The 60948-nt window shown below is 44.5% G+C and overlaps 1 protein-coding gene across 1 annotated transcript; it reads right to left on the bottom strand.

Annotated features, from left to right (window-relative positions):
• Positions 1-2598: 2598 nt before the first annotated feature.
• tgfbr1b (transforming growth factor, beta receptor 1 b) lies at positions 2599-46264 on the bottom strand. Its single transcript, XM_080865425.1, has 10 exons — positions 46138-46264; positions 25932-26177; positions 24453-24716; positions 16897-17127; positions 14754-14921; positions 13501-13657; positions 13049-13173; positions 12831-12961; positions 11016-11167; positions 2599-10675 (listed from the first exon to the last, which is right to left on the bottom strand). Exons 1-9 carry the CDS (start codon positions 46199-46201, stop codon positions 11042-11044), a joined length of 1512 nt encoding a protein of 503 aa, XP_080721551.1. The 5' UTR covers positions 46202-46264; the 3' UTR covers positions 2599-10675; positions 11016-11041.
• Between the last annotated feature and the right edge of the window lie 14684 nt (positions 46265-60948).

Genomic DNA, 60948 nt, shown 5'->3' with positions numbered 1-60948 from the left:
CGTTTCAGGCATAATAACGTTAATTTACAAATCGACACGGGATTTTAATGAATCAATATCACTTTATTCAATTTAGCATGGATTGTAATCAGAAAAGCATAGTCAAAACCCACCCCTAATCAAGAACTTGCAAAGTAAAAACATGCTCTATGTCAGGTAGCCCTTTTGTTATTTACATTTAAAAAGAGGATTAGTGTTACTGTGCGCTGGCTGAGTCTGTTTCTTTTCTTAGAAATAGTTTCTCCTGCCCTAGAGAAAATCCTCTCGCATGGAACAGAAGAGGCTGTGGAGTGCAGGAACTGCACTGCAAGTTGGTAGATATGCAGGTCTTCCTGGGTCCTGCAGACTATCACCTGAAAACAATAAACAAAATGATTTTTCTAAAATGTGTAGCAATGTAATTTACGTATAGTGTCAAATACATTTTTTTTTTTTTTTAGTCTTTATCAGCTTTAATTCACATGGAAGTGTTCCTAAAGTCATATGCTGTAATGATATTTACATTATGAAAACATGATTTTGGACATTTCAAGTTTTTCACTTCAGCAGATAAAATAAATTGACCAAAATCAACTCAAAATCCCGCGAATGATTCACTTTCCTATAAACCACTGAATTACTTGTGTTCTAAATGAAGCTTCGGACGTCACTGATGACGTGACTCTGGCCAAACGACACAGTGCTTCTGCAGTGTGTTGTTTTTTTGGGTACGCACTGGAGCGCTAGCTTCAAGCGGGCCATCATTAGTCTCATGGATAGATTTAATCAATAAACCGTTCTTATGTAAACATGCACCATGGTGTGGTATTTCTTTGCCTGTCACTTCTTGATGTTGGTAAATAAAATAAATGCAAAATACATATAATAACATACAACACATTATGGCGCATGCCTCTGCTGTGAGGTCCTGCCTCCAGGTACTTGCAATTAACCACTGGACACCTGGACAGGTCTGTTTATAGATCATATTATATTTGCTAAATCGCTGATATATTTTGAAACTGGGGAAAGAACTGATTGTGCTCATTATAGTGCTAACTATAATGAGCATTCCCATGATTACTTCCTTTAGCATAGGATGAACTCGGACCATCAAAAGCATTCATGAAAATAATCAGTAAAACTGAAGTGGTGCACAAACAGATGTTCTGTATAATTCCATTTGGATTGATGTCAGTAGGTCTCTTACAGCCTTAAGACTCCCATACATCCGCTGGGATAAATGACAGATGGTCACTGGAGTCATCAGCGTTTAAAATGATGTAACAGCCGATTCATCTTTTCACTGTTTAGGATAAACAACGGATAACTACAGCTCAGAATAACGAGAGACTGTAACAATAGCTACACGTACACGCATGATTTTTATCTAAAGACTGATTATGACTCTCAAACTGAGAGCCGGTGCTCATAAAATGTTGCCACGTTTCGCCTTTAGGAGACTTGTTTTGATTTGGCGCTATATAAATAATATTGAATTGATTAGTGAATTGAATATTTTCCACTGTTACAGTTTTTATATCCAAGCATTCGTGACCCATGATACTGAAATAGTGCTCTTTTGACTAGATGGTTCGTAGCTTCCAGGTGTTTCGATGTCAAAGCCACAGTGTTTGATAGTGTGGGGGAATTACCAGTTAGTCCGCTCAAAGACAAATCCATACATTTCAGTCTCTTACAGCTTCAAATTTCCATGACACTGTTTTCATTATGGAGTTTTAGGGGCTCAGCCTTCCTGTGTTGTTCAGTTTCATCCATTGTGTCTACTAACAGCTCTTTGAGAATCACCTAAAGATGACTTAAAGAGTTAGGTGCTCGAATTAGCAATGGGTCTGATTTCTCTGAAAATGATTACACTAAAAACACAAAGAAGAAAAACTTTAAAAGGTCTAAAAAAACTACTGACTGAGATTACTAATTGTAAAAAGTGTAAGTATGTCTGGCTTTGTGGCTCTGGCTCAATACTGTATTACACTAACAGTATGTGAAAAACTGTGGGGGGAGCAGTCATTATGTACTGCAAAGGTTGATTGTGTTCATCTGGACGCAGCGTGACTTCTTCAGGCTCAGCTGACTGCAAACTGACCTCCCAGCCCATTGTTTATCAGTGCTGCTGGTTGCAGTCATTGTGCAGAGGTGCTGTTTATATGGTTGGGGAAACCTGCAGTCAGCTGAGACTGAAGAAGTCACGCTATGTCCACATGAACAGGATCAACCTTTGGGGATGTCCTCGCCTGGATGGTCGAGCATGCATTTAGACATAATCATGATCGCGCTCTTTAAACGATGTGTTCCACGTGCTGTTAGAGCGCCGAGTGTGCAGCATTCAAATAAAGCTGACAAACACAAACGTGAGAGTGAAACAGGGTTCCTTTATTCACACCACTTTCTACTCCAGCTACGTTAGAAGTTAACATGTGTCTATCCTCTAGCTCTATGCTGACCTCTCATTCATCTCTCCACACTATATAAACATTTCAAGATTATAACATACGTCTAGAAATCCAGAGAGTTTTGAGGTGACCTCCACAGTTCAGGGGTTTCTGCTCAACAGTCTCACCCCACTCTTCCAGCGTCCCACTTCCACTTTTTTTCCCCTCCTTTGTTCAACAAAAAAACAAAACCATACTGAACAAGGCATTTGTAACCAGAGAAGAGGGCGTGGACATTTGTAAAGCGCATCGACTATACAGTTCACGCAGAACACAAGCGACAGGTCACACACAGAGCACGGTAACAGAGGAAGGAGAGTATACTGCTCGCTCACAACACTAACACATTACAGCGCCATGTGACAGAAAAGTACCATGAAAAAGAAGAAACCAATCTTTAAGCATTTCATAGAAACAAAAACAGATCAATTGCAAAGTCGGAGTAAACAAATCAGGAATATATACAGTGAGGTAAAAATACATTGGTCTTTCAAAGAGGTATTTTCTTTTTGATTAAGTGTCCTTTTTAACACTTTAATTACTGGATGCTTTTTACAGATCACGTTCAGCTTTTGGATGACATCTATGAAGCGGGTTATGCAGACACATGCAGTCTCGTCGTTGCAGGTCAAAAGCAAAAGTCAAACTTAGGCACCAAATAAAACATGTTAAAGCTTTCTACTACCTTTGCTGCCAAAGAGGCCACGCTGCAGTATTAAACCAGGTTGGAAAAGGTTTGTTCCAAGCAGAGGCAGAGCCCTTTAGTGACCCACACCGCCTTCCTCTGGTCTGTGAGATGATGGAGGGCACTCAGGAGAGGAGCACGTCACCCTAATGCGGTCACAGTGTATAGATGCTGCTAGCATAGGTAGGTCTCTGAACATGTGTGATCCAACGGGACTCTGTGGGCAGACGCCACCGAGCCCGGCTTTGCATATTGAGAGAAGGAGACGGGCGATATCTGCACGATTGCAGACACAAGTTTGGGCTGAGATATGCAGGTTGTGCTCGGGTTGGGATGTTGACTCTGAGATGACTGATACATTCGCAGCTGTAGCTGTCAGTGCATGGTTTGAAGCTGCTGGCATAGTTCACGACACCTCCCTGTTGTGGCCATCCATCAATCCGCACAAAGCAGGAAAACAGGCCTGACGTGTACACGAAGTAAAACGTGGAAAGGCTGCATATTCTACGGTGCTGCTTTAATGGGTCTGAGTCACCAAACAGCTGAGCCATGCTGCTACTGACCGGTGGAGTGAGGTTTGAGATTGCATGGCTATACGTCACAGCGCACCTCTCCCCATTTAACTGAGAGCTACAAAGAGAGAAAGCAGAACGCGAGTCTCCAAAATGAGGTACAGGTTTTCTTGCTAACAGTTTGAAACATGGTTGATGATCCAAATAACTAAACAAACACTTCTTACTTAAAAGTATGAAGGAAACAACACAGTCTCATAGCAATGTGAGTTTTAGTTTTGTCCTTTCGTATCGGCTCGTGTTAAAGTCAAGTGCCCGTTTAGACAAAGAACTACAAAGTCTGAAGGCTGGAGGTGTGGTGGCCCGGACTTTAACACTGGGCATCCAACATCGATTCAGACTTTTTATTCCGGTTATTTTGGGGCTTTTTAACTAAACATATACTTTTGGTTGGATTTAGCCAGATTGCAGGGCAGCAGTGTAAGATGGGACATGGTCCACGGTCACCTCCTCCAGCTCTTTGGTTAGTTTTAGGCAACAAACAGTTCAATAATGTTGATGAAAGACCATGGACTGGGTTAGAACAGACACTTCTGCAAAGTTAATCACACTTTACAAAGCTCCATATTTAGCTAGGCTGCAATGGTGATGAGGACCAAAGCAGCGATGACCCATTTTGCTGTCAGACTGTGTTAAAGGGAAAGGACTTGTTTACTCCCATTGCTTTCCAGAAAACATCACCGTGATGAAGGCCACGGTCCAAAAAGCATCGATCACGTAACACAGCTGTAGTGCTGATGGAGCTTTGACCGACAGTACGCCATCTTTTCACGGTCAGCCAACCACAAGGACGCTTTGATGATTCGGGTATGGGGACGAATCATAGGTGTCAAACTCTGGCCCGCGGGCCAAATTTGGCCCGCAGCCTAATTACATTTGGCCCGCGAAGCCATACCAAATTACTATTACAGCTGGCCTACTGGTATTATACAGCTAATATATATATTGTTTAGTATTAAGCTTTGCTTGTTCCATATTCAGTTTTTCAGCAAAACTTGTTTGAGTCTATAAGAAGAGATTCATTCTTATATCTGAGAATCTGAAGATTTTTTTTTTTTTTTCAATAAATGTTAGCCCGCGACTTTGTTCCAGTTTTGAATTTTGGCCCACTGTGTATTTGAGTTTGACACCCCTGCTCTACATGGTTGCACAACTGTAAGAACAATGACCGACCAAGAGCGCCTTCAATTTCAGAATGGTCACGGAGGTTTCATAAGTAATATGGTCACCTAAAATCAACTGGGAGATCTCCTGAATTTTGTGACTGGTGTTAGGGAACAAAAAAGCCCTTTTTAGTCTCCAGAAGGAGCTGCTTATGTCTAAGAACCCTCAGACGCTAGCACCGAGGACAAAATGAATTGTATTAAACTCTCTTGGTGCAGAATTGTGTTCGTCATTAAGCAAGCCTCTGCAAACTAAATGGGTTCTGCACACCATTCAAAGTGTTCCTATAAGGAGAATACTGAAGAGCATTTGACTGTACCTGTGGTTGTTTCCAAATTCTACTGTTTTAAACTCATTCTTCTTCAAGCAAGCACGTACAAAACTAAAAACGAATGAAGTTTACATCCTTTCTCCGGCTTCTTCCCACTGTCCAGTGTCATGTATTTAATGGGTTCATTGGTGAATCTAAATTGCCCACAGGTGTGTTAGCTATCTCTCCCTGTGACCTGCACCTCGACTCTCGCCCTATGGTAGCTGGGATACGTTCCAGCACCCCTGCAACCCTGCTAAGGTTAGTAAAAGGGAACAGATGGATGAATGAAAAGAAATTACAAATATTTAAAAATCCAAGTTTCATGACCAAACACCAGGACAGCTTATGGGCCTAGTGTGATCATCACAGCAGTAAGATGATCCTCCAGGTCAAGCCTAGAAATGTTATAAGGAGAAACCCAACAGCTTCCCAAAAGGTAGCCACTGGACATCAGAGTTAAACCATGCATTAAAATGTCCACCGTGAAAATCAAATATACTTGTACATTAAGAAAAGTTGTGTATTTGAAATGAAGTGTCTGATGGAACGTGTCTGGTCCAATCAACACAATCTGATAAACATGCCCACTTTAGTATTGATGAAAGAATTTAGTGCCTAGATTTTCACCTTCACTGAGATCATCTTCTGCACTGCCTTAAGAGACCAGAGGAGGCACTGTCATCAAGTGCGAGCTCTTTTCCCCAATCACTGCGTCAAGCCGAATGCTTTATTTGACTCCTACTCCAGCCTTAACGTGTTAGTTCACAAAGAAATAAACTGAAAAACAAGCAGGGGTGAGTGTGAGTTGCTCTACTCGGTACAGAGCTGTTAAGCCACTGAAACCGCTGCAGTGAAGCGTGGCCGTTGTAGCTGTTGGATCAGTTCGAGAACGTGGAACAAGAAAAGCCAAGACAGACTCAACAGACCGAAGTGGTTCTGTTCAAGAGAGAAAAATGCTGGGTAAACATCTTTATACACTTATGTTGGGATTGGAAAAGAGAAGGTACAAGGCTGCTGGTGACTTTAAGACAAAATGAAGATTGACCTATTAAAGGCATATAAGGAGAGCTGTTCACTGAGCTTTTGTTGTGGATGGCACACATTCCACGTGCTCCCAGTCCAACCTAAAGGCCCACCTGTGCAGAGCTTAAAGGGATGTAATCTCTTTCCCAGACCTCTACCAGCAAACCTCCAACCTACACCGTGGAGCGTAAACAGCTTGGACACGTGACGCCCTAACCTCCTCGACAAGCCTGCTAGTTCAACAACTTTTGCAGACATGCAACATTTAACCAGCCTGTCACCTCGTTTTGTTTTCCTCCAGCAGATAGTTAGAGGCTATGGCAGGGGCCAATCTTTCTTTTGTCTTATGTTTCTATGATGACAGAGGCAGAACTGTAAAAAGCCAGCAGCAGGTTGTGAGAATGTTGTGTAGCCTTCAGAAGCTGGTGAAATGATATTTAGCTTCAGCCAACTGGAGCTTTTTGTCTTGATTTTACCTGAAAATGTTGTGTACACTGAGGATTTCAGAGCCAACTGAAAGGTCCCATAATGACGGCTTTTCAGTGATGCAGTTTTTACGCTTTGACAACAAAGAACAAGTCCCAACCTCAGCTGCCCCTTCCTTAAAATAATAAACGGACCTCCGTGTTAACCGATCAGCACAGAGAAGCAGAGGACTCGCTCGGAGCGAGTTTGCGTTAGAGCAACATAGCACACAATGATTCAGGCAACAGATGGATATTCACATCCAACGGCAGCTCTCGCCTCGACCTGGAAAGCGAGCTGGCCAATTAAGCAGCAGCACAACGAAACATTATAAATGGATAAAAGGAGAAGAAACCACGAAGACAGACTGATTCGCTGACAGCCGACTTACAGATAAACACCACAGCAGTACAGAAGTGCACTTATTGCTGAACAACAAACAGACTCTGTGGTGTCTTTGTGCAAATCACGGTGTGGCAGACGTCCCAGTCAAAGTACCCAGTTCTGGACCTGTGTGTTTGATGTCATGGCAATTTGGCAACAGGACAAACACACCTGGAACGTCAGGTGCGATATATACATCTATATATCCTTTACATAGAATAATGACACTTACTCCATCAAAGCATTCATTATATATGTGTATAATAGATTTATCGATTTTTAAAAAACGACACAGAATGAAGAGCATATCCTGACTCTTACGTGTTGGTCCCTTAAGGCTTGCTAAGCTGAAATGACAAAATTGTCGGTTTGATTTTGATCATCTCATGTTTTTGTAAATGTACATTCTAGTAGAAAAGACAAAAAAGAAAATCATAATAATAATATGCAACCTGAAAAACCTATGGCTTAGTAAATATGCATTTGCTATATTTAAATGAATGCACCTCACTGCTTTTTTGTTAAATATCCTACAGAGAAAGAATGTTCATCGTTTGATTCATGCTGTCGTCGTCAACACAGAAACAGAACATCGGAGAGTCCGAGTTTACACTTAGAGAGCGACATCGTTAATGCTTACGAGTCTTTATGGTTCTTTTCGAGAGAGCTCTGTCTGCAAACAGTCTACGGTGCTGGAGCTCCAGAGGATGAGCTGTATGAGAAGTTCTCGTTGAGGTGGCGAGGTGTTCCAGGGGAGGTCTGATGGTATGGCACCAGTGTGTCGGTTGGGCCGTGGGCGCAGCGGCGTCCGGTGTGCGTCTCCTCTTCCTATCCTCACTGTATCGCGGGTATGCATAGGATGAGCTTGCTGCTCAGTGGGGTCTCTGCCAAGCCTCCTCTGACGCACACCACACAAAGCTGCATCCGCAAAAACCCACGACAGCCAACACAGGACACGGTGGCTTTGAAGCACGGCACTTTCCAGTAACGACTGGCTTGGAAGGCATGGTGGCAGCTGTTGGTTGTTGTTCTTGCCGTTTGTGGTTTAGCAGAGCACAGTATAGAAAATAGACACATTTATCTACTGTATATTGCATATGTTGCAGCATGTTTGCCAGAAATGAATGACTTCGCCACGTCCGCTTTGCTTTTTGAAAACCACACTGAATGAGCGGAGCAGCTCGAACAGCAGAAAGTATAAAGGTGATGCATAAATCAGAGAGCGGGTCGACGAGCCGGTTCAGTCCCCAGAGCTACTGTAACACAAGAGGAGCGAGGAAAACGGGAATGCTCACGGCAGACGCTGGTCCTGCTTCTGGTGGCAGCACCCACTCAGCTCCACAGAGCTGCCCACAGCAGCCATGCGTCATTACAGCTGCCGTGTTGTTCAGAAAGCCACAGCTTGTCTTTGAACTGTACTCAGGGCACTCGCTGCGAAAATACTCACATTATTCATAGTAACAAAGATACTCCTGTTATTGAAGTAAACATTACAGTTGTGCACATGCTTTGTGCAGTTCTCTGCTGACAAATATCCACATCGTTCTGATATTTTACATTAATTAAAATGTGAATTGTGACATCCTGCTAATAGCAGTAAAGTATTCCCTGGTGGAGCCTTGTTCTGTGGTTCTCACTTGTTTTTCATTGGAACTTTTTAAATGAGAGCCAGCAGTCTGACCTGCTGAGCAACATGGCGGCTGGATATGACGCATGGCGCCAGCTCCAATGCAGCGTCTACATAGAGAAATCTGTACAAGCTACAAATGAGAGTGTTCCTATCAATGCTGTCCTCACTGTGATCCCAAACCTGCTGCAAACCAAACGCACGTGGCCCGTGTTCAAAGGTACATTCAAATATACATTCAAAATGTACAGTGCTGTGCAAAAGTCTCCACTACACTGTTTAGGTTTGACTTTTAAAGTGTAGCAGCTCTCTGAAGGTCAATGTGGGCTTTTCTATCCACTGTGACCATTTTCAAAGGAATCTGTTTGTTTGTTTGTTTGTTTGTTTGTTTGTTGGGCCACTAAACACCGACGTGAATCCTTCATGCATTAAAACCTAACTCAAAGGATGAACCGGCGCTGTCTCTGTGCACAACAGGCACCTTAACAACGATCCTTTAAACTAAGGTTACGTCATTTCTTTAGGCACTTGGTTTTTATAAAACACTCTGGTGTGTTCAATAGAGTCTAGGAACAAATTCAAAGAGGCATGAAAGTGTATTTCTGCACTATGAAGGTGATTAGTGTGTGGTGTCCTTAACAATGTGAGGAAATCAGGACAAAGCACACACTGGCAGGGTTACAATCTACAGCAGACGATAATTATTGGAGCAAAGACCTGACGAGATCCTTCTGGCTCTCCCGCTGCTACATCTATGGTTGGCCAGTGGTCAGAAATGGTGTCAGTGGATGGGCGGAGTCAAAGAGCCATTCTTACATAAACCGAGAGACAAAGCTGAGGGATGCCAAACTACACAAGGAGGGAGCTGAAGAATCAGCAGCAGCAGGTCTGATGAAAACGTGAAGGTTTTGGTTCAAAATGTCATCGCTGTGTAGGGAAAGAGCACAACACTGACCATCCATCTGTTTGGGCCTCAGCCACAGCTGTTAGTCTTCATTCTGATTGGCCAAATATCAACCTCCTGCCTTTAAGCCTATTAGAATTAGAACGTCAGTGTCTGCACACGTTTCTCATGTTCTAAGGGAAACAGAGAGGAATGGGCTTGGCTCAAAACTTTTGCACAGCACTGTAGGCTGGGTGTGTGAGCGAACATGTTAACAGAACAAGCTGTTCCACAGAAAAGTCTTATTTTTAAATGGATTCTTGAACTGAAGCGTCAGAGCACAATGTTGATGTACAGATGTGGGGCTGTGACTCAGAGGCGTCCGGGTCACTTCCAGCTGTCGCTCTGGTTTCACAGACCCTGACCAGCTCGGGACTGTGTGTGTCTGTTTGTGGAGGAGATGCGCGATGGAGGCACGGATACACTTCATACGATGAAAGAAAAAAGGAACAATGAGTGAAGGCTTCTTCCTTCCAGCCATCCTTCATCTGATCCATCCAATCAGCCGTTCATGTGTGTGTGTGTTAGCCCACACACACATTCTCAGTTTAAGTCCTGATTAGTCAGTCCATGAATGAAATGAGGTGACAGAGGAAACGTATCACTTCCCTTCAGAACAAACAGGAGGGGCAATCAGTGAATCATAAAGATAATAATGCTATGGATGAAAGTCCTAGTGTGTGTGTGTGTGTGTGTGTGTGGGCGTGCGTGTGTGTGTGTGCGCGTGCGTGCGTGCGTGCGTGCGTGCGTGCGCGTGTGTGTGTGTGTGTGTGCGTGTGTGTGGGCGTGTGTGTGTGCGCGCGCGTGTGTGGGCGTGTGTGTGTGTGCGCGCGCGTGTGTGGGCGTGTGTGTGTGTGCGCGTGCGTGTGTGTGTGTGTGTGTGTGCGCGTGCGTGTGTGGGCGTGTGTGTGGGCGTGTGTGTGGGCGTGTGTGTGGGCGTGTGTGTGTGTGTGGGCGTGGGTGTGTGTGTGGGCGTGGGTGTGTGTGTGGGCGTGCGCGTGTGCGTGTGTGTGTGTGCGCGTGCGTGTGTGCGCGTGTGTGTGTGTGTGTGGGCGTGTGTGTGTGTGCGCGTGTGTGGGCGTGTGTGTGGGCGTGTGTGTGGGCGTGTGTGTGTGTGCGCGTGTGTGGGCGTGTGTGTGGGCGTGTGTGTGGGCGTGCGTGTGTGTGGGCGTGGGTGTGTGCGTGCGTGTGTGGGCGTGTGTGTGGGCGTGCGTGTGTGTGTGGGCGTGGGTGTGCGCGTGTGTGTGCGTGTGCGTGTGTGTGCGTGCGTGCGTGTGTGTGTGTGTGTGTGTGTGTGCGTGTGTGTGTGCGTGTGTGTGGGCGTGTGTGTGGGCGTGTGTGTGGGCGTGTGTGTGGGCGTGTGTGTGTGGGCGTGTGTGTGTGGGCGTGTGTGCGTGTGTGTGTGTGGGCGTGTGTGGGCGTGGTAGTTGTTTCTACATCTTGATCCCCTCCTGTTGGCTGAGCTGAGACAGCGTTTTCTTGATTCGCAGAGCAGTGAGTCGTGCAGCTCCGTTGGCGTACCAGCACTCCCTCATGATCTTTGCCATCACCCGTAAGGCCTGCAGGAGGAAGAGCACACAATCAGCCTCATCAACTCAACGCACACATAAGTGTGCAGTCTGCATACTTGCTGCAGGGCGCCATGTTCAAACCAATGATGCTTTTTGTTCTTCTATAGAGGTTGCACTTCACTGTCACCTTCATGTCCCAAAGGTATTCGTTCAAATCCGGCCTCCAAACACATGGAGCTGGCGGGGTTAGGTTACCCCAGCTTCCCTCTGGGATTAATAAAGTTCCCCTGACTCTGACACTGGTCGCCCACAGGTGTGAATGTAAGTGTGAATAGCTGTGTCAGTGTTAGCCATGGCGACGTGTCGTACACAGCTGAAACTACTCTTCGTTTGCTCAACGCTACAGCTTTCTATGGCTGTCTGAGCCAGTCTCGCTCTGAAATGTCTTTTTCTTCCCTCAGTAAATCAGAAACTTCCCAGCAGACTCTTCTAATCTGTACGGCTTACCTTTGCATGTACTCTGCTGGAAACACCACCTGATATGTTCACCTCGACACACACAGTCCCTCACCCATCCCACTCATCGGATTCAGCTGTTCCCAAGCTCAGGTACAGGAGAACAGAGCTGATATACAGATCAGTCCAGAACAATAAGAAGGAGAAAACATGGCAGAGCTCTAAGGTCAAAAGCACTGACGACCAAAAAGAACACAAAAGCCTGCGTGAAGGTTGTCAGTCATCCAGCTCGTCGTAGTCGAGCTCGGAAAGAAAAGCATCTGGACTTGTTTCCTCGAAGACGTTTCATCCGAGAAGCTTCTTCAGTTCTAAGAGGAACTGGTTTAAAAGACGAGTGAAAGAAGCACTGTGAGCGACCATCTTTGAACAGAGGCGGGGCTTACCACACCAACTGTCTGCCATCTATAATCCAGTTTTGAGATCCTTAACACCCACTCACATCCTGGGCCATCTGACCTCAGGAAATCACATGATAGGGTGGGGCCAGGTCTCACGGCTGATTGTGACCCACACCTGTTTTCACACCTTGTCTCATGTGATTAGGTAGAGGATCAATAGGGGGCCCACGGACCTCTTGGGGGGACACTCCCACAGGGCTTAAATCTGGGAACTGAAGAAGCTTAAAGAAGTCCAGACGAGCTCCTTAGACAACACCAAGGCTGGTCTCACGTTTGCCAAAAACAACCGGATGATCCCTCAGTATTTGGGAACATATTCTACCAAGATCTGAGAGGAAGTTGAACTCGTTGGAAGCTTTGCACACTATTACATGTTCAAAATAACAGCATTTCATAAAAAGATCATCATAGCAACCGTCAAACATGTGATGGTCAAGGCAGAGTCAATGATTCACAGCCTGGTTTCTGCACCTGACAGAGCCGTGAACCTTCTGTTGCAGGGCCAGGTAGCATAGCTTTGTTCTCTTATCAGTTCAAAACTGCTCTCACGTTACTTTAATTATCTTTGTGTAGCGTTGAAATATTAAACATGTCTCTTTGACAAACAAGCGAAACACAAGAACACTTTTTGACAGTACTGTAGTTGCATGAAGGTACTCTTGGTAACGTCATCGTCGTACTGGATGATGACAACATTCGCATCTATGTGGATGGTAACACTGGATGAACTGGGCCCACTGGTCTTGGTGTGGATAAGTGAGTGGGTGATAACTACCAGTGAGTGAGACTCGTCCTACCTCACAGCTCTGCCAGCGGTTGGGGATGTTGGGCCGAAGCTTCTGCTCACAAACCACCCTTCTCATCTCCTCCACTGATGGATCTGACTGGACCAGGTCGTAGTAGGGCAGCTGGTAGTCCTCGTGAATGCCTGACAGAAAAACAGCTTGTAAATACTGCAAAAACTAGCTCTAGTCGGTTCATTGCTGCCACCTAATGAACTTTATTTGACCCTCACCTCCCATGGAGCAGCGACTGGCAATCTCCCAGAAGACGAGGCCCATGGCGTAGATGTCAGCTCGTTTGAAAGACTCAAAATGCTTCATGTTTATGGAGTCGTCCAGAACCTCTGGAGCCATATACCTGAGGACGGATACGACGGGCTGGTGAGCAACGCTTGGTCCAAAAACACAACCAAATACAGTCCCCACTGAGACTGTGCACTGTTACCCACAGTGACTACCCACAGTGTTTACCCACAGTGCTTTGAGTGGCCACAAGATGGCAGTAATGTACTAGAATGACACAAACAGCAGCTTCATGACACCAGTGCTGGAGATCAAGAAGAGATACTGGTTTTATAAAAACACACACGAATAGAAAAACTGAAAGGACTACCACTACTTTGCAACCATCATCTTCTTGCGTTACTAACGTTTTACAGGTGTAGAGTGAAAGGTCAAAGGTTACCTTTTGGTCCCGACTCTGTGGTTCGGAGCGATGTCGATGGTGTCGGTGGCGGAGTCGTGCCGCACAGCCAGACCCAGGTCAGCGATGCAGCATGTCCCGTTTTTCTTCACCAGGATGTTCTTGGACTTCAGGTCTCTGTGGGCAATAGCTGGCTTCCCTGCACACCCAGAGCTACAATCAGCACACGCCCACAGCTAACCAAGACATACACCCACGCTTACATGAACTTACAATAAATACTCATTCCATCGTTTCCTCCCTAACTTGATAATATTTTAGTGCATGTATTATATTTTGTGAAGCACATGTAACGCAGCTTCTGACAAATGTGAGTACTGGGCCTTTTATGAATATGCTATGAAGTGCTTTCAGTTCAAACCTATTGTTCTGCTGCAGCCAATCACATTTCAGCTTGTCCTCCTCATGTGACTGGTATCAAACGTGGGCTATAATTAAAATCCCTTTAGGCTCCTTACTCAGAGGCCTGCCCACAGTGGGCATCACTGCATATCCGATGCAGAATGCCGTCCTCTCAGTATCGCCCTGTTCCATAATTACAAAAACACAAACAACACTGAGATATGTTTAGTTACCCGGCCTGGGACCTGTAAGGACAGAGCTGCCCCCACTGTGCTCTGCAGAACTGTCTTGATATACTTCAGGGGACATGAGAGGAACAGAAACTTCCAATAGGACAGTGACCCAGTTTTCATTACACACAGCAGTGTACTACAGCAGCGAGCTGCGTCACATACACGTCTGTCGGGACAGTATTGGACAACAAAGGGACAGTGGCGCGGCTGCCCCTCTGTTGGTCTTCCTTGGTCTCTTGTGTTCTGGGGGCCTCTGGATGTCTGGAGTCTTGATCTCCTCCATACCTGCTTCATGCCCTGGAGGACGGGGCTGTGCCTTTAGACAATAATTCTGATGCAAAAGAGCCAAACGGGACAGGCAAAGGACAACAAAGGGTGATTTCTGACCAATAAGCACTGGCTTTGTGTGCGACGGCTCAGACTGATGTCTATACTCCAGCATGCCTGCCTCTATCTGACAGACTCCATGTTTCCTCAGGCTGATTTAAACATGCCTCAGTCGCCTCATGTGAGCTACTGAACGAGGTTTTTGTCACGCCTCCTCTGAGCATGTCTCCAGGCTGCTGAGCAGCACAGCTGGCACACTCGCTCGTTTGTGTTTACTATTCAAACATTTAGACGCCGGTTCACCTTGGATACATACAGGCGTGAGGTTCTCACCTTGCGTGCCAACGATCTCCATGTGAAGGTGGGCGAGGCCGCTGGCTGTTGACAGAGACAGTTTGATCATGCCCTCCACTGTGACCGTGTAGCGGTTCAGGTAGTCGAACAGCGATCCGTGCTCATGGTAGTCCGACACCAGCCACAGCTGAGTCCACGTTCCATTATCTACACGCCGGGCACAGAAACATGGATCGTTATCACACTCCTCTCAGTACTGACACAGTGGCTGAAGTTTCAGCCAGCAGCTGATTGAAGTGTGTGATACGCACCACACCCTAACCTTTGTGTCTCCGACTCAGGGATGAGGTGCAGGGTGGAAAGAAAATGATTCAAATCTGGGTTTACATCCATCAGACCTTCAGCTTTCTACATGCCAACATCTGCGTTCACTCTCAAGTTAGAGCTCACTGTAGAGTGGGCAGCTGTGGGCTGCACCGGCTGATGAGTGATAACGCTGGGGATCAGCATTGCTGACAACTAAAGACCAGTGCTACCTTTCCCCACTGATGGGGAACCAGTGTTACCATTATTATGAAATTCATAATCAATATTAAAGGTTCTTGCACACCAGTGAAAGCTGCCCGTCTGCATTCACTGGAATGAACGTGTGCAGAGAACGTTACACTAACTTCATCAAACCTGAAGACGTGCTCGTTAACGTCCTTAACTTCCACGACAGAGACGTGCAGGCACGTAGCAAGTTACTGAAACTGTGGGTCTGAGGGACAAATGAATAAACAATGAAAACAACGATGATAAAGGAAAGAAATCAACAGCAAGAAGATTCTAATTCAGCTGAATTATTTCAATTACAGTGTAAAATTAATTCACCAAGAAAAAGAACATCAGTGATTATTAACGTCTGGCTCAGCGTGTCCTTCCTGTAACCGCTCACCCCAGATGGCCCCGCCCCTCCCTGAGCCTGGAGGTTTCTTCCTGTTAAAGGCGAGTTTTTCCTCCCCACTGTCACCAAAGTGCTGCTCATAGCTGTGCTGTTTTCTTTGTATAGTTGTCGGGTCTTTACCTTACAATATAAAGACGTGACCAATTCAAACTAGCCTGACATTTAAGCTACGTTCACTCTGCAGGTCTTAATGCTCAAATGCGATTTTTTTGTCTGCTTGTTCACACTACAAATAAAATGTGACAGCAAACGCCAGACCAACAGTATGTTTGACTGATGGCCTTAATGTAAAGACTTCGGACTTTACGTTTCCCAATTTTGCTTATGGCCTAATAATGATCCTTATTGCTGTTTCAGAGGAGCGCTGCTTCAAAGCATAGCTGCAGATTTGTTCATAATGTCTTCCCAACAGTTTCACTGACATCTACACCGGATGTCCAGGAAGCGTTCACCATGTCTTCTCCGGCGCTGATAATTGGCGTCCGTCTTGTGTCAGTGACGTAAAAGACGGATTTAATGCGACATCATCAAACAGCAGTCGCTTTCTGAAACATCGGATATGTATCGGATTCAGGACCACATACGACAGTGACCCAGGTCAGATTTGTGCCGTTCACACTGTCATAGCATGATGGGATATGGGTCGCACAGGGTCAAAACAGTCGGATTGGATGTGCTTTCGCCTGCAGTGTGAACGTAGCCTTAAACTCTGTTATTGCACTGCCTGCCCGCTCAGCAGGGTGACGACCATAAGCCTTCCACAGCTGAGGGGTAACGGGTGCACTTCCTGACAAATGCCTCTTGCTCTGATATTCAATAATAATAACAATGTAGACTTTATTAGACTTGTAGGAAATGAATCTTCTGCATTTAAGCCACTCAGGGAGGCAGTGGGCAGCCACCAATCCAGCACCCGGGAGCAGCGTGCAGGCACGGTGCCTTGCTCAGGGGCACCAAAAGTACAAACACCAATTTTGGACCTGATTGTACTGTATATGCATACCACCTGCTTAAGGGATCACTTTGGTGTGTTTGATGTGGGATTTTATACACTTTCTAATATGTTTGTCTGGCTGTTACCTGGGCCAGGTCGAGCTGCTTAACTAAAGGTAAATGGACACATGAATGAATACATTTATGTGTGTGACAGACAGTGTGGTAAACTCTGCGTCCTCCTGACTGTGAACTATGACCCCGTGCTGTGTACCATTCACTCGCTGCCTGCTGGTTTCTCACCTTTGTTGTCAGCAGCAATGAAGCCCAGGATATTCTCATGTCTCAGCATCACAGTCTGGTAGATCTCAGCCTCACGGAACCAGGAGCGCTCCTCTCGGGAAGAGAAAATCTTGACAGCCACCTCCTCGCCGCGCCATTTGCCGCGCCACACCTCACCAAAACGCCCCTTCCCAATGCTTTCCTGGAGGATGATAGTTCTGGCAATTGTTCTTTGGACCAGCAGTGGGAGACCTGAAAGGAAGTGGACGGATATATGAGTGATGGTCCTGCCACGCACATCCAGAACTGAAGTCTGCGTCCCCATCTGGACATCCACCTCATGACTGTTGTCAGTAATCAGTGTTAGCATAGAGTTTGATCTGGTCAAATCCAGGTGACTTGATTAGGTGATTATGTTTTTGCTTTGCCCCTGATGACTCATAAACTTAAGAGCCTTAAATGAAGAGAGACTTCCTGATCCACAAATCCTCCTGCCGTGCTGGGACCACACCCACCTCAACACCCCTGAGAACTTTAACGTTCCACTTGTTTTTCCTTTAATTTAACTTTATTCATTCATTTATCGTGGCTCAAGAGTTGGGAGTTTGTCTTGTAATTGGAAGGTTGCCGGTTCGAGCCCCAGCTCCGACAGTCTCGGTCGTTGTGTCCTTGGGCAAGACACTTCACCTACTGCCTACTGGTGGTGGTCAGAGGGCCCGGTGGCGCCAGTGTCCGGCAGCCTCGCCTCTGTCAGCTGTGGCTACAATGTAGCTTCATCACCAGTGTGTGAATGTGTGGATGACTGCATGTGTAAGGCACTTTGGGGTCCTTAGGGACGAGTGAAGCGCTATACAAATACAGGCCATTTACCATTTATCGACTTGACTTCCAGCGCTGTCGGCTGCCCTTATAATAATACATTATATACACACACACACTTCATTGTGTCGTATATGAATAAATAAAAACAACTGAAACAGGATTTTTGATCCTTCCTCAGCCGCTTTTATAATAATAATAATAATAATAATAATAATAAATTTTATTTATGAGCGCCTTTCAAGTCACCCAAGGACACTTTACAATAGGATAAAACACTTAGTAAAACAATGGCAGAATAAGAACAATAAAATAAAAGCACAAGATAAAATGAACAAACAGTGGATTCACAGTGAATATGCAGATTGAACAGATGAGTTTTGAGTTGGGATTTAAACTGGGGGAGAGAACCAATATTTCTTATTTCACAGACTTTCTCAAAACCATCAACTAAACAAACAGCCTGCTGTAGTTGATGGTTTCATCTGAATCAGCCGTCTAACTCCTGTGAATCACAACAGATGGAGGGTCCAGTGCACCCCGTCTGGGACCTACCCTGGACCCAGGCTCCACGGCAAGTCTTTACCCGTGCAAACCGATGTTGGACCACAGAGGTGCTCATAGGGGCACATGGCACCAGGACGCACTAGGTCACAGGTCAATAACAGATTTAGAAATTGTGTCATCAGATCTGTGGTTGGACACGTGTACCCAAACGTGCAGCGGGAGAGCCAACATCTCAGTCCATGATATCTTTATCTGCTTTAATCGCATTCTGAGGGAGGCTGAGGACGTTGAGTGGACCATGCTCCTCACCTCTGAGGCTGCTGCAAGGAGTTGCAGCTGCAACAAGGTGCAAGGTGAAGGGAGCCGTCTTACTGGGCTTGGTTAGCCTGTTGGGCCAGCCTTGGAGTGGTTTAGGTGGTATTCTGCACACACCATTTACAGTGGTGGTGGGATGCTGCTGACCTTAACACAATGAAAGAAACACTGAGGATCTGCCTTCTGTAATGGAAGCAGAGGCTGGGGAGCAGGGGAAGAGTTGGCAGGGCCCCTGGGGTGGATGAGATTGGCCCTGGAGGTTAGGGATGTCCTGGCTGACACAGCTCTGCAATGCTGCGTGGCGATCTGGAGCAGAGCCCCCCAGGATGGGTTTGTGATCGCAGTCCTCAGTAGGGATGGGTATTGATAAGATTTTAACGATTCCGATTCCATTTTCGATTCTTTATCGATTCTCTTATCGATTCTTTTTTTTTAAAAAGGAGAACACTAAAGTTGATTAGCTTAGAACTGTGTTTTATATCTTCTCTTTGAACAAGATAGAAATTTAGGAGTAACATGGCCTTACAAACCCAACAGTGAGATCTTAAGAGATCCACAGCCTACGGCTCTTCAATGGGGTGTCACAGGGCCCCCAGGAAAAAAACTGTAAATGTAAAATAATAAAATAAATATTCTTCTGTAGCAATAACAAAGTTTAACATAAATTATTCTGTAACAATTACACAAGAATATCCAGAAATGTCCCTGCCTACAATTAAACACATTCACTTACCAAAGTGAAATCGGGGCATCTGCTGTGGCAAATGGGTGCAAGCCTTTGACCACAAACTGAGTCACTGCTCGGTGACATTCGTCTATCCTGGCCTGAAAGGAGATGCTACCGGTAGACTGCAGCGACAACTGCCAGCATCTGAGCCAGCCAGACTCTGTCTCTCTCATCATGGTTATCTAAATGCAACGCACAGTAATAGCAGGTTTTGTAATAAGGTAAATCGCGCTAACATAATATGCAATGCTAATTGATTAGTTACCTGCAGTATTAACGGGAGAGGACGTGGAAACGCTACCGCTGCTGCTGGGTTGAGCTTTGCTAGTCCGGAGCGGATCAAAAACACGACATTCGTTGAAAGCAATCGCGTGTTTTTTGAGCAAATGCTTTTGCATGTTCGTAGTGTTTCCTCCCTTTGATGAAATCTCTACTTTGCAAGTATTGCACGTTGCCCTGTTGTCATCCTTTCTCATAAGTTGTAACCAAACTTTTGAGCGTTTGTGCCGCTCAGGCGCCGTGTTTCCTACTGGGTAAAAGACGCTACTCAACGTGATGACGTCATTCGGGGCGACTGGAATCGATAAGGGAATCGTTTTTAAAAGTGGCAAACGATTCCAAGGAATTGAAACAGTGGGAACCGGTTCTCAACAAGAACCGGTTTTCGATACCCATCCCTAGTCCTCAGCCTGCCTGGGAAAGTCTGTGGCACTCGAGGGTTCTAGGGTTCTGTTGGTAGAACACTGGACCAGCTCGTCATCCTCTCAGTGACATCAGAGGGTGAGTTTGCCGACCAGTCTGTGGGTGTTTTGTGGATGGATGGGTGGGATGTACTAGCTGTGCATGCTCTCTGATCACAGACAGGAAGCAGTGAAGAAGAGGTATGCACAAACAGTCCTGTGACAGAATGCTGCTCTAATCCAACTGTATGGACTTTTAATGGCAGCAGAGTTAAAGACTGAAAGTCATCAAACTACGATCCAAGAACAACTCTAAAAGTGTGAAAATCGTCTCACTGCTTTGGGAAACTGCTCACGAGACACAGGAAAAAAGTGCAGACTCACACAGAACATGCTCGGCAGCATGTTGGAGGTGCCGTCATCACTCATGGCTACCATGCAGGACAGCGTTGAACACACATTTTATAGGACGGGATCAGTGCATACAAAAACGTATCCAGTCGACCAGATCTCGTATCATTTAAAGCTGTTTTCTTCCTGTTTGAAACAGCGCGATGGCGCCGTGGTCACGGCCGTCACCTAACAGCTGTCTGGAGCCAGTCTGTGGGCGTGCACACCCACTGTGACACACTGCCTACCTGTAAGTCATCATTCTGGCCCTACGACAGCTGGACGAAGCGGGATTCATGCGTGCGTTTGCACGGGAATTTAGTTTTGGTGATTCCACCTATTACACCTTTATTGTGTGCATGAATGCAAAGCCTGTCAGGAATGATGCAGCGTGTGGATGTGTTGAAGCCAGAACAGGAACTTTCCCAGGGGACACATAAGGAACTGGGACTGCTGTGAAGGTTCCAGCATCGAGCTCCAGTCTGATAGTTTGAGGTTATGAATAAATAAGGAACATTTGAAACATTTTAGGACTAATCAACATTTCCCAAAGCAGTTGTGAACGAAGTGTGATGTTTTTCACCTCCTGATGCACAATGAAATAATTACAGTCACCTTTTGCATTCACTTCAAATGTCTGACATGCTTCCCTTTCCTGCAGCTGATCCGAGCATGCACGCACTTCCAACCTCCAACTCTTTCACTGCACCACGTGCAAAGACGAGTAACCGGGTCGTGCTGCACACATCACCAGCACCCTGACCGTGGTAAAAGCTTTAAAGGAAAGAAACCATGTCCACTTTGGCCCGACGGCCCTCATTTACTAACATCACTTCTTTCCTGTGCAAAAAACAAACACTTGCTGTCAGATTTATGAAACATGCTCATCAACCTATTTTGGTCAAAAACTGTGCATATGTTAGCAAGTAGAGCAGGGCGATATGGCCAAAAATATTTATCACGATATATATTTGAAAATTTGCAATAACGATATAACTGACGATATAATTGATGCGAGACAAAATACAACTCCACAACATTACTAGCGCAAAAAGACAACCTTCCATTTATTTTCACTTAAACAAGAAGCTGGTTTTTATGTACATTAAAGCTTTATAAAAATGTAACAGTGCAAATGCAAATTCCTTGCTGAAAGTTTAACCAAAAGGCATTTCCAGTAGAAATGGGCTGACATATCCTGAGCATAACCATGTATAATATCCACTGAAGTTAAAAAGAGGTGCTTTGCAACATTAAACTGCAGTGTGCAGTACGTATTTTTCGGACCATAAGGTGCACGGGATTATAAGGCACATTAAGCGAAACAAAGCAGTCAGATAAATCAAACTTTATTAAACTCATTCTTCTTGCTTCCTCCACTTCTGTACCATTGATTCATTAATGTTGAATTCTCTGGCAGCTGCTCTATTCCCATGTTGTTGCAGTATATTAATGACTAACCTCGTATTGTGGATGGATTATCTCAGTTGTTCTGACTGAAGTTTGGTCCGTTTACAGCATCCTGCCATGCGATTGCATTTGTCTCTAACCATGAGGAACCTTCACGTAGGGCTGGGCCATATTATACCGTTCACGGTAATACCGGTATAATGTTAGGCAACGATAGGAAAATGAAATATCGCGATAGAATGGAAGTAAAACGCGCATGCGCAGTGCCTTTGTTTTCATACGCACATGGCCGATTGTTGAGTGAAACAGATGAACCAGAATTGGTTTGTAAAAATGGTGCAACTTCAGTGATGTGGAACTGGTTTGGTGTTTGTCCGTCAGATACACGACAAAGCACATTTTTTTGCAGAACATGCAAGCGGCCGTTGTTATTGTCGTATTTGTCGGACTAAGATGCTCTTAAATCTGGGAGTAATCTGGGTCCTAAACTCCGTATGCTTCAGGTCAAACAACACTGCAGCATCACTTAGAGTTAAAAACTGTCTAAATTCTTTCATCTTTAATAAAACGATCAGCATTGCTGCTTTACCAGGTGTAACTATGAAGTTTAACTTCCAGGCATCCATGAAAACAAAAGTTATTACATTTAACGGAGTTAGAAGTTAGCAGGAAGCTAGCGGAAGTTAGCTCGCTAGTTTCGCTAGTTACCTAAGCATGATATAGCATGTTCTGACTGAGAGATTTCTGAAAAAAATCAAACGTACAGCTCTGCTATCACGTCCAACATAAATGAAGACAGGAAACTAAACAGCAGTGACGTTTGTAGGGTTACTGAAGTTGGGCTAGCTGGTATATAATGATGTGCTACGTGATCGCTAGCGACACAGCTATGTTAGCATAACATAAACAGTGAAGCTGGAGGATGAACGCTAACACTTTTCCACTTATAAAAGTTAACGTTAAAGTTCCTAATAGTTAGAGACAAATGCAATCGCATGGCAGGATGCTGTAAACGGACCAAACTTCAGTCAGGAGAACAACTGAGATAATCCATCCACAATACGAGGTTAGTCATTGATATACTGCAGCAACATGGGAATAGAGCAGCTGCCAGAGAATTCAACATTAATGAATCAATGGTACAGAAGTGGAGGAAGCAAGAAGAATGAGTTTAATAAAGTTTGATTTATCTGACTGCTTTGTTTCGCTTAATGTGCCTTATAATCCCGTGCACCTTATGGTCCGAAAAATACGTACTGCACACTGCAGTTTAATATTGCAAAGCACCTCTTTTTAACTTCAGTGGATATTATACATGGTTATGCTCAGGATATGTCAGCCCATTTCTACTGGAAATGCCTTTTGGTTAAACTTTCAGCAAGGAATTTGCATTTGCACTGTTACATTTTTATAAAGCTTTAATGTACATAAAAACCAGCTTCTTGTTTAAGTGAAAATAAATGGAAGGTTGTCTTTTTGCGCTAGTAATGTTGTGGAGTTGTATTTTGTCTCGCATCAATTATATCGTCAGTTATATCGTTATCGCAAATTTTCAAATATATATCGTGATAAATATTTTTGGCCATATCGCCCTGCTCTACCTTCACGTTAACTTTTATAAGTGGAAAAGTGTTAGTGTTCGTCCTCCAGCTTCACTGTGCTAATGTTATGCTAACATAGCTGTGTCGCTAGCGATCACGTAGCACATCATTATATACCAGCTAGCCCAACTTCAGTAACCCTACAAACGTCACTGCTGTTTAGTTTCCTGTCTTCATTTATGTTGGAAGTGATAGCAGAGCTGTACGTTTGATTTTTTTCAGAAATCTCTCAGTCAGAACATGCTATATCATGCTTAGGTAACTAGCGAAACTAGCGAGCTAACTTCCGCTAGCTTCCTGCTAACTTCTAACTCCGTTAAATGTAATAACTTTTGTTTTCATGGATGCCTGGAAGTTAAACTTTATAGTTACACCTGGTAAAGCAGCAATGCTGATCGTTTTATTAAAGATGAAAGAATTTAGACAGTTTTTAACTCTCAGTGATGCTGCAGTGTTGTTTGACCTGAAGCATACGGAGTTTAGGACCCAGATTACTCCCAGATTTAAGAGCATCTTAGTCCGACAAATACGACAATAACGACGGCCGCTTGCATGTTCTGCAAAAAAATGTGCTTTGTTGTGTATCTGACGGACAAACACCAAACCAGTTCCACATCACTGAAGTTGCACCATTTTTACAAACCAATTCTGGTTCATCTGTTTCACTCAACAATCGGCCATGTGCGTATGAAAACAAAGGCACTGCGAATGCGCGTTTTACTCCCATTCTATCGCGATATTTCATTTTCCTATCGTTGCCTAACATTATACCGGTATTACCGTGAACGGTATAATATGGCCCAGCCCTATTAGCAAGTCTGACTTTTTGAATTGGAGCAGGTAAACAAAGACAGGGCCACGTTCAGCACTGTGAAGCATCTCCTCTGCTGTCATCAAAAAGCCTGGAAGCATCTCTGAGCAGATGTTGTCCTGCCCCTGTTACATGTACGCTTCTAGCTGCTCAGTCCGAGACCTCTGTCACAGTTCTGTTTCAGTCAAGTGTCTGTTTGGCCCCTGGACTCTTCTATGAATCCATGCTGCTGTTTTACCTTTATATACCTTTGAAATGTCTAAATCCTCCTTCAGCTGATCACTGCACAAATCAGACCCTGAGATGTAGCGTTTTACCTGATCCAGAGCCTGAAGTGGTCATGTCATAGATTAGGTCCTTCAGTGTTGTTCCCACAGTGATGAAAGGGTGGTCCATGGAGGGGTCTTCCTCATTAGGCACCCGATGGTGGTGGTGGGCCCCGGCTCCCCCGGCGCCCAGGCCTCTGTGGCTGTGGCAAACGTAGAACGCCAAAACCAGCAGCAAGCAGAGCACACATACAGGGCCAGCAATGACAGCAGCGAGGGCCACCGGCCCCAGAGGAGAAGGGGTCGCTGTGGGGCCTGCAAGACACAAAGAGTGTTGGTCAGAATACCTGCTGACCCAAAGCCTGGACCTGCGCTGGCCTGACTGCAGCCTGGAAGCATAAAGGTTAATGTGACGACGAGCCTCAAGTCCTCGTTCTGTGGATCTCAGAGTGCACGACACAGGTTTACGTGGATTCAGGACCTCAGTCATGCAGTGCGGTAGAAACACATCCCCACTGGATCGGGCTTTTTGAACCTGGTGTGCAGCTACGTGTAGCTTAGGTTTGTGTACTCAATCAGCTGGTTACACCTTCTCTTCACCAGCAGCGCCCATACTGACGTCATCATGATGGTAAAAACCATCACAACCGTGCACTTCACAGCAGCTTCACCAGCAGATGTGACCCCGCGAACGCATCATTAATCCCCCCCATCTATCTAACGATCTACCTGGTGCACTGCGCCGAGCGTGTTCGTCTGCTACCAGACAACAGCGGCGTTTTAGACCAGCGAGGGAATGAGAGTCGCTGCTGTTTGGATTTAGCGAGGAGGACGAACGAAATGTCATCATTAGAAAAACAGGAATTCTCACCTCTAACACAAAAGTACAAAAGTAGAAGTACTATGAAATACTATGTTCAGCCTCAGTTTGTTCAAGCTTAGCTGGGTAATGCACCTGAAACCCATCCGAGTCCACCTCGCACTACATCACTACAACACTTATTTTTGGGAAAGTCCAGACTTGAGCCAATGAAAGGCCAGTCGTGCTCTAAAGTCCTCCAATGAGGCTGATGTAAAACGATTCTGAAAAGACGAGTGGGCCTCACTCCCAGTTATCACAAACACACGAGTGCAGTTCTTGAAGCAGTTCTTTGGTTTAGGGCATAATTACTTTTTCACGTGATAGTTTTGCGTAGCTCGTTTCCACCTTAATAAATCATCGTTTAATGAAAACTGCATTTTATATTTACTTGGGTTGTGTTTTTTTATTTATTTAAAAAAACATGCAAACAGTTTTTCTAAACTGCATGTCAGTGCAGTCACCCTCAGCTCCCTCTGCACCACAGCAGACCAGTACAGCACCAGTCCACTAAGTGCCCACTGCACTCATGAAAAAGACCCTCCTACTCTAACGCTCTCGCTCCACTTTGTTTTAACGACTGAGAAGCTTTTCCACCTGCAGTAGCGTAGTAGCTGTACTTTATAATTAAAGGAAGGCATGAAGAGGCAATATGGCTGGTGTCCTCTTACCAGTGGGGGTCACTGGCTCTTTGTTGCAGTAGTCTGTGGTACAGCACAGTGGGTAAATGCCACTGTCATCTTTGGTAGATGGGGCACAGATGAAGGGTCGGTCTCGTGGGATCAAGTCACGATTGTGCACACACTGGCGCTGCTCAATGGTCATCCGGCTGCCTGACTTTTGGATGGCTACAAAGCAGATACCGTCTGTCGTGCAGCTGGAGTTGGTGCTGCAGCGGTCACAGTAACACTGAAGGCCTGGAAGAGGAAAAAGGGGGGAGGATTAATTCACTTCAACTTTATTTATACAGCACAAAATCACAACAGCAGTCGCCTCAAGCTGCTTTATATTGTACAGTAGAGCCTACAATAAACCATACAGAGAACAATCATATGACCCCCTATGAGCACTTTGGCGACAGTGGGAAGGAAAAACTCCCTTTAAACAGGAAGAAACGTGCGGCAGAACCAGGCTCACATCTATGGGCAGTTAACCTAAGCCCCCTATCTGCATGTGTTTGGACCACGAGACCAGAGAACGCACGCAGACGGAGAGAGAACACGCCACATATTCACATATTCATCAAAGACACAAACGCACCACAATAGCCCGATAGTGTCATCACATGATATTATACAGGAGCTGCCAACTCAGCTCTCGAGTGGGCAGTCACAATGAAGCAGTTCATTTCCATCTGTAGCTTCAGGCTGCGCTTCATCGTTTGGCCACCAGATGTCACCAAAGACAACTGTGTCGATAAGCTGTGAGTAATGAAGCTTTTTGAGCTTCAGAAAGCTTCACTGGGCCGTGACTAAGAAGCAGTCATTAAATGAGTATCTCATTCAGGTCTTTTACACTCAGCTTTATGTTGCACTACTCATCAGAGCTAACCAATATTAATATCAGTGCTGGAACATATGCACGGCTGAGGATGGTCATTTGCTGGTATTATGGCCCAAGTGGGTCTCAGTAGGCTGACAAATGCTGATAGCACAACACCTGCAACGAGTAACTCGTGATACATGATCAGGAAAACCTGAAGCAGCAATGCCATCAATGGTGACGAATGCTGACACTGCATAATTCACTCTGAAACTCCCATATTGGCCAATTTGTGATGGAGAACTTCCTCCACGTCTACAGAAGTGACAATATGTCAGTGTGGGCACTTCTACAGAAACCAACATTTCTAAGGAATGGGAGTTATGGGAACCAGCAGTGATCTGACGCAGAGACCTAAACTCTTCTGGGATGTGACGAACACACGCACGCACGCGCACGCACGCACGCACGCACGCACGCGCGCGCACGCACGCACGCGCACGCACACACACACACACACACACACACACACACACTGTGAGCTGGTGTTTAAAACCAAAACAACAACAAAACAAATGTTTCGGTGCATCTGGGACTGTTGTCCTAGTGGGAAGAATCAGGAAGGAAGGAGGGAATATTTGGAAAGAAAACACCAAGCAGAGCTGTGTGAGACGCACTGATCGCTCCTGGTGAAGAAGGCAGCTGTCACTGACTGTACAATAATCATTTGTAGTTTCTGTGAAGTCGTTTGTGTCTGTGTGCGACGTACCACACTACGTAAGCATGTAAAATGAAACCAGCATTCCTGTCTGCGGCTCAGGAGCCAGGTGAAGGTGAAGCCTGAGTTGGTCCTGATGTGTTTAGTGTGGAAATGTTTGATGGACAGCGCTTCATTCTAGGAGCAGGTGCTTAACTGAGCGAGGCGTGCTGTGTAAGATCGTGTAGAAAAACCTGTTCATGAGTGGCTGTCAGTGTTATGGCACGTGTCTGTGGTGTGTGTGTGGAAAAGACTTCTGTCTGTGGGAGCTGCTGGTGAAGATGCTGCTCGACTCCTCTGATCAGCTTAAATGACCTGCCTCAGTGGGTCCACAGGGAACTACAATGGACCAAGGAATCCACACCTTGCTTGCCATGATAATCTCCCACACTCGTTTCCCCCTGAAAGCAGCCACTGATTAAAACCTGCTGTTTGGACCGTACAGATTTGTTATTCTGCCATGTTGCTAGGCTACGGAGTGCTCTGTGAGTGTGTCGACAAGGAAAGTTCGAACGTTTATGTCGTCCTCAGTCTTGCACTTAATTAACCCTTCATTCAGTGAGCTGTCAGTTACAGTAAACCAACAGCAGAGATCATTAAAACTGGAGGTGTGTGTGTGTGTGTGTGTGTGTGTGTGTGTGTGTGTGTGTGTGTGTGTGTGTGTGTGTACATGAACATTTACTGAAGTGGTTGTTATAAATGTTCCAACGGTGTGCATCATTCATACTGTAACACACCACGATACGGAAAACGAATAAAGTCATACAAGAAGTGATTACTGAGGTATTTTTAGTCACTGGTCTCATTCATTCATTGATGGTGTAGTTGTTCCACACACCACTGCTTTTGTTTTATTTGTGGTGAAAACAAACTTTAAACCTGCTACAGAGATTTCTTTATGTCCTCTCATGTAAATCCTCACAATTCCAGACTATGACTGTTTCTTTTATTGCCTCACTGCATCTCAAACAAAGCTGTGATTTTTGACCTGATATGAACCCGCTCATACAAACAGACCAATAGGAATGTGGCCTCCCAACAACACAAACAACACAAAGCACAGAGGTTCACTTTAATCTGCGTCTGCGTCAGCAAGCCACGCTTTCTGTTTCCACTCTGGTTTTTAAGCAGAAGTCTCCGAGTATGTGGCGCAGCAACATTTCCGTTGTTTTGTCTAGACGTGTGAGACACACCTGAGTAACAGAGTGTGTGTCTGCAGGGACAGACGAGCTGTGTGAGTCACTCTGCTGTCAGCTGGCTTTTATTTACAGCCACATCTCTGCTCTCGTCTGTGTGTGTGTGTGTGTGTGTGTGTGTGTGTGTGTGTGTGTGTGTGTGGTAAATCCAACTACACTGAAGTTAAAGTGTTTAAAAACAGCAGTAATAAGCACAAAGTATCAGCGCCAGCACCTCCATGAAAATAATAAGTGTGTGCATGTCCAGCTGTTTGCGTTTTCCACAGAAACCATCTCACTTTGGATTCTTGGGAACATTTGTCACCAAAGCCCGTTTACAGTTTTCCATGTTCTCCTTCTTTCCCAAACCCCACTGGGAGGTCCTTTCAGCAGGGACATTACCATCCATCTGATTTCTTCAGCTAATAGCTGTGCACAGCTGCACCAAATATTAAAGTGAATACATTAATATAGCATAACAGACGGTTCAAGTGGTAACCTGAGGAAAACCTGAAACAACCTGCAGTAGGGCTGTTCGATATAACCATATATATCGGATGACGATGTAAAAACATCTACCGTTTCATTTTACACTGTTGTTTGTTTCGTGGTGTCGCAAAATAAACTGTTTACGGCGATATTTTTCATGGTTCTGATGTCACTGTAGTGGCTGTATTAATGTCTTAAAGTTCTCTCTTTCTCTTATATTTAATACAACCACACTACAGACGGACAAGCGCCTGTTTTTATGCGTTGTCGTTAGCAACAACGACGGTAACACCATCGCGTGTCCGCTCGTTTATGTTCCACGTAAATCTTTCACAATAAAGCTCAAGATCCTGTTGAGACCTTTCAAAATAAACTGAATCACATGAAAAAGTATGCAGAGTATTGACGGATGAGAATTAAAAAAGAGCCGCCAGGTGCTAAAAAATAAACCTCAGACTCAAACGTTAGACGCTTTTCCTCGCAGCACGCTGTGTAATAAATACTCACAAAGGAAACGGCGGCCGTTACAACTTGTGTCTAAAAATGTATCGTTTCATGCATCGGTCGCTGTCGTTGCTTCGAGGCTCAAGCTTTACTGTGAAAAACTGTTACAGGATAAACAGTTTCGTGGCTCAAAAAAACAAACTATGAGAACACTTCTTCAATTCAATTCAATTCAATTTTATTTATATAGCGCCAAATCACAACAAAAGTCGCCTCAAGGCGCTTCATAGATACAGAGAAAAACCCAACAATCATATGACCCCCTATGAGCAAGCACTTTGGCGACAGTGGGAAGGAAAAACTCCCTTTTAACAGGAAGAAACCTCCGGCAGAACCAGGCTCAGGGAGGGGCGGCCATCTGCTGCGACCGGTTGGGGTGAGAGAAGGAAGACAGGATAAAGACATGCTGTGGAAGAGAGACAGAGGTTAATAACAGATATGATCCAATGCAGAGAGGTCTATTAATACATAGTGAGTGAGAAAGGTGACTGGAAAGGAAAAACTCAATGCATCATGGGAATCCCCCGGCAGCCTACATCTATTGCAGCATAACAAAGGGAGGATTCAGGGTCACCTGGTCCAGCCCTAACTATATGCTTTAGAAAAAAGGAAAGTTTTAAGCCTAATCTTAAAAGTAGAGATAGTGTCTGTCTCCCGAATCCAAACTGGAAGCTGGTTCCACAGAAGAGGGGCCTGAAAACTGAAGGCTCTCCCTCCCATTCTACTTTTAAATACTCTAGGAACAACAAGTAGGCCTGCAGAGCGAGAGCGGAGCGCTCTAATAGGGTGATATGGTACTACAAGGTCATTAAGATAAGATGGGGCCTGATTATTTAAGACCTTGTATGTGAGGAGCAGGATTTTGAATTCAATTCTGGATTTAACAGGAAGCCAATGAAGGGAAGCCAATAGCTTCAGATCATATGTATCATATTTGACACGTACAGTGTTGTTGGGACTGTAACACCATCAGTGTGAACCTGACAAACCGAAATAAACTGCACAACACATTTAAACCAAGTAAAAGAAAACAGATAAGCAAATATGATACAAATTAAATGTCATATATGGAAATGTAAAAGTGATCTATTTACAAAAAATGAAACAAAAGAAGGTGAATGTTCTGGCAGTTATTTCCTGGTTCAGGCTGAGTTTAACTTCAGTCTGAGGTTAAAGGTGATAGAAAGAGCTCACACTGAGTGTCATGTTTGCATTTCACTGCTTTCTACTCTGGATGTCTGTTTATACTCAGCTGTAAGTAGGGCTGCTCGATTATGGCAAAAATGATAATCACGATTATTTTCACTGAAATTGAGATCTCGATTATTTGACGATATTTATTTAACCCTTTAAGACCTACCATAGAACCAAGTCCACCAGAGCTTATATTATTTTTATTTATTTATTTTTACATGCTGTAGTGCCATTTGTGGGAGCATTTCAAGTTGCTATACATCAATACAACTGTTATAGCCCATATTTTAATAATATGTATGCATTAAGTCCATAGTAATTACATAAATTGCAAAAAAGTGCAATAAACTACAAAAAAAATTGAAAATCGTTTTTGGGTTTTTTTTTTTACATATATTTCTACTTGGAGAAATTTAAGAGGTTTATCCCTCAAAACTTTAAATACAATAAAGTTGCAAAAAATAGTTTACAACAACAGGAAATTTATTTTGAGTGTCTTCATAGTTTTATTTTGGAGATACAGCAATTTTTATATACTGCAGGAAAAACAAAAAACAATCCTATGATGCAAATTTTCAAAGAAAACAGCAGGTGCATCATTTCACTGTGGGAAGTGTTACGAACAGCTGATAGGAACGGCAAAGCGTGTTTCTGGAATATTATGTTTTTGTTCCTGCAAGAGCTTTTTATGCAGTTTTTGCAAAGCTATATGTGGAACGAAACCGTGACCGAGGACAAGCTGATGGCATCAGATGTAAGTACAACTCCTCCGGTTTCATATGCAAAACAAATTATTGCGCTAGCTTACACGGTTCAGGTTCTACAGGGATTTAAAAATAGTTACACAACACGGAGCGTGCTGCTCTGACCGGCTTTAAAGGGTTAACAATGACTTTAAAAAAATAATATAAAATAGTGTGCAACACCACTGAAGTTTTTTTTTTTAAACTCTCTTTTCAACCAGCGGCAGTCACTCTCCAAATAACTTCTGCTTAGCTTTCCGAGCTTCCCTCGGGTCCTCTTAATCAGCGGTCTCCACCCTTTTTTGCGCCACGGACCGGTTTATGCCCGACAATATTTTCACGGACCGGCCTTTAAGGTGTCGCGGATAAATGAGGGAGGGGCTAATAATCGGCTCAGTCATTTTTAATGATCGTTGAAATTCCAGATCGTAATCGTGATTAAAATTCGATTAATTGAGCAGCCCTAGCTGTAAGTATAAAAGGCTCCACTCTCCAACCTGTTTGTTTCTTTTCAGCTGTTGACTATAAACATTAGTTTGTGCTGATATTGCACTTTTTGAAATCTGCATTTTAAATGTATTTTTAAATATTACTTTAAATACTTCGATTTAAAGTTCTGCTAAAAGTTTCAATGCAAAGATTAGCATCACTGCACTGCAGTGTGTTTTAGGCATACAGGTGTGACAGAACAGCTTTAGTGTTACAATGTTACAAAATGCAGCGAAACATTCAAACAGTTGTATCGATTATAAAATAGACTGTATCGGATTCATACCGCTGTGGGCAGATATCCAACCTTATGATATCAGCGTTGGACATAAAAAAGTGGTATGGTGCCATCTTTACTTTTAACCTCCTAAGTAAATGACAGGAAGTAGTCCAGGAGCCACACATGACCTTTGAACTATTCCAAGCTCAGTTTTTGATCAAATATAACAAAAAGATTCTTAGCACGTGGTGGGAGGGCCGATGTAACGACCAGCCTCTTTAATGAAGCGCTCAGCTCCAAACACAAGAACCTCAAGTTTGCTGGGACTCAGGATGAGGAGATGCAGTGCAGAGCAATGACAGGAAATCTCTTTACAACTGTTCAGTACATCACTCAGTGTAACATGTGCAAAGACACATGTGAGGGACTGCACATACGATAAGGGCATGTACAGGTAAGTATGATTGAAAAGATCTGAAAGCAGTGACCAGGATACCAAACCTATTGGGTAATCTGTCCTCACATGGACTCCCAGTCTGGAAGCAGTGGGTTGACTGGAACAGGCCCAGTGGCTGACAGAGTAACAGTCTAAATATTAAAGTGGTTCAATTCAATTTTATTTATACAGCACCAAATCACAACAGTCGCCTCCTTTATATTGTAGATCGTACAATAATAGATTCAAAGGTTGAGTTGGTTGAGGAGAAGAGGGCACAGCTGGATGAAGGCTGGGCGTGATCCTTGGTGCGTGCCGGGCAGATGCTGAGTCAGGTTGACGGCGTTAGGCCTGGGGCGTGGCTGAACACAGTATTGCTTTCTACCCTGTATTACCAAAAGTATTCACTAACCCAACCAAATGACTGGATCCAGTTTTTCCCGTCACTTCCATGGCCACAGGTGTATAACATCCAGCACCTGGGCATGCAGACGCCTCTACAAACACCAGTGGATTCCAGCGTGGTGTCATGATGGGAAGGCGCCGCGTAGAGCAAGCAGGCCGGGATCCTAACTAATCCAGGAGTTTTAGCAGATGGACCTACGATATCAACGTGAAGATCCGAGGTGACCTTCTTGATTCATTGAATTCAAAAATGTTGCAGAAAACTTGACCTCTGACTGGGGCTGGGCCATATCATACCGTTCACGGTAATGCCAGTATAATGTTGGGCAATGATAAGAAAATGAAATATGGCAATAGAATATGGGTAAAACGCAGATGCGCAGTGCTTTTGTTTTCATACGCACATGGTGGAAAAAGCATGGCGGCGACGGAGAACGAGAAGGGCGAAAGCGGATCGCTGAACGGATGAAGCAGAACTGGTTTGTAAAAATGCTGCAGCTTCAGTGGTGTGGAACTGGTTTAGCTTTTGTTTGTCAGACACACAACAAAGCAGTTTGTGCTGATCTATAGAGGTCGCGACCTCTGAACCAAAATATGTATAATACAAGTTAATATGTACCTTGAAACTTGGAGTCACTACATCACATAACACTTGAGTCTCAACAGTAGTTGATATCAAGTTACTCATTAAGCAGACATGATATTTTGGACGTGACGTTCAGCTCTGATAGAGCCTCGTGGACTCGTCAGCAGAGGATTTCCATTACAATGCACCTATGTGTGCACTCAGGCGGGGTCTCCAGCTGTCCATGTTGGTGTCTGAGCCTTAGTCAACACCTGGTCAGCTGGGTGCAGCCTGTGATCTCTGCTAGCATGTACAAATGATCAACGTTATAATACTTTAAATCAGTACATGTGCAGGCAGGAGGTGTCGTTTCTCTTCTTAGGTCAATCGGTCATTACGTGGAGCTCACACTCGATTGAACACACAAGCTCTTGCTTTGTTTTGATCACAGACACACCCTACATGTTGCCCTACCCCCATCTTCATTTCATTCCCCTTCCTCAGAGGTACCTCTCAGCTCCCACAGTTATTTCCAAAGGTCACGGCCCTGCCCACTGCCACATCCACCCGGTCAGCTCCTTTATGTCCAGCCCTTTGTCCACGCCAGCTGTGATCTCTGTATGACTGAATGTGTGGATGCATGCATGCTGGGAAAGGGGCCCCGGGATCTGCCTCCTTTTACAAAGCAGATGAGAAACCTGCTCTGTGGATGGCTCTATTGTTTATGTGGAACACAAAGCTGAGCACTGGGCTATTCAAACACTATAACAGATGCAGCTCTCTGTCTGTGACACTAACTGCAGATCAAGCCCCATTTTTGGAAAGCATGGTGGGAGCCGAGGCATTAGCAGATCCCTACAGCCTGTGCTCCATCACACTGGAGGCAGACACTTCCTTATGCAAACGATGCATTTTTAAACAACCTGCAACAACCACAGCACCCAGCTATCATATCAGAGAAGGCAACATAAAGCTGAGCCAGCTTCTTGTTCCCACAGTCTGCATGATTAAACAGAGAATCAATAGGTCGTACGTCTGTCTGAGGCCCTGCGCTCATAAATATTGAGCAGCCTATGCTAAAGGTGCTGAAGGTTAGAGAGCCAGCAGCCGGTCAGCTGCTCGCCTCACACTTTTCAGAAGGAAAAGGTGGAGCCTGTGATCAACAGTCTGCTAACCACGACTTCAACAGCTACACAGGATGAGACTGTTCTTGTTGCCATGCTTGGTGGACCCTCTCATTTTTATATAGGGCTGCACAATATAGCATTTCAGCATCAACACTGCATCACATTCATGCTGCAGCTTGTGAAACGTGCACATTTCTTTTAATTCTGTGAGTCTGGCAACCATGATGAACAAGGGCTCTGTGGGATTTGCTCTTTACCATAATGCTAATTATGAACCACGTCGTGACTCAGCCCCAATACAGTAGATCTATTTGTGGGGGGTGAGGAATGGGTGCACAAATTTCAAAGGAATAACTGAGCAATATCATCAGCTGTTCACCCTGCAGACAAACTGCAGCTCCACCACCCCGGAGACAAGAAGGCAACAGAAGTCCAGACCACAAGACCTCCTGTCACCAGCTGGAACACAGGCGAGCACAGGACAAGGCTCTCTGAGGAGCCGTCTCACTGACATGAAGCACCAGCACAGGAAGCACCAGCAGGAGTCACGTGGAGGGGGGTCCCGGCTACATCTGTCGAGATGGGGCCTGTTTGCAAAAGTGCTCTGATGTTGTCTAAGCTGTCGCTTCCTTGCACGATGTGATGTGACCGCCTCCCCACACACAGCCTTCATAGCCCCGCTGACCGTCTCACAGCTTATATCATCGGGTCTGATGAGTGTTTGTCCAAACTGTTAATCCTGAATTCAAACTAATAATAAAAATATTTAAGGAGGAAGGAAAGGGAGCGTGTTGGTGCTGTTCATAGATCCTGCAGACGATCTGTTTAGTTTTTGAACATCTGTATTCCAAAGTTTGGGAGTCTTTATGTGACAGTCTGACTTTTACTTTTATTTTAGTAATGATCAGCTCACCTCTAGCCAAGCCCAGGGTTTCCCAGCATCACACTGATCTACAGGTCACATACAGAAGGATCCTCGTCAGTGTCACAGATGTCATCAAATGTAATGACTGAACAGGAGTTCTTGGTGTGTGTGTGTGTGTGTGTGGTAGTATCCGAGCTTCCATCAGTGTTACAGAGACGCAGCCTCACATTAGAGTAGAGCAGACCATCATTTATACATTTTCTAAATCACCAAATGATTACATGAATATTCCCGACAATGCAAACCACAGCTGCACGTAACACACAGTGCTCATAAGAAAAACTCCTGTTGCACTTAAAACATGCTTTAAATAAAAAGCTCAGTGAAACAACAATATAAGGTGCTTCAGTCAGCTGCAGGCTTGGAGAGTAAAGGCTCAGCCTATAAACCAGCACTGTGCACCAGTCTCTGTTTGAACATCATATAATAATGTTTATGCTGTAAAACTGTTTGTAGAACAAAGGAATAAAGTTGTGTGGAAGTTAAACAGGTGATGTGAGCGAGCCCTCCCTCCAGCTGTTACAGTGTAAACAGTGATCACAGGCGCTGCTGATGGATGCTGGGAAATGTGTTTCACCTCCTTGGTCACAGCTCTGTGTCTTTACTTGTCACAGTGTGTGTAACAAACTCCTGCAAACGATGGAAACATCATCTTCACTGCTGTCATCGGGCTTTTTTGCTAAAAACAAAGACACGTTTCTACTGCAGTCACCGTGCTCGACGATGCTTCAGCTAACACACCCCACAGAGGGTCTATGATTTAAGGTAAATAATAGAGTTATTCAATGAGTCATTGGAGCACTAGCTCCCTCTCTGGTTAGGCAGAGACATTACAAGTTAAATACAAAAATCTAAACTCAACCTTAGATATCATGAAGTGGGGCACTGACAGATGATTACATCACTCTCACAGACAGTGAGTGAGTGAAAGTAGGCCCGGCTGAAGAGGCGGGGAGACCTGGAGCACTTTAATGGAGGCCACGACGGGCCGGCGTCTGAAGCCGCCGACTCACAGCTCAGACTGAAGCGTCTGCTCTGCTGCTCTGGCCCCGTCCTACATGACAACACACACTGTGTGAATCAATGAGTGTGTAGCACACAGAAGACGCCACTTTACTTCCTCCCATGGTACAAAAATGAAGCCAAACTTTTCCTGTTTGTTGGAGCTGCCACGTTGTCTGCGCAGTCGTGACCTGAGGTGCAGTCACTGCGCAGCCGCTGGATACATTTATGTGGCGGTTTTCAAACGATTAGCTGATGGGTTAACTGTGACTCATGAAGGTAAATCCAACCACATCACTCTAATGACAAAGACTCACATGTGAACATGTTACAGTTCAATACCACACGTAACATCCCTCTGTGGCTCCTGTTCTTAACGTGGTGGCTGGATTAGATTAGGCACAAGCTTGTTGCTAGCTAGCGATGCTACACACCTATGTTACTGTCGTGCTCTAAGATTCGGCTCTCCTGAGTTCTTATCCCACCACAGACCGATGGCATCAGCTGCACACACACACACAAGCCCAGAGTCAGAATTATCTGGAAATTAAACCAGCGGTGCTTTCAGATTTTAACATCAGACTGAAGATGATCTGAAACTGAAGGTTCGATCCGGTCCACTCACAGAGCCCTCTACAGCCGGCTAACATGGACACTTTCAATAAAAACAGCAGCAGCAGGTTTCATAGACGTACAATTTATTCTTTATTTAACTACAGGACCCAGAGTCCACACTGTTATGCACAGATACATCCACCCCAGAGAAAAACTCAGACACCATTCCTGCATCCAGAGGTTTGGAGAAACTTCCTCCCTTTCCAGATGTTCTGCTGACCCACTGAGAGAGAACTCATTTCACAAAAAGACAACAACTATAAGTAACTGTAACGAGTCATTGGGGAACACAGACTGTTGGTTACAGCACAGAAACACTGTTGCTGTTTTAATTCTGGTTCTTTTACTTCCATCAGGTGTGTTACAACAAACCTGGAAAATGTCACTAATTTTACAGGCAGTGAGTGAAGAATACATTTTCTTCTTCTGCATTAAATCCTCCATTAATGACAGCTTACTGTCCTCACACATGTGCAGGCACACAAACATGCTGCTCTTTGCACTTATTTAATGATCAGCTCTACACATGATCTGAAAAGTCCAGCCTGCTGCTCTTAGTTGAATAATAAACTGTACTGTAGTACTGTAACGGTAACGTTTTGACACAACCCATCTCAGCTGCAGGAACATCCCTCAGCTCAGAGTGATTCTTTAGTCAGGTTATACTCATTTATGTTCACAAACTAGCTAACCAACACCAACGCCAACCAACTGCTCATCTTAACTAGCTAGCTAAGGACGTTCATTATCGATCGACTTACAAACGTGCCGATAACTTACTGAAAGGGTCCTGCTGTTGGTTAGTCCAGTTTACTGCAGAACACCACGTGCTGTCAGTCCTGGTTAGGAACGGGAATCCAGAACCGGTTCTTGTAGAGAACCCAGCAGTAGTCCATAGGGCTGTGCGATAAGACCAAAATCTCATATCCCGACAGAAGACATTTATCGTCCCAACAACGATATATATTCTGTGAATCAGCTCGACTTGTGTGAAGTGTTTTCAGCTGGGCGTCGTGTACCTAGAGTTTTCTTTGTATTTACTACACGGCGTGCTGCGGGGGAAAGCCTGTTCTAAGGTTTATTTTTTAGCACCCGACGTTTTTGGGGTTTTTTTTGCTTCTGGTCCGTAAACACTCTGCATACTATTTCACATAATTCAGTTTATTCTGAAAAATCTCAACAGGATCTTAGCTTTATTGTGAAAGGTTTATGTGGAAAGCAAACAAGCGGACGGCGGAGCCACGCGTCGTTGTTGCTAACGACAACGCATAAAAGCAGACGCTTGTCCGTCCGTGGTGTGGTTATATTAACCTCCTAGGACCTGGCGTCCACATATGTGGGTTGTCTAGACCAAAATACTTAATGTTTCTGGGCCTGATATCCACTTACGAGGACGTTGAGTGGAACATGCATGCCGTGGAAGAGTTCGGTTGTTAGGAGGTTAAATATAAGACAAAGACAGAACTTTAAGAACCAGTGACCATCAAAACCATGAAAAATATTCCAGTAAACAGTTTGTTTTGCAACACCACGAAACAAACGATGGGGTAATATGAAACAATAGATGTTTTCATATCATCAGACGGTATATATCGTTATATCGAACAGTAGTCTAGCTGCTTAGAATCATTCGTCTGCCTGCCTATCCATCCCACTTGTTGGTTCTCGCACCCTCGCTACGGTCAGCTGACTTCAGTACATGTGTCGGAGGACGAGGGAAACAGCGGTGCAGTCCACAGCGTGGACATTGCACAAAAAAAGACGAGCGCGATGGTAAAGTGGAGACTGCTCCAGGCCAGAAACGAGTGCACGATGCTGTTAGCACAACTTCAGCATGGACAGCATGCTAACGCTAACCTAGCCAAGAACCGAGAGTGCTGTTAAAGCTGAGTGAACGCAGACTCCAGTCCAGCAGCCTGAACTTCAGCAAGATGAGCAGTCGGCTGCATCTTCACCTGTTTGTAGAGCACAGTCACTGTGTTGATCACTTTCCAAGTCTCTGCGTGCTCGTTTTCATCTGCTGCTGTGGGCTCGACAGAGAAAAACATCACGTGTGTGTCCTCATTAGGACAGGCACAAATGTGTTAGGGTGTGTGTAGGTTTAAATTGTTAAATGGCATTTTACAGAGTAACATCAAATGATGAGTGTGATGAGCCAACACTGATGACAACACAGAGGGAAACACCTCCAACCTCCAACATCTGCCCACAGAGCACGAAAGCCATTTGTACAAATGTGACGTCCTTAAAGCACACAGCGAGTTGCTTCTCTCTGCTGAAGCTGTAACAAATACATGTAAGTGTGTAAGATCAATGCCTGAATGTTACAATTAGGGCTGAACGATATATCGCATTTGCGATAATATCGCGACATGATCAAGTGCAATTTTCTAACCGCAAAGGCTGCGATTATACTCTGGACATGTCCAAATTCATGGGCTGCATCCTCCTGAGGCCGCATTTGTAGACCGATTACGTCACAGCGACGCGCCGAAGGCTGTCCAAATTACTACCATATCCCAGAATTCATAGCGTGGCCCAGCCAAACTCCAGTTTCCAGCAATGGCGGCCGCTACTAAGTTTTAAAATTACTCATACTAATCTTTCTGGGTCACAAAATAAACTTTTAACATATTTTCAGGCGAGAAAGTAGTTGTGTAAACATCAAATATCTGCTCGGTTTATCAAGATATCCCATATTTGCAAAAGTGCTTCGACGTTTTCGGAGGCGTCTGCTACCCACCAGCTCGACAGCTAGCCGGGAGCTCGAGGGTTACTGATGCGGCCGAGAACGGCACAACTCCCGGCACATCATTTTCAGATCACCGCGGAGTTTCGCTGCTCGGGTTAAACGTAATATATAAGTCACTTAGACAACCTAAAAATGTTATTGTTGGGCTTTTTTCAGTGTTTTGTTTGTTCGTGAGTAAATCGGTTTGGCTGAGATTAAAGTTATTAGATTAGATAAAATAAAACTTTATTAATCCCCCGGGTGGGTTCCTCCTTGGTTTTCACACAGCTGACTAAACGTCAAACAGAAAACTTATTAAACAGAAGTATGAGACAGTCGAGAATTTACACCAGTGTCTGGTTATATTTTAGATAGCAAGAAGCAGACGGCCGAGTTTATTAAACTCCACCGAGACAGCGGTGACGCTAATCAGAACTAGACCGTCCAATTTCACGCCTTTAAACTTTAAAGGCGTGTTTGTGTGTGTGTTTATACAATTGCTATTATGTTTGCACTTTATGTGTAATGTTACTGACTGCAGAGATCAGTAAGATGTGTGTATTTTTTATTTATTACTTTTATTTATTTAATATTATTTTTTAATTGAATGACTGTCTAGTAGTTCACAGATGTCGAAAAACTGAGTGTGGTAAAGCCACTGATTTTTTTTTTTATGTATATTTCTGCAATCTGCACATTGTACTGACTTTCATTTTAATGTTTACACCAGGGTTCCTTGTCAGCACTTTATGCTCAGATGTTTGTAAGCTAAAAATAAACTATTGTGTATGTTCAAATATACTGTTGTGATTGAAGAAGTTAAATAAAAATGTCAGTCATCAATTCATGCATCACCTCATGTCATCATAACAGAGGTCTGTCTTCCAGGAAAGAACAGTTTAAAATTAATGTAATATAGTATTGGCCATACTATATGATGTATTGCTTGTCTTTGTTTAATAATACAGAAGACAAAGACCTTAAAAAATAATCGCATATCGCATCACAATCGCAATATTGGGGCAAAAAAATCGCAATTAGATTATTTTCCATAATCGTTCAGCCCTAGTTACAATGTGCTATTACAACTGAAGGCACTGCGCACGTTCATGCACAGTAACAGTGACTGGGATTAAGGCTGGATGAATATATCGACCTTCGACGACAGGCTGAGCCTTTCGCCCATCGCTCTCACACCAGCGATTTATTTATCTGCCCACGAATACGTTTGCTAATAATGTTGGTGGAAGCTAAGAGAACGAGTCAATGCAAAAAAATAATAGAGCTGTATTAACGGCACAGCGATTCATTTACTGAAACTCAGAGCAGAACGACCGGCAGCAGCCTGCGTTCAGAAACAAAAACATTGAATTTTAATTAAAAACTACAATGATGGGAAACAAAGAGACACTGGCTTTGTTTTTCCACTCTAAACCTGTTTATCTGTCTCACACACTCCACCAAACAACAGACACAAATGTCAACACAAAGTAAGTAAAAATCTAAATGTCTCACCCAGCGAACATTAATAAATCTCAGACGTAACGTTAAGTCTTTTACCTCAAATAAACGAATAATCCAAACAGCAGCTGCATTAATACTGAAACAAGCAAAAGGTCAAATATCCCCTCCAAACAAAACGTGCAAATTCTGAACGTGCGAATCAGTCTGTGCATGATTACAAGGCTCCGCCCATCAAAATGTCACCTATCATCGTTCACTGGACTGACGATTGTCCACTGGAAAGAAATGTACGTATCGCCCAACCTTAACTGGGCTGCTCGAGACCTGACTGTAGATAACGTCAGGGTCAGCTGCTCCACACAGGCTGTTTATGACGTGAACCAGCTTACAGACAGAAACAGCTGCCAACACTCAGACGGTGCTTACTATTAGTTTATCACATCATCACCATCATTTGCCTCACACAGTAAACACTGAATCACAGCATAGAAAATGATGTTCTTATATTTGCTGTGTTCCCGTGTAACTCCGCCCCTCCTCCCTGACTGATGCAAAATTCCCTCCAATCATCACACTGAACTGTACTGAAGTAAAAAGGACTTTACTAATGCACGACCTTTATCGGTTAATATTCATCCTAATCTGGAGCTGAGATATTGACCTGAACAATAAGTGGCTTTTATCCCAGCAGTGTGATGTTGAGCGTCAGGTCCTGGCATGAAATGATTACAGCACAGCATCTTCTCCTCTACACTCACACAGGATGGTAAAGAGTGTCCTCTGCTAAAGGAGGCAGCGAGGCTCCTTTCCTTAGTATCTGGAGAACTGGAAAAGCTCGCATTGTGACCACCACACAGACACGTCCAGGTCACGTCTCTTGCAAAGTGGGCACAGACTCACAGACATGCTGACGCACAAAAACACACAGATACAATAGTGTCTGAACTCTTTTGGCTCCCAGAGTCTGACGGAGTCTGTTTAGACTCCATGCAGAGCTTACTTTATTTGACTGGAGTTGAGATTATTTACTTTTGCATTTAACAGAATGTTTTCTTTAAACAAATCAAACTTTAGTAAGCAAAGGAAATACAAACTGTTGTTGACAGACGTGTGCAGTTAAACTTAAAAACACTTTTCTCTTCTTACTGCTCATTAATAATCGATCACTACAGTAACCAGCAGCTTCAGCCCTAACATCATACGCTAGACGTCGTCCTCAGCCAGACTGAAGCTTTCCCTCAGAAACACGGGCAGCAGCCTCTCCGTCAGTGACCGAGGGTTATTCATCAACACGTTGTTGCCAGCGGCTGCTCGTGTGGCTACGACCACTCAAATTAGTTGTGGTTCTTTAAGCAAGGACAACGGCTGTCTGGGGTCACCCACATGCCTGGCATTCCTCCACTGCTAGTCCCGATGGTGGGAGAACACGGTGCACGGAAAAACCTCCACAACAATAACATGTTGTATAAACACCCAACAGTGACGCATGAGCAACACAACAAGACGCAAAAAACAGCAACTGACCGTCTGTGTCGATTTTTACTGTTCTAACAAAAACATCTGTTCAACCCTCCATCAAAGAGGAAGCAGAGCGTCCACTGGTGGAACAAAATCCCATTACCACTGGGTCACTAACAGCCCGTCCTGGCTCTTATTGCAGGATTCATCAAACAGCATTGCGGGATTAACACAGAGGCTCTCCTCTCATTCAGCAAACACAGCAGCAGGGCTGCCACAGACCATTATTGTGATAGTCGACTAATCAGATCATCATCCATTGGACGTAAAACGACAGCTTATTGCACCAGCAGCATCTGCTCTTATATAACTATCATTAGCTTACAGCTTGAAGTGTTTCAGGTGCTAACTACAAATAAAGACAAGATGATAGTTTATCAAAGTTTAATGAAGTTTGCAGATTGTTTCGGTGAAGTTTAATAAACTCCTTGCTATCTAAAATATAACAGGACACCGGAGTAAACTCTCGACCGTCTCACACTTCTGATGATCAGCTGTCTGCTTGATGTTTATTCAGCTGTGTGAAAACTATAACTTTAATCTCAGCCAAACCGATTTACTCAGGAACAAATAAAACACTGAAAAAAGCCAAACAATAACATTTGTAAGTTATCTAAGTGACTCATATATCATGTTTAACCTCAGTAGCAAAAGACAGCGGTGGGTTTGAAAATGATGTGCTGGGAGTCCGCTGTTCTCGCCGGCTCCACTGAGCCCTCTAGCTGGTGGGGAACAGCTGAAAACATCGGCGCACTTTTGCAAACACGGTGTCTTAATAAACCGAGCAGATGTTTGAGGTTTCCACAGCTACATTCTCCCCTGAAAATATGTTAAACGTTTATTTTGTGACCCAGAAAGAGTAATAAGAGTAATATTAACACTAAGTAGCTGCCGCCATTGTTGGACACTGGAATTGGCTGGGCCGCGCTATGAATTCTGGGATATGGTCGGCCACGAAGGACACACCCGACCCATCCTTCAAATCTGGGGAAATGAAGAACGCATTTTTCAGCCGCGTTTGGGGGAGTCTTTGAATTTGGACAGGCTTCACCGCGTCGCTGCGAAGCCTGTCTTAAATCCTGCTACTTATTCCTGCATCTTTCTGGATCTTACACAGCTTCAAACGACGCGTCGACTATTAAATCAGTCGTCAATGTAATCGTGACTAGTCGACCAATCGTGGCAGCCCTAACAGCAACAAACATCATAATCGATTCAAAGTTAGCTTCCTACCACACTGTAACCATGTGACATCGTGGCCTAACCCTAACACTATTCAATAATTACTTGAACGTCACCCACCCTCGTCTACTCTACTGAGCGTCCACTCTTCTAGCAAAACTTCAACATTAGGAAACAAAACAACAGCTCTTGAATGGCACTGCTTCTCTGAGGTTCGTGCACCATTTCCAGCTCATCTGCTGCATTTCTACATTTGCAAACATGCGTATACTTTGAATTCTGTATGTAGTACTGTGTACGTGGGCTAGTCTGCAGGAGATCGGTTTCTACGTCTCAAGATATGTCACGATTTTCATTACTTACTGTGCTAAAAATGGAGGAGGAAAATGGGAGGGAAGAAGGAAGGGGGGGAAGTGACAGAGCACCACCTCGTGCCCGTTAGGGTGGAGGATGATGAGTACTAGTGACACCATCCAATTTAGCTTGCTGCCTGTGCTCAGCTGTGTGCGGATGCTGCTGAAGCAGGAGTGGGAGCTGCATGGGTGTGGTGCTGAACAGCAACGTGGCACAGAGGTGGCAGTGAAGATGCTCTCATGCAGTCTACACTGTAATCCACAGCCACTCGTGGTCCAATTAAAATCAGACTTGCGTTAATGTGAGGATAACAAAAGAAAGAAGGACTGATGATGCTCCAAACGTGCAACATGACAAGCCTCCCGCTGAACAAAGAGCAGAAGTGCCTCCCCTTTGTTTGTGTCCCTGAGCCAACATATCATGAGTATATGAGGACCCCACGGGGGGCTTTAATGACCTCAGCTGAAATCACGCTTCCCCACTCATCACGAGCCTCTCTGTATACACAAAGGAATGTCACACAATGAAGCGCAAAGAACACAGATGCAGGTGAAGGCTGTACCTTTAAGAAAACCCTTCACCTGTAAGAGTCACGCGATGGTTTTAGCGACCACGATGTTTTTTTCATGAAAAACGAATAAAAATCTGGGCTCAACACTCGCGAGCACGAGCAGCAGTGCACGCGCCTGCCCTCGTCACTAACCGTGCTGGCTACTTCAAAGCTGCGTTTCCTTAAACACTTCCACTGTAGCCGACTACGCTGCTGCAAACATGCAGCGGAGCGATGCAGCTCTGGCATTTACGCAGCAGCGACTTCAGCATTTATTTACACGAGTTTCTTGTTGAAAGTTACAGCAGCGCTAAACGAATGTCTGACAGAAGCTAACGGGCTAGCGTCTGCTCGTCAGGCAGAAAACTACTGAAGTCAACCAGCAAGTTACTCTTTAAGCATTTATCCACGTAGAATAACGGAGTTATTTATCAGACTCACATCAAAGGTTAGTAATGCTCCTCAAGATGAGTCCCGACCAGAACACTAACAACGCGTTTGAGATGGTAAATACAGATATTTACATAAATCCCAGCAGGAAAAAATGCTTGTTCCCAATTTCAATTAATGTTTGACAAAAAGCAAACAGCCGTCCGTGATGCGGCCAACTTTCTATCAGCCACACTCGGACTGTTCCTTCAGACGGTCCTGTGCTGGTCCAAAGCAGGGTCGGAACGGGTGACCAAAACCGAGCTTAGCACGCTGAACCGTCTCAGCGCCGTGTGACTTGTTGCTGCCTTATCCTTTCCCCCCAGACTATAAACATTCATCAGGCAGACAGCAGCAGACTGGCCGCAGACCCTACGCCATTTTAGTTAGACACAACCCGCTTCTTGGGGGTTCTTGAACAAAGAGCACTTCTAAGGGAAGCGAGTCGAACCAAGAGTGCAAGTTTCGACAAATACACGAAAACACACGCACATCTACTGTGTTCATTTCAGATCACTTACCATTATTTTCTTGTATCCTTGTCCCAAAAACAAGGACGACCACAAAAAGCCGTACTGCACCCATCGTGGCTGCGAACCAGACTGCCACTCGACTGCTAACTTCTCCCTGCGCAGAAGAAGACGGCCGCTGATAGGCTGACGGAGCAACGAGCCCGCCTGGCCGGGACCTGCTCAGGAGTAGAGCGCGCTGATTGGCCAATGAACGTACGACACCCCGCCCACTAGAGCAACTGTAACGCGCCTGTAAACAAACCGTGTTCACTGCATTAACAAAGAATGTTATAATTCAGTTACATTTATATTACTTCAGTACTACACCGTGTTCGTATATTTCTAATAGAAACCAAACCATTCTTAGAGAATAGAATAATAAAGTCTTACAAAGGTGATATGTGCTTTTCTTTACACTCATTTCTCAGAGTTTTTATCTGATTTAGTGCAGACAAAATAATTATTGTGGGTGACTTTAACATTCAGAAAGAACATGTCACCAGCTGCTCTGTTAATATTAGCAGCAAACTCAAATAGCAACCAAACGGGTTTAGGGGAGGAAGACAGGACAAAGACTCTGTCGAAGAGAGCCAGCGATGAATAATTCCAAAAAATGTTATTGCAGATTTGTGTATTAACACATAGTGAGTGAAGAAGAAACACCCAGTGCATCATGGGAATCCCCGGCAGCCTACACCTATTGCAGCATAACTAAGGGAGGATGCAGGGTCACCTGGTCCAGCCCTAACTATATGCTTTAGCAAAAAGGAAAGTTTGAAGCCTGATCTTGAAAGTAGAGATAGTGTCTGTCTCCTGAATCCAAACTGGAAGCTGCTTCCACAGAGTAAATACTCTGCAAGTCTGCATCCTCTCCCTTTCAAACCATTCTGCAAACTCGGGCTCTGGTCTGACATACATTTCTGTTTTCTACAAATGGTGAGTTATGTTTGCATCACACAACAAATATTTGTATGTCCTGTATTCCTTTATGCTTTTTCAGTTATGACGATAGGGAAGGCTTTTTGCATTTTAAGATTTAAGTTGTAAATGCTTTGAAGGCTCAGTTGGTTGACTCACTTCATAAAAATACTTAATTAACAACTAGTAAATACCTGAATTAGCCATGAATTGCAAAATGAAATAACACATAAACCCTCATTTCATAATCTGTGCATGTATAAATGTGCATCTAAATATGTTGTTAAACATTTACTTGGACTTTCTAAATGGCTTTAAGAGTTCCTAAATAACTTGTTTGTAGTTTCCAGAACAAGCCATAAGAACACGTTAAAGTAAAACTATGTCCAGGCTGCAAACAGCTGCTGATAACAGAGCAATGAAGGCAGCATACATGATAAAGATGAGTGCTGGCCCCAGCAACGCAGCCATAGCTGGATCTTCAACAGCTGCAGTCAAAATTGCAGCTTAAGCTTATCAAAGGTTATAGAGTCCTGGGTAAAGTTTATTATTATTATTATTAGTAGTAGTATAAAAACAGCAAACACAATTAATTTAAAAAAATTTCAATGGAATTTCAAAACATATCCAACCTACAGTATCTGCGAAATATGTAGACAATTTGATTACATACAAAACATGTAGTATGACAGAAAAGACAAATTGGTCAGCTTCACAGAGTTGAGTGTTTCTTCTTTGATTGGTTAATGCTTACAAGTGGAGAAGCAGACAGGAAATGCCATTATGGACTTCAAAATGTGACATTATTGACAAACAGTTTTATGTCAAAAAAAGATGACATTTGTTTCTATTCCATCAATTTTGTAAAAAATATTTTTAATTAAAATCAAATATAACAAAACTACAAAAGCAAAACAAAGAAAATTGCAGTAAATGATAAACGGATTGGTACAGTGTTGGTCAAGTTACTTGAAAATAGCAATAAGTTACTAATTGCTCATTACTTCTCCAAGAAAGTAATCCTGTTACTTTACTAATTTGTTATTTTCAAAAGTAATTAGTTAATTTATTACTTGAACATGATACACAACCTGAATATGTAATAAAGCAATAGATCTTTCAGCACAGTTCTATTTTTTCTGCATAATAAATCATATAAAATGTAATCAAATGAAAAAGTCTATTTTTAAAACATGTTTTATTCGTTTTAATCTTTTAACTTTATGCACATTGTATCAAACAAAAATTTAAAAAAAAAATTTGTTTAACATTTAAACCTATTTTCTGAATATTCCAGCATATAAAATAAAATAATTTTTTGTGTTTACACTCACTCTTTCAAATAGATGAAAGTAAAACACAGCAGAAAATAAATAAAATCAACGATTCAGCAGCTCTGAGTCCTGTCGCTCTTAGATCTATCGTCTGTGTTTAGCAGGAGTGGGGCAGGTGGAGGTTTGCCCACAGTGGTGATGTCAGTGGGGGGATCCGGGGGTTTCTCTGTGAGTGTCACATTCCCGTGGCAGCGTGCTCGCTCAGATTTGAAGTTTAATTTTTCGCTGTAGAAACAAGCTTTCTTCCCACGCAGAGTGCACAGCAGACGCTGATGTTTTTGTCACTTTTTACGGACTAAAACTGAAAGTAATGCGAGTACTTCCACGTTTTAAACGCTGCATGGTCACACTCTATCCCGCGCTCCATATTGTTGATCTACACACGTCTGATGCTGCCATGGGCGCTGCACGCTCGTATGTCATTGTCATGAGACACTCTCAGTTTAGTAACGTAGCGTCCGTACAGGAACGTAACTGTAATGTAATTACTTTTTTGCAACAGTAACCCCTTGCATTACTCGTTACTTGGAAAAAGTAATTGGATTACAGTAACTCGTTATTGCCCATCTCTGCTGGTACAGCTAGGTCCATAAACTTTTGATCAATGACAAACAATTTTTTGAAAGGTTTTTAAATCATACATCTGCGTAACAACTGTGATGGTCTGACATTCAAGCGGTGATTCAAGTCCAGACTTCGAGCATCAATTCAAGAATTTTAATTATAAAGGACAATGTAATGTGCAGGAATTACACTACTTCAGCATCGAGCTAGTGCTACTGAACAGGACAGAGAATAAAGGAAATAACGTTTTATAAGTGGCAGGTCCTTTCAAATTCAATGCTTCTATAAACTCAACAAACAGAAAACACAGTGCTGCACAGTGTGTTGCTAGCTAAAGCTACAGCTGTGGTGATCTCCAGAGAAAGAAAAGAGTGTGAGATAACTTCACTCAGAGATGGAGAAAGATATCAGAAAGACAGGACAGGAGAGGAAGAAAAGCAGTTATATTTGTATAGATTTATATTATTGAATACTGTGATGTATGTAGGACAGCATGGTGGTGTTAGCACTGTCACCTCTGTATGGAGGATGTTGTCCCTGTGTTTGCCTGGGTTCTGTCCATGTACTCCCGCTTCCAAAGACATGCAGTTAGTGGGGTTAAGTGGGGATTCTAAACTGCCCATAGGTGTGAATGTGTGTGTGAATAGTTGTCTGTTTCTCTGTGTTAGCCATGCGACAGACTGGCGACCTGTCCAGGGTCTACCCTGTCTATCACCCTATTGTGTCTGAGACAGGCTCCTGCCCATTTTCTTGCTGAAGCATCCACCCTCATTTTGTCTGTATCCTCTTAGTAGATGGCAAGAGAGTTTTATCAAGAATGTCTTGGTATATTTTTCTATTTATCCTTCCTTCAGTTATATAAGTCAAGTCAAGTCAAGTCAACTTTATTTGTCAATTCTGCCACATGTACAGGACATACACAGAATAGAAATTGCGTTACTCTCAAACCCTAGTGATTAGAAAAATGCAAATAAAATAATTAAAAAGTAAAAATTTAAATAAATACAATACAATTTTACGTATAACAAAAAAAAGCTATGCAATATACAATATACAATATTCAAGTAAGAAGGCATAGTGGTGCAAAATAGGCAAATAGTGCAAATGGGGATTTAGTAGTGTACGGTAAGAGATAGTGTAACAACAGAGTCTTATGAGGTCCAATGCTTAAGCAGTCCAATGCTCCACAAAGTGACTGGAGCAGGCCAGTGAGTGCGTCAGAGAGTGAGAGTGTGTGTGTGTGTGACAGAGTTCAGTGAGACCGTGGTGGAGAAGAGGGGAGAGGGGGGCAGAATCGGGAGGGAGTTTAGCTTCCTGACAGCCTGATGGATGAAGCTGTCCTTCAGTCTGCTGGTCCTGGCCTGGAGACTCCGCAGTCTCCTCCCTGACGGCAGCAGCTTGAAGAAGCTTTGCATTGGGTGCGTGGGATCAGCCGCTATGCAAAGGGCTTTTTTAGTGAGACGGGTGCTGTAAATGTCCTGGAGGGAGGGGAGAGAGACACCAATGATCCTCTCTGCAGCTCTCACTATGCGTTGGAGGGATCTATGGCAGGACGCATTGCAGGCTCCAAACCACACAGTGATGCAGCTCGACAGGATGCTCTCGATGGTGCCTCTGTAGAAAGTGTGCATGATGGGGGCTGGAGCTCCTGCTCTTCTTAGTTTGCGGAGAAAGAAGAGACGCTGCTGTGATTTCTTGGCCAGTGCTGTGGTGTTGTACGTCCAGGAGAGATCCTCTGTGATGTGCACACCCAAGAACTTGGTGCTGCTCACTCTCTCCACAGACGCTCCGTCAATGGTCAGAGGAGCATGTTGGGTGTGCATTCTCCTGAAGTCCACGACAATCTCCTTCGTCTTCTCCACATTCAGAGAGAGATTGTTGTCAGCACACCACGTGGCCAGGCGTCTCACCTCACTTCTGTAGTCGGTCTCATCCCTGTTGCTAATGAGACCCACCACCGTTGTGTCGTCCGCAAACTTGATGAAGAGGTTGGAGCTGTGTGATGGAGTGCAGTCATGGGTCAGCAGAGTGAAGAGGAGGGGGCTCAGCACACATCCCTGCGGGGCCCCCGTGTTTAAAATGATGGTGCTGGATGTATTACTGCCGACCCGTACTGCTTGAGGTCTTCCGGTGAGGAAATCCAACAGCCAGTTGCACAGTGAGGTGTTGAGCCCCAGCTGGACCAGTTTTTGAGTGAGCTGTTGGGGGATTATAGTGTTGAATGCTGAACTGAAATCTATGAACAGCATTCGAACATATGAGTCTTTTTTGTCCAGGTGTGTGAGTGCTGAGTGGAGTGCAGTGGAGATGGCATCATCGGTTGAGCGATTGGGCCGATACGCAAACTGGAAGGGGTCCAGGGAGGGGGGCAGGACAGTCTTGATGTGCTGCATGACTAGTCGTTCGAAGCACTTCATCAGGATGGGAGTAAGTGCAACAGGACGGTAGTCATTAAAGCAGGAGGGAGATGACTTTTTTGGAACCGGAATGATTGTGGTGGCTTTAAAACATGTGGGGACGACAGCCTGGATGAGTGATATGTTGAAGATGTCTGTGAAGACATCAGTGAGTTCCACTGCACAGTCTCTCAGTACACGACCAGGAATGTTGTCAGGACCCGGAGCTTTACGTGCATTGATCCTGCTGAGGGATCTCCTCACGCTGTCCGGGGACAGAGTCATCACCTGGTCACCAGGAGGGGGTGGGGTCTTCTGTGCAGTGGTGCTGTTTCGGACTTCAAAGCGAGCAAAGAAAGTATTCAGCTCGTTCAGCAGGGGGATAGTGCTATCACAGGTCTGTGGTGGGGGCTTGTAATCTGTGATGGTCTGAATGCCCCGCCACAGGCTCCGTGAGTCTCTGCTGTCTTTGAAGTGATGAGATATTTTCCTGGAGTACTGTCTCTTAGCCTCTCTGATGCCACGGGAAAGGTTGGCCCTAGCTGTCCTCAGGCTCGCCTCGTCTCCATCTCTGAAGGCAACATTCCGAGCTTTCAGCAGCCTGTAGACCTCTCCTGTCATCCATGGTTTTTGATTGGCCCGGACAGTTATGGTTTTCGTGACTGTTACATCCTCAATGCACTTGTTGATGTAGGCTGTAACAGTCTCTGCGTACTCCTGGAGGTCAGTGGTGTTGTTATAGGTGGCAGCCTGCTTAAACATGTTCCAGTCTGTAGTATTAAAGCAGTCCTGTAGAGCCTCTGAAGACCCCTCTGGCCACACTTGTATCTGCTTACGAACCGGTTTGGTGGTTTTAACGAGCGGTCTGTAAGCAGGCATTAGCATGACAGTGATGTGGTCTGAGGCGCCGAGGTGGGGGAGGGGAAAAGCTTTGTAAGCTCCTCTCTGGGTGGTGTAAACAAAGTCCAGTGTGTTATTTCCCCTTGTTGGAAAGTCTATGTGTTGTTGTATTTTTGGAAACACGCACTTTAAGTCTGCATGATTGAAATCCCCAGCCAGGATGAGAAAAGCATCAGGATGGGCTGTCTGCTGCTCACTGATGTGCTGGTACAGTTCATTCAGTGCCTCATTCCTGTTGTTGACATTGGAGGAGGGAGGGATGTACACAGCGCACAGTAGTATGGCTGTATATTCCCTCGGTAGATAGAATGGCCGGCACTTAATAACCATAAACTCCAGCACTGGTGAGCAGTGTTTCCAGACCGCAACAGCATCGCGACACCAGGCGTCATTGATGTAAACACAAAGTCCTCCCCCGCGGGTCTTACCTCCCGCGACGATGACTCTGTCAGCACGGTAGCATGTTAGCTGGTCGAGCTGAATGGCGCGGTCCGGGACACTGTCGCTAAGCCATGTTTCCGTGAACACAAAAGCACAGCAGTCCTTTACATTCCTTTGAGATGAACGTAGCAGTCGGATGTCGTCCAGTTTATTTTCTAGCGAGCGTACGTTGGCCAGAACGATAGAGGGGATGGCGGGTTTGTGTGGGCTAGCCGCTAGCCTAGCTCGGATGCCACCGCGCTTACCCCTCTTCTGCTTCCTCTCACACCGCTTGAGGCGCATCCATTGTGGGCGAAGTGCGGGAGTGGGGGTCGGTGATTGAGTAGGCCTTCGGAGCAAACCCAGATCTTTCAGCTTCTCGATGTCCACAGAGTTTAACTTAAAAAGTTTGTTTCTGCCGATGTCGAGAAGAAGTGTTCGGGCATATCCTCGCTTGCACACAGATAGACGCGACAAAGACTTACAAAAACACTGCAACTTACAGGACGAAAAACACGAAAAAGTAGTTTGTTCGGGAGAGAGAGAAGCCGCTGCGTGTGCACGCGCCGCCATGTTGATATATGTGATAAAGTGTACCAGGGCCGCATGCTGACAAACAGCCCCACACCACGATGTTCCTACCTCCAAACTCCATGCCTTTTGAACATGGTGTGTACTATGGCATCAACTTTGGTCTCATCTGACCAGAGCATACTCAGTATTTTACAGGCTTAAGTAAATGTTGTTGAGCAAACTGTAAACGTGCTTCAACCTGCATTGGAGTTTTGCGTAGTGAACATGCATACAGTGCATTACTTGTTGTTTGAAAAAATTGCTGATTCCAGGTCTGTCTGGAGCTCTCCACACGTGCTCCTTGGCTGAACATTTTTGATCATTTTTTTGTAGTCCTCTGTTTGAAAACTTGAGGGAAGCAACTCGTCATGGCCAGTTTATGGTGAAATGATGCACCATGGCCCAAGAGAGACTGTATAGTGCCATGCCAGTCTTGCTTGTAATGCGCTTGCAGGTGCTCAGATGAAAATGAAGACACACTTTGACATAACATCTGTTGCACTTGTAACCCTACTTACAGTTTATTAATAAGAACAACTAAATGACATAGAAACTGAAGTGAGGAGGAGGTAAGTGACGGACAAGGTAAGCGACTCATGTTGTAACTGACGTCAGACGCCGGAGATTTTGGCGGAAAATTAAAGCAAATGGTAGTTTAGATTTGAACAAATTCATTTAAGCTTCAGTATTACCAAATACACTTGTCAATTGTCTTATAACTAACACTATTTGTCTAAATAATCTCCAACACCCTGGAGAACAACGGGGAGAGTTTAGAGACTCTCCAAGATTATATTGATCAGTGCTTTCAGGATCTCGTGATGAAGAAGACCCAGTGTGCAGCTTCCCCGGCCAAACCTGAGACGCCGTCGTCGAAAAGACAACGCCCGGCAGATTCCCCCGGCTCAACATCGCCAGCCGGCAAAGATATTGCCGACATACTGGAGTCAATCAACAAGCGATTGTCCAGTTTCGACGCAAGGCTGTCCTTGGTGGAGATTCTTCACCGAGAATTTAAATGCTTGCGAGAATCCCTGGAGTACAGCCAGCAGCAGGTGGAAACGCTTGCTGCTGAAAATGCCACGCTAAGGGAGTCGGTGAAATGTCTCACAGATAATGTTACCCAGCTCAATAAAGAAAATAAAAAAATAAAAGAAACAGTTATCGATCTACAAGCTCGTAGCATGCGTGATAAGCTGGTATTTTCTGGTATTCCAGAAGCTGCTGGAGAGGACGCGGAGACCACGGTAAAAAGCTTCATCAAAACCCACCTGAAGCTGCCGGAGGACACTGTGAAGAACATCGTCTTCGATAGGGTACATCGCCTCGGCCCCATTCGGGCTACGGCCGGGAGACCACGTCCTATCGTGGTCAAATTCGGCCACTTCAAACAAAAGCAACATGTGAAAAGCCGCGGCAGGGAATTAAAAGGAACGGACTTCAGCGTGAACGACCAGTTCCCCAAAGAGATCTTGGAACGACGCAGGGTCCTCTTCCCAATCCGACGCGGCTTCATCCAGAAGGGCTCCCGCGCTGTCATCGCTGTGGACCGGCTGTACGTGGACGGACAGCTCCACCGCGACCCCAACATCACTCCGTGGCTGTATTAACCTCACACCAGATAAGAATCAGCTGCACCCTTTCCCTATCCACTCACACTAACTTGCATTAACATCTGTTTAACTTACCGGTATCAAATCGCATCTTAAAGTGTGATTTCATAGCAGAATTAACACCGTCACTCTCCGTCAGTGATTTAATTGGAATGTTTACGTTTTGTTTTGTTTTTTTTCTTCTCGTTTTTTTTTCCTCCTCTCTTTTCCCCCTCTTGGTTTTATGCTGCTCACCCCTGTCCTTGGTTTCTTTCTTTATTCCTTTCACTGCCTCGATCACCTGCTTCGACACTCATCCACAAACATCCTTTATTTCGACACATACGCACCATGCGCTCAACGGCAGCACATTTACATCAGTCAGACAGCGCACACAGTCATATAAGATACACACACACTTAAGCCAAGCCTACTCATATTAGTAACTATGCATACACAAAGTCAGACTCAGGGAGCATCTCGCCACACATTTTTTCTCTCTCTCCTTCTCTTTATTTATGAACAAGTGACGTATTCTCTCCACCTGTCTAAGCGACGCACACAGCATACATCCCTAGTTATACACAAACATCTATGGGTACACTGAGGTTCATTACATGGAATATAAATGGAGCTGGCTCCAGAGAAAAGAGGTTAAAAATATTTAACCAACTCAAAAAACTACAGGCGGATGTTGTCCTATTACAAGAGACCCACAGACCTCTTAGAGGTTCGAATGAACTTAAAACACCTGAGTTTCCCAATGTGTTCTCAGCTTGTTATAATTCTAGACAAAGGGGAGTAGCAATTTTAATACATAAAAATATTAATTTCACAGTACTCGATACAGTTATAGATCCAGAGGGCAGATTCTTAATCATTAAACTATCTATACGTGATAAAAAGCTATGTATTGCAAGTGTATATGGTCCAAATGTTGATGATCCCTCATTCTTTCACGGTTTTTTCAGTGCACTCTCTGAACACTTAGATGGCACACTTGTTCTTGGAGGTGACCTCAACCTTGGACTAAATGAAGACATGGATAGGCTCAATACAGCGGGAACTCAGCGTAATTGGCAGTCCACAAATATAATCAAACAGTATATGAGCGACTTTGGTCTTTGCGATGCATGGCGCTCCCTTCACCCCACCAGTAAGGAATATACTTTTTTCTCACATGTCCATCACTCCTACTCTCGTCTGGATTATTTTTTGGTCAGCAGCTCACTGCTGAACGACATTTCAGACACTGAGATTCACCCTATAGCTGTCAGCGATCATGGTCCTGTATCTTTAACACTAATGCACAAGAATAATACTACGCCAAGAAAAAACTGGAGATTTAATATATCACTACTTAAAGATGAAGACTTTATTAAATATTTTAAAAAAGAGTGGACTTCATATTTAGACTATAATGACACTCCCGAAACATCAGCTTCTGTTCTATGGGAAGCAGGTAAAGCTGTGATGAGAGGTAAAATAATTTCTTTCTCATCACATAAAAAGAAAAAAGAAAACAAAAATATTCAGGAATTAGATAAAAACATCAAATCACTAGAAGAAGCCTACGCGTCCCACCAAGATCAGGAAACATTGAACAAAATACGCAAAACAAAACTAGAATTAAATGAGATAATTGATAAAAAAACAAAATTCTTAGTACAAAGACTACGCCTACAAAATTATGAACATGGTAATAAATCCGGTCAATTTCTAGCAAACCAGCTAAAAATAAATAAAGAAAAAACAACTATATGTGCTGCTCAAGATTCATCTGGGAACACATTATATGAACCGATACAAATAAACAACATTTTCAGGGATTTCTATAAAATGTTGTATTCACCACAAATAAACCCATCTAAAAAAGAAATTGATCAGTTTTTGGACAACATAACTCTTCCAAAATTATTGGACACTCAAGCAATGGCACTGGATTCACCACTGACACCAGGTGAACTCCAGGAAGCCCTGATAAGTATGCCCAATAATAAGGCTCCAGGTCCAGATGGCTTTCCTGCAGAATTCTACAAAGAATTCTGGACGATTCTAGCACCAGTTTTCTACAGAACGTTGTTGGAAATTAAAGAAAAGGGCAGACTTCCATCAAATATGAATTCTGCAAACATTAATCTCCTGCTAAAACCAGGCAAAGACCCTGTATATCCCTCAAGCTATCGTCCAATATCCCTTATAAATGTAGACCTTAAAATAATCTGCAAAGCTCTCTCAAAGAGACTGGAGAAAATAACCCCCCTCTTAATTCATCCTGACCAAACTGGTTTCATAAAAGGTAGGCACTCATCAACAAATACACGTAGATTACTTAATTTGATAGACTACTCATACAGTAAAAACCTAGAAACTACAATATTCTCTTTAGACGCAGAAAAAGCATTTGACAGAGTTAACTGGAAATTTCTATTTGCAACTTTACACAAATTTGGTTTTGGATCCTCTTTCATCAACTGGTTAAAAATATTATATAATTCCCCAACAGCTTGTGTTAGAACAAATGACCAGACATCCTCCAGCTTCTGTCTCTTGAGGGGCACCAGGCAGGGATGCCCACTCTCCCCTTCACTGTTTGCAATTTTTATTGAACCACTAGCAGCAGCAATTAGACAGAATTCAGTAATTAAGGGCATAAAATGCAAGAACGTGGAACATAAAATCAGCCTTTATGCGGATGATGTGTTACTCTTTCTCCAAAATTCACAAACCAATATCTCTGGGGTGATTGAATTGATAAACTCTTTTGCAAGAATATCAGATTACTCAATTAACTGGTCAAAATCTACAGTCCTACCGATTAATTGCTCCTTCCATAATTCCTCTTCTACACCACTGCAATCGGGAAATATAAAATATTTAGGTATTAATGTTTCTCCCAAGCTTGCAGATCTAACTAAATTAAACCATATCCCACTTTTAAAGAAGGTAGAAGATGATCTGGCTAGATGGAAATGTCTACCCATATCACTCATGGGAAGGGTTGCCGCTATAAAAATGATGGTCTTACCAAAAATAAATTATTTATTCTCAATGATCCCAACTAAACCGCCACAAGATTGGTTCAGATCTCTAGATTCATACATGTCCAAATTCCTTTGGAAAAATAAACCCCCACGTATAAGCTTAAAAACACTACAAATGACCGAGGATAGAGGAGGACTAGAACTGCCTAACTTTCAGCACTACTTCTTAGCCAACAGGCTTCAGTTTATCTCAGGATGGCTAAAACATACCCTCTTAGATGAACCTTGGCTAGATGTAGAACAAGCACTCTGCAATAATCTAGAGATCTCAGACCTACCATTTATCAGCTCAAACATCCAACGACATGAATGCTTTAAAAGCATCAACATCAGCTCTTCTCTGACAGCATGGTGGGAGTTTCTAAAATTGACGGCGTCTTCATTAATCCCATGCAAACGTACACCTATCTGGAACAACCCTGACATATTACAAAACAATAATATGATAAACTTTTCAGATTGGAGTGATAAAGGAATCAAATATTTAGAACATATACTAGAAGGAACAGAATTTATTTCATTTGACGGACTAGTTACACAATATGGGATCAACAAGAAAAGATTTTTAGAATATCAACAAATTAAATCCATAGTAAAAAAGAAATTTAAACCGGGTCAAGTTGAACTACAAACACCACCAAGTGTGGTTCAATTTCTTACTCTTAAAACCCCCAAATTACTATCCAAAATATACAGAATGCTTTCTAAAACAGATGAATCAATATCACTTCCTATTGCAAAATGGGAAGCGGATTTATCAGTTAACTTAGACCAAAACTTCTGGTCTCAGATTTGCTTAAAAACCTTTCATCTAATTAGAAATCCCAGTCTTCAATTAATTCAATACAAAATATTACATAGAGTGCACTATACAGGTCATCGGATGTTCAAGATGGGCTTTACGTCTACCAACAACTGCTCACACTGCCAAACCAATTCACCGGACAATTATATCCACGCTCTTTGGTTCTGTCCACCAGTTCAGAAGTTTTGGCGTGAGATATGTGAAGACTTATCGAAGTGTCTGAAATGTAACATTCCAACTTCCCCCTTAGTGTGTTTGTTGGGCAGCTTAGATAATGTCACTACAGAAAAGAATATCGCCCATATGGTTTTCACTGCCCTATGCATAGCCAAGAAAACAGTCCTCATGAACTGGAAAAATAAAAATAATCTTAATTCTAACCAATATAGAAATTATCTATTAGATTACATTAGTCTTGATACAGCCTCTGCCACCACATCAGATCAATTGCTCTGGGCTCCTTTGATCAGCTCCATCACCTAGTGGGGGTGGGGGGGTCATAGTTTGGTCCCGCCTTCACTGTTGTGATTGGTGTGGGGGTAGGGACAGGCTTAGGGCGTCAGGGGGTTCCCCGGAGGCATTTTCCTTGGGGGGCTCAACCCGGGGTAGCGGTCATGTCCGGTTAGGGGCTCTGTTGGCTCTCAGGTGACTGTTTCCTCGTGGATGCGTGCAGCGGGGCTAGGGGAGGGTCTGTGCTGACGGACGTGGGTTACTGACCTGGTAGCCTGGCTGCCCCTGGGTGGGTCCGGGATAGGCGTGAGGTTCTGGGGGCGCTCCATCTCTGGGCTGGGGCCCTGGCCGGGCCCCGGGGGCTTGGGTCCTGGTTGGTGTGTTGCCGCGGTTGTGGGCGGGTGGGTGCAAGGGGGCCCAGCCCTGGCGCAGGGTGCCGCCGGTGCGTCGAGCCACCTGGGGGGCTCTTCAACTGGTGGGGGAGATTGTCACATCTTGCAGGAGCTTTCCTCTCTTCAGGAACTCTCTCTGCAGGAAGGGGAGATACAGGAGGGGTGGAGGAAGATCTCAGCCTGGGCGTCTATTGTCTTATGTAGTCTGGAAGATGAGTGGATGGTGGGGTGGGTGCAGTTTTCTCTGTGGTAGGGTTGGGTGGACTGTCCCGGGCTCTGTGGGGCCGGGAGGCGCTGCTGCGCTGGGCCCCGGTCTGGATGGGCCTGGGCCCCCTTTCCCTGGCGGGTCACTTGCCCCTCCCTTCCTTCCCTCCCCATCTCCAGCTGCCTCCCTCTTCCCGCTCCACCACAACCACCCACACATGCAGGACCTTGGAGTAGGGGTATGTCACCAGGGTGCAGAGGAGGCTACCCCCCCCCCCCCCCCCTGTCCCCTTCTGGCTGCCTCTGCCTCAATTTTATCCCACAACTTAGACATTCACATTACTCACACTCTCATTACACATACATATAGGATCTTGGGGGTGGGCACGCTACACGGACTCCAAAGTACCATCAGGGTGTACACCCCACGCCTGGCGTCGTTGCCCACCTCTCAATTTTAAATACACGTAGACATTGAGGGCTATCAGGAGGGACTATGCGCTTACCTGCTGCTCTCTGGCAGGTAGCTCCATGCCCTCCTGGGTTTTAAATGCACCTTAGAACACACATGCATCAACACTACAATGAGCGGGTGGAGGGAGGTTTGGAGTCTTCTCTCACCCCCATTCTCTGCGACCTGCTGGAGCGGGGGGGCTAGGAGGAGGAGTTGGCCGTCCGACTGCGGTCTAGAGTGTGGGGCCTCCCTGCTGCTGCGGAGTCGGGGTGGTCTGCCTCTCCCCACCGCAGGGAAAAGGGTAACACCACCTGGGTCTGGGTGCAGTTCCCCCCTCCAGGGGCAAGGGTACCTAGACCCGGTTTGTAGAGTACGCTTGGGGAGTGTGATCGTGTGTACAGTGTCTCTCTATGTCTGTCTCCACGTTGGTTGAGTGTGGAGTAAGTGCATATGAGAGCATGAGGGTGGGAATGGATGTTTGTATATGTGTGTGCCTGTATGTCTGTGTCTATATGTCAGGTTGGGTATCAGACGCCACCTCTCTGGGGACATCTCAGGCCCTCCAAGGTTTGGAGGTCTCTCTCCCCCCACCACCACTTCCCCTGCCAGTGGCGGACTCCCTCAGACGTCGGTGCGTTGGTGGTTCTTTGTGTCTGGGGGTGGGCGTCCAGGTACACACCGGCTCACTCCTTGGCGGCCGCTTATCGGGGCCTGGAGCCTGGGGCTCGCTCGGGCCACTTCAAAGGTGGGGTGCCCCCGGCCTCTCGGCCTGGG

Source organism: Rhamphochromis sp. 'chilingali' (genome assembly GCF_963969265.1).
Source record: "Rhamphochromis sp. 'chilingali' genome assembly, chromosome: 18".
Lineage (NCBI taxonomy): Eukaryota > Metazoa > Chordata > Actinopteri > Cichliformes > Cichlidae > Rhamphochromis > Rhamphochromis sp. 'chilingali'.
The sequence above is the reverse complement of the archived record's forward strand: the minus strand, read 5'-3'. Positions and strand labels throughout refer to the sequence as shown.

Bases quoted from the DNA above. Each gene is read 5' to 3' on its own strand.
- tgfbr1b (XM_080865425.1), bottom strand. From the start codon at position 46,201: ATGGGTGCAGTACGGCTTTTTGTGGTCGTCCTTGTTTTTGGGACAAGG. The intron at 24,717-25,931 runs GTAAGAGGACAC...TGTGTCTTGCAG, and splicing joins AGAGCCAGTGACCCCCACTG to GCCCCACAGCGACCCCTTCT. The intron at 12,962-13,048 runs GTGAGGGTCAAA...TTTTTCTGTCAG, and splicing joins CAGTCGCTGCTCCATGGGAG to GCATTCACGAGGACTACCAG.